General features: G+C 31.0%; 2 protein-coding genes and 1 non-coding gene across 3 annotated transcripts; 1 reads left to right on the top strand and 2 right to left on the bottom strand.

The window, feature by feature from the left end:
• Positions 1-18,612: 18,612 nt before the first annotated feature.
• Positions 18,613-18,775, bottom strand: LOC145249111 (U1 spliceosomal RNA). Its single transcript, XR_013863489.1, has one exon. It is a non-coding gene; the product is annotated as a U1 spliceosomal RNA (small nuclear RNA).
• A 4,260-nt stretch (positions 18,776-23,035) lies between these two features.
• LOC145249055 (uncharacterized) lies at positions 23,036-51,284 on the top strand. The gene is made up of 2 exons (XM_080110904.1): positions 23,036-23,286; positions 46,057-51,284. The coding sequence occupies exon 2, from the start codon at positions 46,789-46,791 to the stop codon at positions 47,785-47,787; it is 999 nt and encodes a 332-aa protein (XP_079967030.1). The 5' UTR covers positions 23,036-23,286; positions 46,057-46,788; the 3' UTR covers positions 47,788-51,284.
• Positions 25,388-28,126, bottom strand: LOC145248764 (uncharacterized). Its single transcript, XM_080110404.1, has 2 exons — positions 26,788-28,126; positions 25,388-25,569 (listed from the first exon to the last, which is right to left on the bottom strand). The coding sequence occupies exons 1-2, from the start codon at positions 28,124-28,126 to the stop codon at positions 25,388-25,390; spliced, it is 1,521 nt and encodes a 506-aa protein (XP_079966530.1).
• Positions 51,285-72,089: the final 20,805 nt, after the last annotated feature.

The following is a 72,089-nucleotide window of genomic DNA, read 5'->3' as shown; positions in this document are numbered from 1 at the left end:
AACAACAATAAAAAAAGATTTAAAAAATATAAAAGTTTATAAAAAAATTATATAGGTATTTAGCTGAGAAGACAACAACAATAAAAAAAGATTTAAAAAATATATAAAAGTTTATAAAAAATTATATAGGTATTTAGCTGAGAAGACAACAACAATAAAAAAAGATTAAAAAAATATATAAAAGTTTATAAAAAAATTATATAGGTATTTAGCTGAGAAGACAACAACAATAAAAAAAGATTAAAAAAATATAAAAGTTTATAAAAAATTATATACGTATTTAGCTGAGAAGACAACAACAATAAAAAAAGATTAAAAAAATATATAAAAGTTTATAAAAAAATTATATAGGTATTTAGCTGAGAAGACAACAACAATAAAAAAGATTTAAAAAATATATAAAAGTTTATAAAAAATTATATAGGTATTTAGCTGAGAAGACAACAACAATAAAAAAAGATTTTAAAAATATATATAAAAGTTTATAAAAAAATTATATAGGTATTTAGCTGAGAAGACAACAACAATAAAAAAAGATTTTAAAAAAATATATAAAAGTTAAAAAATAAATTATATAGGTATTTAGCTGAGAAGACAACAACAATAAGAAAAGATTTTAAAAATATATATAAAAGTTTATAAAAAAATTATATAGGTATTTAGCTGAGAAGTCAACAACAATAAAAAAGATTAAAAAAAATATAAAAGTTTATAAAAAATTATATAGGTATTTAGCTGAGAAGACAACAACAATAAAAAAGATTAAAAAAATATATAAAAGTTTATAAAAAAATTATATAGGTATTTAGCTGAGAAGACAACAACAATAAAAAAAGATTAAAAAAAATATAAAAGTTTATAAAAAATTATATAGGTATTTAGCTGAGAAGACAACAACAATAAAAAAGATTTAAAAAATATATAAAAGTTTATAAAAAATTATATAGGTATTTAGCTGAGAAGACAACAACAATAAACAATCACTGGACAAAGCGGGGGAAGGCAGAGCGGTAGCTCTAGCTCTAGATATATCTAAGGCTTTTGACAGGGTATGGCATGAGGGTCTCCTCAGTAAAATCAGATCATACGGTATCACTGGTAGAATACTTAACATAATTAAATCCTTCTTAGATAAGAGAAAAATCCAGGTAGTCCTCGACGGTCGCACATCTAAACAATATGATATAAATGCGGGAGTGCCCCAGGGTTCTATCCTTGGACCTCTATTGTTCCTGATATTCATAAATGACCTCCCCGACAACATTGCCTCTGAGATGGGTATATATGCTGATGACACTACACTCTATGGCAGACACGACAGGAAGACGAATGAACACATTTCTAAAGAAATGGCAGAAACACTAGAGGAAGACCTCCAATCTGTAGTGGAATGGGGACAAAAGTGGTTGGTCGCGTTCAATGCTGCCAAGACTAAACTAGTTTCATTCAATAATTACAAGAAACCCTCTCTACCACCAATAGCAATGGCCAACGACTCTTTATCTGAGAGTCCATCTTTCAAACTCCTTGGCCTAACGTTCACAGGAAACATGAGTTGGAACAATTACATTGAAGGCATTGCCAGGGCCGCTGCAAGAAAGGTGGGCTCTCTCTACCGTGCTAGAAAACTACTAACACCCGAAAGTATCCTGTACCTCTATAAGGCCACCATTCGCCCATGTATGGAGTATTGCTGCCACATCTGGGCTGGTGCATCTGCTACTAGTCTCTCGCTCCTTGACAAGGTTCAAAAGAGAGTCGCAAATCTGATAGGCCCTGAACTGGCATCTAAGCTTCAGCCTCTGTCCCATCGACGAAATGTTGCATCCCTCTGCCTGTTCTACAAGTATTTTAGTGGTGAATGCTCTGATGAACTGCAATCACTTGTGCCCCCACGACGCGAGCACCCTCGACAAACCCGACAGGCTACTAGATCCCACCCCCACACTGTAGAGGTCCCTAGATGTAAAAGATCTTTTTACTCCAATAGTTTCTTCCCCAGAACCGCAAGACTCTGGAATTCCATTCCAGGTCCCTGCTTCCCCAACAGTACTGACGTGCAGAAGTTCAAGTGTAACGTGAACCGACACCTTGCTGCCCAAATCCCTACATAGTACCCCAGTAGTTGTTGCCCCTGATAGTAGCCCCCTACACCAAAGTGGCAATTTGCCTTGTTTGGGGTGAAAATGTAATAAAAAAAAAAAAAAAAAAAAAAAAAAAAAAAAGATTAAAAAAATATATAAAAGTTTATAAAAAAATTATATAGGTATTTAGCTGAGAAGACAACAACAATAAAAAAAATTAAAAAAATATATAAAAGTTTATAAAAAAATTATATAGGTATTTAGCTGAGAAGACAACAACAATAAAAAAAGATTTAAAAAATATAAAAGTTTATAAAAAAAATATATAGGTATTTAGCTGAGAAGACAACAACAATAAAAAAGATTTAAGAAATATATAAAAGTTTATAAAAAAATTATATAGCTATTTAGCTGAGAAGACAACAACAATAAAAAAAGAGTAAAAAAATATATAAAAGTTTATAAAAAAATTATATAGGTATTTAGCTGAGAAGACAACAACAATAAAAAAGATTTAAAAAATATATAAAAGTTTATAAAAAATTATATAGGTATTTAGCTGAGAAGACAACAACAATAAAAAAAGATTAAAAAAATATATAAAAGTTTATAAAAAAATTATATAGGTATTTAGCTGAGAAGACAACAACAATAAAAAAAGATTTAAAAAATATAAAAGTTTATAAAAAATTATATACGTATTTAACTGAGAAGACAACAACAATAAAAAATGATTTAAAAAATATATAAAAGTTTATAAAAAAATTATATAGGTATTTAGCTGAGAAGACAACAACAATAAAAAAGAGTAAAAAAATATATAAAAGTTTATAAAAAATTATATAGGTATTTAGCTGAGAAGACAACAACAATAAAAAAAGATTTTAAACATATATATAAAAGTTTATAAAAAAATTATATAGGTATTTAGCTGAGAAGACAACAACAATAAAAAAAGATTTTAAAAAAATATATAAAAGTTTATAAAAAATTATATAGGTATTTAGCTGAGAAGACAACAACAATAAAAAAAGATTTAAAAAATATATATAAAAGTTTATAAAAAATTATATACGTATTTAGCTGAGAAGACAACAACAATAAAAAAAGATTTTTAAACAATATATAAAAGTTTATAAAAAAATTATATAGGTATTTAGCTGAGAAGACAACAACAATAAAAAAGATTTAAAATATATATATAAAAGTTTATAAAAAAATTATATAGGTATTTAGCTGAGAAGACAACAACAATAAAAAAGATTTTAAAAAATATAAAAGTTTATAAAAAATTATATAGGTATTTAGCTGAGAAGCCAACAACAATAAAAAAAGATTTAAAATATACATAAAAGTTTATAAAAAATTATATAGGTATTTAGCTGAGAAGACAACAACAATAAAAAAAGATTAAAAAAATATATAAAAGTTTATAAAAAAATTATATAGGTATTTAGCTGAGAAGACAACAACAATAAAAAAAGATTTAAAAAATATAAAAGTTTATAAAAAATTATATACGTATTTAACTGAGAAGACAACAACAATAAAAAATGATTTAAAAAATATAAAAGTTTATAAAAAATTATATAGGTATTTAGCTGAGAAGACAACAACAATAAAAAAAGATTTAAAAAATATAAAAGTTTATAAAAAATTATATACGTATTTAGCTGAGAAGACAACAACAATAAAAAAAGATTTTTAAACAATATATAAAAGTTTATAAAAAAATTATATAGGTATTTAGCTGAGAAGACAACAACAATAAAAAAGATTTAAAATATATATATAAAAGTTTATAAAAAAATTATATAGGTATTTAGCTGAGAAGACAACAACAATAAAAAAGATTTTAAAAAATATAAAAGTTTATAAAAAATTATATAGGTATTTAGCTGAGAAGCCAACAACAATAAAAAAAGATTTAAAATATACATAAAAGTTTATAAAAAATTATATAGGTATTTAGCTGAGAAGACAACAACAATAAAAAAAGATTAAAAAAATATATAAAAGTTTATAAAAAATTATATAGGTATTTAGCTGAGAAGACAACAACAATAAAAAAAAAATTCAAAAAATATATAAAAGTTTATAAAAAATTATATAGGTATTTAGCTGAGAAGACAACAACAATAAAAAAAGATTTTAAAAAAATATATAAAAGTTTATAAAAAAATTATATAGGTATTTAGCTGAGAAGACAACAACAATAAAAAAAGATTTAAAAAATATAAAAGTTTATAAAAAATTATATACGTATTTAGCTGAGAAGACAACAACAATAAAAAAAGATTTAAAAAATATATAAAAGTTTATAAAAAAATTATATAGGTATTTAGCTGAGAAGACAACAACAATAAAAAAGAGTAAAAAAATATATAAAAGTTTATAAAAAATTATATAGGTATTTAGCTGAGAAGACAACAACAATAAAAAAAGATTTTAAACATATATATAAAAGTTTATAAAAAAATTATATAGGTATTTAGCTGAGAAGACAACAACAATAAAAAAAGATTTTAAAAAAATATATAAAAGTTTATAAAAAATTATATAGGTATTTAGCTGAGAAGACAACAACAATAAAAAAAAAATTCAAAAAATATATAAAAGTTTATAAAAAATTATATAGGTATTTAGCTGAGAAGACAACAACAATAAAAAAAGATTTTAAAAAAATATATAAAAGTTTATAAAAAAATTATATAGGTATTTAGCTGAGAAGACAACAACAATAAAAAAAGATTTAAAAAATATAAAAGTTTATAAAAAATTATATACGTATTTAGCTGAGAAGACAACAACAATAAAAAAAGATTTAAAAAATATATAAAAGTTTATAAAAAAATTATATAGGTATTTAGCTGAGAAGACAACAACAATAAAAAAGAGTAAAAAAATATATAAAAGTTTATAAAAAATTATATAGGTATTTAGCTGAGAAGACAACAACAATAAAAAAAGATTTTAAACATATATATAAAAGTTTATAAAAAAATTATATAGGTATTTAGCTGAGAAGACAACAACAATAAAAAAAGATTTTAAAAAAATATATAAAAGTTTATAAAAAATTATATAGGTATTTAGCTGAGAAGACAACAACAATAAAAAAATATTTAAAAAATATATATAAAAGTTTATAAAAAATTATATACGTATTTAGCTGAGAAGACAACAACAATAAAAAAAGATTTTTAAACAATATATAAAAGTTTATAAAAAAATTATATAGGTATTTAGCTGAGAAGACAACAACAATAAAAAAGATTTAAAATATATATATAAAAGTTTATAAAAAAATTATATAGGTATTTAGCTGAGAAGACAACAACAATAAAAAAGATTTTAAAAAATATAAAAGTTTATAAAAAATTATATAGGTATTTAGCTGAGAAGCCAACAACAATAAAAAAAGATTTAAAATATACATAAAAGTTTATAAAAAATTATATAGGTATTTAGCTGAGAAGACAACAACAATAAAAAAAGATTAAAAAAATATATAAAAGTTTATAAAAAATTATATAGGTATTTAGCTGAGAAGACAACAACAATAAAAAAAAATTCAAAAAATATATAAAAGTTTATAAAAAATTATATAGGTATTTAGCTGAGAAGACAACAACAATAAAAAAAGATTTTAAAAAAATATATAAAAGTTTATAAAAAAATTATATAGGTATTTAGCTGAGAAGACAACAACAATAAAAAAAGATTTAAAAAATATAAAAGTTTATAAAAAATTATATAGGTATTTAGCTGAGAAGATAACAACAATAAAAAAAGATTTAAAAAATATATAAAAGTTTATAAAAAAATTGGGATGAAGTAAAGAATAGATACCCCGTAGCAGACGACGCCGCCTGGCGGTGCCAGGCGCACAATTCAACTAACACCGGTGATTCGACCTTGACATTGGCACAAGCACATGGCGTCGGTTGTTTTTAAACACGTCAAATAGCAAACATGCTCGAATATTCACCAGCATTTTTTTAAAAATATATTTACAAAACCTTTGAAGATTTAAAAGAAAAAGTATATATTTACAAAACATTTTAAGACAATTCAATATTTATTCTTTAAAACATTAACTTCAGCGACAATTAATATATTTTCAAAATAATATTTTTAAATATTACATTTTTACGAATATTCGCGAGCAAGATTTTTTTTTAAAATAAAAGATATTTCAATAAATGGGTGTCTTTCTGAGTGCGTGTTTAAAAAATTATAAAAAGATTTCTATCTTGTGATACTACATTTCATCTTTATAAAAATAAAAGTTATAAAAAGATATGTGAATAAGATAATATATTTTTTTATCTCGATTGTTTATACTTGTGATTTTATTATGCATAAAAAATTGCCTCGGCCTAAAAGGATTTCTCCTTCACTGATCACCGACATACATCGCACTGTAAATAAATATTGAAAACGCACAAAAAAGAAATGGCCAAAACCGTATTGAATGAACCTTTTTTTATAAGTTTATTCAAACAGTCTTTATTTGAACTTAATGGACTGTTGTTTTTATTATTATTTATTGCTTTATTCTTTTTATCAAACAAGAATAGAACTTTTATAATGAAATATATATTATGGACTGTTTTTCAAACATCGAAATTTTGAAATTAAAGTTTTATTTAAAAAAAAAAAAAAAAGACGAGGTGTTTTTTCTTTTCGAGATATTTTTTTTTCACCATTTATTACTTTGAAATTTTATTCAACAATGAAATGATAAAAAAAAAACTTTTCGTTAAATATATTTTTTTAAAATTATTATAAAATATCTTTAAAGTCTATTTTTATGTCTGTAAAAGTTTGTTGAAAGTTCAAATAAAGTTTATAATTTAATTGAAAAAAAAAAAACCACCTCGTCTTTTTTTTTTATAAAACTAACTTCAATTTAAAAATTTCGAAACAGTCCATAATATCTATGTCATTATAAAAGTTCTATTTTTGTTTAACAAAAAAGAATAAAATAGTTATTAAAAAGTTCTGTAAATATATTAAACGTTTATAAAAAAATTATATATGTATTTAGCTGAGAAGACAACAACAATAAAAAAAGATTTAAAAAATATAAAAGTTTATAAAAAAATTATATAGGTATTTAGCTGAGAAGACAACAACAATAAAAAAGATTTTAAAAAAATATATAAAAGTTTATAAAAATATTATATATGTATTTAGCTGAGAAGACAACAACAATAAAAAAAGATTTTAAAAAAATATATAAAAGTTTATAAAAATATTATATAGGTATTTAGCTGAGAAGACAACAACAATAAAAAAAGATTTTAAAAAAATATATAAAAGTTTATAAAAAAATTATATAGGTATTTAGCTGAGAAGACAACAACAATAAAAAAAAAGATTTAAAAAACAAACACATAGCAAGTAGACATATTTCAAAGTTTCATTTGTTTCGAAAATAAAATAATGTCGAATTGCAGAGTTCAAAAGAAAACATGGCCGACAAGTATACATGTCTATTTGTTTTGTTTTCATGATTTAAGCGATTATCGAGACATCCCAGTTGAATGTTTGAATGTCAGCCATGTTGTAGTTCTAACTTACCAACTCGTCATTACTTGTGCTTTGAATTAAATAGACGTTTTAAAACATGTTCAACCACACAAAAAACTTATTCAGGTGGGTAAAAAGCAGGGCCATTGTAAGAGGTGCCCTTTCAGCTGAAAATGACGCAACCTCCGAAGTCCTAGCAAGCAAGATAGTTGGCACACTTAGACTGTCGATAATGAGCAGGTATTTTTACAGATAAATTCGTACTTGTATTCAAAAGTAATTTAGGAAAACTCGACCCCGGAAAACTCGTCCCCTTTCGCTAGGTAGGAAAACTGGTCCCTTATTGAGTAAATATCGATTGAAAACACATTTTATGATCGTTCTGGAAGGAGATATTGTTTTTTAAAATAAACTATAGCCCCCCCCCATAATATTTAAAAAAATATTTTTACTTGTTTAATGTGTTTTTTTTTTGTTTTGTTTTTTTTTTAAATAAAATCGATTTTCTAAGTGTCCGTTTTCTACCTAACTGGCTAAGTTCTTAGTGGTTTCACTTATTTTAAAGCGTGTACTAAACGAGACCGCATATTTTTTTATATTAATATGAAAAGAATTTATTTATTTACTGTTGTTTATAAAAAGGTAAAATCGATTTTTCTACCTCGCCGACTATGTTGTTTGTTGTTTAATTTATTTGGAATCGTTTATTCGGTAAAGAAAAAAAAAACACAGAAAACAAACAAAAAACATATCGAGTGTTACGTGAGAACGAGAAATAATGTCCGGTATATCACATTTTAGGGGTCTTGATAATCGCTAAAACATAGAAAATTAAAGAAATTACTGAGGGAGATTTGGTTTTAAAAAGAAAATAATAAATTTTAATATTTTTTAAAATATAATTTAGAGAGAGGGGGGGGGTAAAAACTATATCTGCCTCCGAAAAACAACCAACAAAAAATGAAATTAAAAAGATTCTTGATAAACGATAGCGGAGTTTTCAAGAAAATTGATTAATAAATTTATTTAGTGATTAATTTTTCTCTTAATGATTGATTTTAGAATTTTGAAGTAAAAATTAAAAAAATTAAAAATGAGTTAACGAGAGATTGTTTGCACATGGCATCTCTCGCGCCAAAAAATATTTCGCTTTTAATTTATTAGTTAATTTTTGCAAAATTTGACAGGACGACAATAAATGTTGATAATTGATAAAATTATAATTTTAAATAACGCATGAGTGCATTTGGTATGAGAGAAAACAAAAACATTAAAAAAAAACTATCATAATTAAAAAACCAAAACAAAAAGTAACGAAGAATCGAATCGCTCCCTGTTTTTTTTACTTTTTTGTTTTGTTTTTTATTATTGTTTTTATGACTTCAAAAAACATCGTTAAAATAAGAACAAAAAAAATTGTAATTTGTATGAACATAATAAACGCTTTAAATTAAGTGACACCACTAAGAATTTAGCCAGTTATGTAGTAAAAATATTTTGTAAAAATATTATGGGTAGATATACAATATCTCCTTCAAGAACGATCATAAAATGTGTTTTCAATCGATATTTATTCAATAAGGGACCAGTTTTCCTACCTAGCGAAACGGGACGAGTTTTCCGGGGTCGAGTTTTCCGGAAACGAATTTTCCCGGGACGAGTTTTCCGGGCACCATTCAAAATAGATAAAGAACACGATGATTTATATTGAAACTCATCCAATATTAATAATAAAAACAGAATTGAAGGGGGGTGCTTGTTTAATACGTTAAAAGCAATTGGACATTTCGTTGGATTATGGATTTTAAAGATTACAATACGTTCTTTATTTACTTATAAATTACATTTGAAAAGAAGAAAAGGAAGGAACACGATTTGTAATGAAACTGAAGTTTATTCAATATAAATAAAAATTACATATGTTTGAAACAGAAAACAATAAAAAGTTGTAAAACATGAAATATGAATAAAGGCAATATACAAATATTAAAATTAAACGATTTTTTAATAAAAAAAAACGAACAAATCTTTTTTTTTATGAACAACAATATTTTTTAAAAAATTCAAGCGAACAACAATATTTTAAAAATCTGAACTGTAAAACGACCGATGAATTTGTTTAACTGAAAATCGAACAATAATTTAACAAAAATTAAATTTAAACAAATAATGTTAGTATAAACAAAGTTACTAATGCAGGAAAAGTTTAAATTTTTCTTTTTCTGATTTCTTTTTTTTTTTTTACTAATATTGTCATTCTCTTTGCGACAAAAATTGTTTATAAGGGAATTCGATGAACATATCAGCATTGTTTTCGAATTATTTAATCAAGAAATTCAAGTTTTACGATATTGCTTTTATTAAATTATGTGAAAGTACAGAATATTTACAACACACTCCCCTTTTTAAATAATAAGTTTCTTAGCAATAATTCATTATTTAAGCACATGACACAACATGCAAGATTTTATATCCATATTTTTAAATACGTTCTGAAAAAAAAATGTACTCATCAGAATAAAAAAACATTTGAAATACCACGCGTTTTCTTTTTTCTTAGCCTGAAACATATCACTCGCTTTGCTGTATGGAGATGGTGTGATTTTTTTTTTCTTTTTTATCACAATAATCCGCAATGTAATTCCTTGTCTTTCGGAAATGAAAAAAAAAAAACAGTAACTTTCGTCCCTCTTCCTAGTTTCTTGGTAATTTGGATCGTGCAGACATGTTCGTAATTTTAGAAAAGGGCGAGGTAACAACTGTTTTTTAATCCAGAACAATTATTTTAAGCATCTATATTCGACCACAGGTTAACAAGGAATTGCCGAAAGAAATTATCGTATTTTTAGCAAAATGCGCAGTTACTCTTCGATTTTTTTTTCTTTTTGTATCGATTCTTCAAAGCATTTCCTACTTAATGGTATATTAATAACATTTGGCCCACTAAAAGAAAAATAATAATTTAGTTTTCAAAGATTTAAAAGTTTTTCGTGAAATTACTGAACATATTGTCATACTAATCTGCAAGATAATAATTACTATAAACATATTTCCAACATTAAAATATATTTTCATTTTTTACATTAAAATATATTTTCATTTTTTACATTAAAATATATTTTCATTTTTTACATTAAAATATATTTTCATTTTTTACATTAAAATATATTTTCATTTTTTTACATTAAAATATATTTTCATTTTTTACATTAAAATATATTTTCATTTTTTTACATTAAAATATATTTTCATTTTTTACATTAAAATATATTTTCATTTTTTACATTAAAGGAAGAAAAAAAATTTAAAAAGAATGGATGTTTTTATATACTATTATCTAACAACAATACGGTAAAAATAGGATTTAATTAAAAATCCTCACTAAAATATAGTACATTCCGTATTCTGCATATACCGAAGAAATAATAATTTTTTTACAGAAATTAATGGCGCCGACGTATGAAAATAAACAATTCATTCATGAATATATTATATGAAATACGGCATTTCTATGAGGTGTAAAAAAAAGAAGTATATTATGAATTTTTTTAATCCTGAAAAATGCTAATTATGAAAACATTTAAAAATGATTTTACAGTTATAACGTTAAGAAAAACACTACAAAACAATTTGTTCAATTGTAATAATAACGTTATTATTTAGAATTCCAATAAGACAACGAAGGGGTTCATTTAACTAATACGAACTTAAACTAACAATAAATACTATAAATTTGATTTTAACCCGAAACTCCTAACAAAAAAAAAAAAACGCGGTTCGTAAAGTGCAATTTGAAAATCCTAACAAAAAATAGTATGGTCCGCATTCTGCATATACTGAAGAAAAAGAATTTTACAAAAATTAATGGCGACGTCGTATGAAAAAAAGATACAGGGACATATTGCATGGAATACGGCATTACTACTAGGCGTTAAAAACCATCGAATATATGTCAAGTTATGTCACGGTAACATATATTGAGCGAATTTCTAACAGTATTTTGTCTAGTTTATTATTTATTACACCTTTTTCCAAACTTACCGTGTTAAAGAGAGAATCGGCCGCCATTTTGAATTTTCCAATACATCGCTAAACACTGTATGGTTTTCGAGCTGAATAAACATGTTAAATTGAATAAAAACACGAAAATTATATCCAGTTTGGTAGAAAAGTAACTTATCTTGCCTTTGATAACATTTATTTGTTATATATTTGTTTTTTGACAACTTTTTCGAATCTATGTGTACAGTAATACAAACCCGAAAAAGGATATTGTAAAACCTGAATACAAACCCGAATTTTTAATCCGGAAAATGCTTTGAGAAAACATAGATTTAATAATAATTTTACCGTTAAAGAAAAACACTGTGAAACAATTTGTTTAAATTGGAAATTGAAATAATTTTATTAAAAATCAACCAGAAACAACACTTGTACTTTCTACTAACAATAAATACTGAAATAACCTGAAACTCCCATCTGAAAAATAACACGGTTCATAAACTGCAGAAGTTCTAACGAAATAGTTTGTGAAATTTTCTTTCTTCATCTGCAATATATGGAATTGGTTGGTACGCCTTCTGTAATTTTTTATTTTCGTCTGCTTATTTTTTTTTTCAACAGATTATTATCGAATGGTCATCAATGTACCAGATTATCCTAAATAATTTTTTAAAAATCAATAATTAACATTTAAAAGGGATGCTCCGTTTTTAATTCATTGGTCTTACAAATCGATGCCCGATTTTGGGCAGTCTTGCTCTACAGCCGGTGAAGTCGAAAGTAAGTTCGACAACTCTAGAAGTGTCATATAATTATTTTACACCGACAAATCATCATATTACGAAAAAAATATTTAAATATTTTTAAAAATATTTTATTTATTTCAAGTTTTACGCTTTCTTTTATTACGCACGGCAAAGTTTCACAGTTTTAATATTGTTAAATTATTATTTATTAAAAGTGTAGGGCACTTTGTTCAATTTTCACAGTTGTTTTATTTTCGGAAGTCTTGCAGTTAAGTCCGGCAAATTCGAAAGTAAGTTCGACAACTTTAGAAGTATCACATCTATATTTACACCGTCAAATCCGATATTATGAATTATTAAAGTTGTAAAGCATAAAATAAATATATTTGTGCTTCTACACTTTATTGCCGAAATTGGAGACGCCATTTTTTTCACGCACAAATCTAGGGGAGACATCATTATATGGCCGAATGATTGCTCCCGGAAAAAAGAAAGAATACATTTACCAAAATTAACATTTATTACTTCCGGAAACGTTAAATTAAACTAAAATTATCATTTATTACTCCCAGAAACTTGGTAAACTGATATTACTGGAGAAAATGAATATTGACAATTCAAAAAAAAAATGTTTAAAATTATTTATTTGTTCGAAAAAAAAAAACAAAAAAACAAACAAACAAAAAAACTATTTTATAAAAGTCCAATGTTGCTTTAAAAGTAATTAGAGCAAAAGAGAACATATATCCGTAATTGTTTAATTGGAAATGTTTCGATTTAATTAATAGGGGACTGAAAAGTTTTTCATGGAACATTTTTTTGTTTTTATTTAAAACGGAAAATTGAAATGACATATTCATAATAGTTTAAACTGGGCGAGCGCCATTTGAAAACCAAAATATTTATTAGTTTTTTTTTTGTTTATTTTTTCGTATGTATGTGTTTTTCCAAACAGATAAATTATTTCGGCAATAAAGTGTAGAAGCACCAAAATATTTAATTAATATCTAATAAAAAAATATTTTACAAATTATTAAATATATTTTTTTGTTATTTTCTTTGATTACGCACAGCAAAGTTTTACTTTTTTTTTAAATTAATATTTTTTTAAATTTAATTTTGAGGATAAAACTCTCAAATCAAGATATTACAAATTCTTAAAGTTTTATCACTATATTACGAATTATTAATGTTTTCAAATATTTTAAAAAATATTTCGATATTTTAAAATATTTTAAAAAAATATTTTATTTCAAGTTTTACGCTTTACATTTTTTTTTATATATTTTACTTCTGTTAAGACAATATAACATTCATAAAAAAATGTTTAATTTTTCTGTGAACTAAATAGTTATAAATATATAAAAATGCATATTTTGTTCGTTTACTTTATTTAATCAAGTGCTTACTTCCAATTTGTTCGATATAATTTTCTTAACAAAAAAGATTTGACGGTGTAAATACTGATGTCACCGTTCTAGAGTTGTCTTACTTTCTGGTATAAAAATTATCATTTATATTTCTAGTATAAAAATGTCATTTATATTTCTGGTATTATAAAAATGTATCATTTATATTTCTGGTATTATAAAAATGTATCATTTATATTTCTGGTATAATAAAAAAAAATTATCATTTATATTTCTGGTATTATAAAAAATTATCATTTATATTTCTGGTATTATAAAAAATTATCATTTATATTTCTGGTATTATAAAAATTTATCACTTATATTTCTGGTATTATAAAAATTTATCACTTATATTTCTGGTATTATAAAAGTTTATCACTTACATTTCTGTTATAAAAATATTTTTTGTTTCAGAATTTGATTACAGTAAAAAAAACTTTACTGGAATTGTCAAATTACAACATTTAACTATCTGTTTAATAGATGGGTAAAAAAAATCCCTATTTTTTAAAATATATATATTTTTGTACTTTAACCTTACAATTGAATAAAAAAAACATATCATAAAACTTTAATTGAACTTGGAAATACGATTTAAAAAATAGTGCGGACCGGTAAGTGCACTAGATCCATTTGTTTATCTTAATTTTTTTTAAGCTTTCCTGGCGAAGCCTACCTAAAATAAATTTGTTTAATTTTTAATTTCTTATGTTATTTTTATTGGAAAAAAAGAAGGTAAATATAAAGAATTACTCCACCCTCGAAAATTCCTTTAAAATTATCACTCGTATAGGTTTTTGGGGTCGCTGAAAACGAAAATAACACTGCGCCGATTCCATGTAAACTCATATCACAGTGCATGTATATCGGTTTTTTAGGGTAAAAATAGTGGAGCAGGGACGTTTAAGACACTTCACTTTTTATCTTTTTGAAAGTTTCTTGATGGTATGGTTGCACTGGAAAGCAGAGTCCTTGCGTAATAGGTCACGCAACACTGCTGTCTTGGAACTGAAGTCCTTCACAAAACGAGACAGGTATGTCATCATACCCAAGAATTGTTGTAGTTCCGTCTTGTTATGTGGTTCAGCCATTTTCTGTAGGTCACGTATCTTCGCCGGATCTGGTTTTATGAGGGGCGTGCAATAAGTAATGCCGCTGATCCACTTCCATAGCAGTAGAGTAATGAAACATGACACAGTTATTAGTCTTTCTCTACCACCACGAGTTAAGCATTTCTCTCATCGTTTGATGCAGCTCTGGAGACCGTTTTTGTAGAACACCCCAGGTTGGTCCTCCAACCACGACGTGACTTCAAAAATCAAGGTTGCATCATCTGGGGAAACGCTTTCCTTTCAAAAACAACTTAATGGCTGGGAAGAGTGAAAGTCAGAGGGTGCAAGGTCAGGAGAGTAGGGAGGATGAGGGAGGATTTCATAACCACACGCCCAGGCCTTTGATCTGGCGACATGCGAGTTGTGGACCGGGGTGTTGTCCTACAGGAGGAGGGTACCTTTGCTGATCTTGTCCCGCCTCTTGATTTTGATAGCTTGCCTTAATTTCCCCAAAAGTGAAGCATAATAGGCTCCTGTAATTGTGGTACCCTGTACCAGGAAATCTGTCATCTCTACTCCGTCCTGGTTCCTGAAGACTATGAGCATGACTTTGTCAGCGGAGGGCTGCACCCTTGCCTTCTTTGGAGGTGGTGAGTCCAAGTGCTTGCACAGCATTTACTGGGCTTTGGTCTCTGGATCATAGTGATGGACCCAGGTTTCATCCTGTGTAATCGCTCTTTTGAAAAACTTTGACTCATCTTCTTGGCACATCTCCAAATGCATCCTCGAGCACTCGAAACATTCTCGCTTCTGGAATGGTGTGAGCAACCTGGGAATCCATCTGGCAGACACCTTATGCATATGCAAATGGTCATGAATGATAGTTTCCACATACCCTAAACTAATCTTGACATCTTGGGCTATTTGGCGAATATTAATGCGCCGATATTCCAAAATGGCAGCCTCAACTTGATGGACAGATGCCTCATCAATGGCAGAAGGGGCGACCAGGTCTGGGAGCTGTTTCCACAGACTTCCGGCCATGTTTGAATTCACGGTGCCAGCGTTACCATACGTTTCTTTCATTTCATCAAAAGTCTCCTGTGATGTGCGTCCTTTCAAATACAAAAACCGGATTACTGCTCGACATTCAACAGGCTCCACTTCACACATGACTCAGTTCAAACACCTGTAAAACAGAAACCACAATTAGTTCAGAGCTGTAATTTGCCACATAACCCGTAGGGATATACATCATTGCACATGCAAATTTTACCCTAGATCCGACAAATGGAAGTGGGGCAGGGGAATTACTTATTGCACGCCCCTCATAGTCCGGTGTGTGTGTCTACAGGTTTCCAAAAAAGGATATTTCACGGCATTTGATCTTGCACTTCTCCGAGTTCAAGATAAGGCCTTCTTCAGTAGCGGCCTCCATGAAACGTCTTAGGTTTTCGTCATGTGCCTACTCTGTCGTTCGATATCTGGTGATATCGTCAGCTATACCACAAGCACTAGTGCATTTATCGAGTATTCTGTCCATCTCGAGTTGGTAGATGTCCTGACTGACACACAAACCGAATGGCAGTCGTTCAAAACAATACCTTCCAAATGGTGTTTGGAAAGTTGTTAGTGGCTGACTTTCAGGGTCGAGCTTTATAGACCAGTACCCAGACTTAGCGTCCAACTTTGAGAAGAATTTTGCTCCTGAAAATCGGTGGTTGAGCTCCTCGACAGTTGGAATTTGGTGGTATGGCCGTATGAGAGCTTTGTTTAGCGCTCGTAAGTGAGAGAGCTTACCCAGTTTTTGGATTTGTTGATGCGGCGAAAGACTCAACAAGATGGAATCGCGTCGAGTCCCGATTTGATTTTTCCACGCATGGCTATAGGTGTCCTTCTCGGTGGGTTTATGTGGCATGGTACATTAGGGTTGACAACAAGCTTGTGAGTGTTCTGAAATTCACGAATACCGTCAAATCTCTCAGGGTATAGATGCATTAGGTCAGCTACACTATTGATGGGTTGGTGCTGGGCTGAGATGGCACAGTTCATTGTCACTACCCTAAGAGCCACTGATGTTGGCATGCCCAATATGGCTGCTCCTGGTACATCAACCACATAGAATTGGGCATCCAGCCATGGGGAGTTTTTATACTTGCACCTAAAAGTTGTGGTGCCATAACAGTTTATCCTGGTGTTGTTGTAGGCTGTTAACATACATTGTGTTGAGGTGAGTGATCCGGGCATTGGGTTTCCAGTTTCATCTATACTGCTAGGGTACATGTTGTGGAATATGCGGATAGGCAATGTATTTGCTTGTGCCTCTGAATCTACTTTCAGATTGAAGGTACGAGTGCCTGGGTGGTCCCTTAGCTTGATCCTTAGATCAACAAATGCCTAATTTCGAGGATCTTTCATGTTTGTTGACTTTCCGCTGTTAGTTGTGATGGAGCTAAAGGTGAGGTTCTCTATTACCGTGCCTATATCATTCATGGCTTAGTCATCGTGTTTGGTGACACTGTTTATTTTCTTGCCAAACTCTCTTTGTTGGTTATGACTGTTATGCCAGGGCATTCCTTGTTGTCTCTCGGTGTTGTGCTTCCCTGAGAAACAAACTGTAGCCCAGTGACCTGTTTTGCCACATGTGTGGCATATATCATTTTTGGTAGGGCAGTGTTCTTTGCCAAAACGGTAACTGCGTCCACAATTTTTGCAGGTTTGTCCGCGTTTTTGGTCAATCCCTTGTCACTGGTGTATAACACGGCTTACTGCGGCTATATGTGGTGATTCCTATAACTGGTGGAGCTGGTTGACATACACTGCTGAAGCCTCGTGTGAACGGGCTAATCTAACAGGTTCCTCGATTCTGTAACCCTTCGGTGTGTTTAACAGTTCCTTTTGCAGTTCGGGTATTGGTGTGCTGGCAATTAGTAACTCGACGAGGCGTTCGTTTAATTCGTCGGCACTGAAATCACATTTCCTTGCCAATAGTCGACATCTGATGGTGAAGATGTCTGTTGTTTCATTTGGTCTCTGCTGCTGGTATGTTCCAAGTTCCAGTCTACAAACGCGGTGATTTGTTGCCGGTTCTAGCTGCTCCCAAAATGCAGCAAATATATGATTTGTGGATCCTTGCGCTCATCATCCGACATCGACCAATTATTATACCGGCGTAAACCGTCTTTGCCGGTCGCGAGAAGTATTAGGGGGGCTTTATCCTCGTGTTTCGTCGCTTTGACGGTGAAGTAAAGTTCGATTCGTTGTCAAAATAGTTGGAATGATTCGGCAAAACATGTTGAGCCCCAATCAAAACCAGGGACTTGTAATGAAAGTGTGGCCATTACGATAAGAAAGTTTGAAGAAAAAAGGAACAGACAATTTGTGTGGCGTGGGAGGTTAAAAAAATATTCATTCAGCGTGTGAGAGATTAAACAAATCGTTTTTTTTGTTTTTTTTTATTCGCTGTTTTACCTTTCTTTAAATTGTCTGTGACGTCATAAGATTGTGTGTTGTATGATAATACCGCTTTCCACCATGTCATGCTGTGTTGTGCATGGATGTGTAAGAATAAGATTGGAACACGCTTTCATCACAATTTACATGCAAATTAGATACAACCAGGACGTTAGAATTGAAGTGGATAATAAACTGGTCGAAAGAAATGGCCTGTTTTTTTGGTATTACAGAGATTAAGGGTGATTAAGCGGAGGGAGTATAGACCTACGAGTGAGAGATACTTGGAAGAAATAGGAAAGGATTTCTGATTTTGATTGTATTGTCGGGGTAAGCGCGTACACAGACCCCACACTTAGAAATAGCATGTCCGAGTCGTCCACATTGGGGATGATCGCAAAGGTCAACCCAACCGTAGTGCAATGGATGGGCCTCGCTCTGGGGGAACGACCTTAATGATCACCGTTACCCCTATGTAAGGTAAGGCTATTTATTTGCTCCCCCGCCGAGAAAATTAGGCACAAGGCAGATTTTTAATGTGAGGAGTGAAGGAGAAATGAGGACCAACTCTCCAGGGAGTAGGAGAGCTGGATAGTGACAATTGGTATGAAGGGTTGCACCTACGTTGACCAAGGTCTTTGTATTTATTTGCTTCCCCACGTAGCAAATTAGGCACAAGGCCGTTTTTTAATGTGGAAATGGAGGGAAGGGGGAGGGAAGGGGGGCACCAGCTCCCGAGAGGTGGGAAATGGGAGCTGGATTAGAAACTGTTGGTATGAAGGGTTGCCCATTCAGTGATCAAGTTTAGATATGTGGGGTTGGCCCCACATATGGTCTTTTCTGATCTTTGCTTGACATCCGCTGCCCAGGCCACAAAGGACTGGAGGCAGGTAGGTATTTATTTGCTCGCCCACCGAGCAAATTAGGGACAAGGCCGATTTTTAAAGTGAGGAGTGAAGGGAAATGAGGACCAACTCCCCGGGGAGTAGGGGAGCTGGGTAGTGACAATTGGTATGAAGGGTTGCCCCTACATTGACTAAGGTCTTGCTGGTCTTTGCTTGACACTTGTTGCCCAGGCCCCGAAGGACAGGATGCAGGTAAGTATAATTTTTTGATGTGATGCACCACTGTTTTTATATCACACTTCTATACTTACCACCACCAAACACTAATAAAAAAAACTAAAACACCTCCATATAATTCTAACAGATATCAGTATATTAAAACTTTCATTCATTAATCCATAACAAATAATTTACTATCATTAAAACATACCAACTTTTTAACAAAATACCTCAATTCTTAACGGAACTTACATTTTACTGTAATATTCAATGTCAAGGTCGTTTACATGTGAACAACATAAATTCATAATCTTTTCAATGAGAACAAATACAAACGAATGAAAACTTTTAGAATTCAAACCAAATCACTAAACCAAAAACATATTTATGTAATTAAAACAGTTTTGTATTTCATTAATTGACACTTGTACAGTTTAATCAAGACATAAAAAATTAAAATATTGAAAAAAAAAACGAGTTATATTGTACGTATCCGTTATGGAATGAAGTTCTCCGAAAAAAAGTAACTTAATTTGATCAAGTACTTTTTTTACAGAAGAAATCAAATTTTATTGTAATCGATCTATCATCGCCATTTGGCTATTTAGGGACACGAGGAGGGGTGGCTTATACAAAGGACAAAATGAAAAAAAGATTAAAAAAGGAAAAAAGAAATTCTGTAAAATAAGGGAAAAATATTTATCTAGGTATTTTTTTCTGCTCATGTTTCAAAACAAAATAATCTCGTCAAAATTTGAAAAACTTTAAACGGTGATTGGAGTTATCTTCTCCTGGCGTTCCCTTCTCCTAATCGAAAAAAAAAGATAGCCGTTACCCGATCGATCTCATTAAAATTTGATTTTCCTTGGTAAAAAAATAAAAATAAAATAAAAATAAAAAATAACTGCTGGATCAAATCAAGTGATTTCTTTTTTCATGAAAACTTTAATCCATAACGAATACATACAATATATTTTTTTCAATATTTTTATTTTTTGATTTCTTGATTAAACTGTACAAGCACCCATTAATCATATCAAAGCACGGATGAAACAAAAATAAATTAAAAATTACGATCTGAAGAGTTATTTTCCCGTATAGGAGCAGTAATTTAAAAAATGTCAACAGACACTATATATTTTTTTTCATATGTTAATCTCATGGAATAATTTGCGTCGTCGTCGTCGTCGTCGTCGTCGTCGTCGTCGTCGTCGTCGTCGTCGAGGTAATCGATAATATAGCATAGTTCCTGGCTTTACTACAACAATTATTTTAGGCAAACAACGCTGATAATTAATGTAAATGATATAAAATATACTTTTAAAAGTTATATTTCTGACAACAGAAGGAAAACAGGTTTATTTTATCAATTTTAATGTAATTGCGAAAAAAAAAACACTAATTATTTATTCTGTTAATTCGCTAGCGATCTGTCAAAAACAAATTACAAATAACCAAATTTTTATGTGTAATTATTTTATACACTAGAATCATGTATACATGTTACATAGGGTTATCATTGAGAGGCACCATTTACGTTTGGTGTATAACATAAAAGGATTCCGTGTGCGTATGATTGTCTCTAATATAAAGGGTTGTGTGTTTGATTATCATAAAGGGAATCGTGTGTGTGACATGTATTTTCAGAACCTACCTCTGCATCTTCGATGTTGGACCATCTGGAAATTTCTCATCCTGGAGGGAGACTTGATACCTGTTTTTGGATGAAGATTCAATCACTCCAAGACAAGGAATTAGTTTTATAGTTTTTTTTATTTCACTTTCCCCAGAGGTCCTGCAGAAGGTGGAAGTGAAATCGGCCTGTGTGGGTTCTTCTTCTACACACGTCAGCGTTCGTCCCCCCCCCCGTGGAGAGGAGGAGACAACGGGAAACCGTCCATTGTCTTCTGTGTCCAAATCAAATCTCACAGATCTAGCCAACCTGACCACGTCACTCATACGTAATCTGGTCAGCTGACCCTCGGTTCTGGTAAACGTGTCTACACTCCACGTTTGCTCCTCTCTCTCTCTCTCTCTCTCTCTCTCTCTCTCTCTCTCTCTCTCTCTCTCTCTCTCTCTCAATGCATTGTGTAACATACAGATTTTTGTACAAATAAATTGTATTCACTTTTATTTTTGAGAAAAATATATTTTTCTCAGTACACCACACACAGTTTTATATATATATATATATATATATATATATATATATATATATATATATATATATATATATATATATATATATTCCCCTTCCCTCCCCCACAACCTTCGCATCTGATAGTTGTTAAGTCTTTTAATATTGATTAATTTCCTTTAATTATTTTAATTACTTTAAATTTCTCCATTCACTATTATTCTCTCATAATTAAAATATTAATAAGTTAAAAAAAAATTAATAATTCTTTTAAAGTTCTTTTTTTTTATTCATTAAATTTACCTTATTTATCTTTATCCTTATTTTATTTAATTTAATTAATTTAAATAATTTTAAAAAATTTAAAATTATATTAATATATTCATGCCTTTCTCATTATTTATTACCGTTAATTGTCCTACTTTTATTTATTGATATGGTTTTAACAGGACATTTATATTTTTTAGAGAGTTTTCCATAGCACCCCCTTCCCCGCTATGCCCACACACACACACACACACACACACACACACACACACACACACACACACACACACACACACACACACTTTCTTCCTTTCTTTCTTCCATAATCATAATCTATTAGCGTCGGTTTTAAAACGATATTTTTTTAAATATGAAATTCTGAGTCTTAAACGCTCGTCCAGCGTTTTTTCTATGTTCGTTCATTTTGCATTAGTTCCAGTTTTTTCTTTGTCGCCGAAGAGATTATACCGATTTTCGACAGTATATTATTACCGTTTTCGGTGTATCGAAACCAATGGTACGACCTTGAAATATGTTTATATAGTGTCATAATAAATATTGTATCTTCAGCTATCACATCTACGATCGAGCACTTTATTGGATTTTTTCATCACCCCTGGCTGGACACAAGGGTGCATGCAAATTACAAGGCGATCTGAATGTTGTTCATCGATTTGTGTTCTGTTATATTTTTTCTCATATTGCGAGTGGCGACATTTTACAACATTGCGTTACTTCTCTATGAAAGGATACCTCTTTTACAACATTGCACGAATTCTTTATCAAAGGAGGAGGTAATACATGGGATGGCGCAAAACATGACAATGAAAGCCAGAATGGTGACAACGCGACACATTGCTGAAATGCTTGAACAAACTAGAAACAGCTACTACACTTCTATCGTTAGTTGTTGATTGCATGTAAAACATCAGGTTTAAGCCTGGAATTATAAGTTAAGGTCATCGTAAAGTTAACGGAATCAAATCTGATAAAAATAATTCGCAATTTTCATAATGTAATCATGTGATTATTGTTTTGTTTTTTATTGGTTCAAATCTATTTTTTATTTGCTTAACTTCGCTATTTGTTCAATTCCTTCATTTTTTAATTGTTTATGTGAAATATTCAGTTTTGCATTTTTTTAATATTTGGATTATTTGGATTACTGTTCTCATCTTGGATGTAAACAGTAGTTCGACTAATCCAACTAATAATGAAATGTTCAATCTTTTACACGAGGAACAAAATAATGATTACACCGTTTTACGATGAACATAAGATCTTTGTTCTGGAGCAGTTGATTTTTTTCTTCTTATAATAATTTCACGTTTAAATCGTATTTTTTGTCTTTTAATTTTGATTCTTTTATATTTGCATATATTTAATTGCTTAATGAATTGGACACACAAAACAAAATTTGTATCAATTTACTAAAGATTATATTAAGAAATCCTAACAAACAAACAAATTTTCTGCGTTGAACACAAAAGAAAAACGATTTTTATTTCGTATTAAATTCCTGGAATGGAAGGTAAGTTTATTTTTTTCACTTTGCAACAATATTATTCAACAACTTTAAAATAATCTTAAATAATCTTAAAAATAAGTTTATTTTATTGCAATCCAATAAAAATATTGGTTTCGTATATAAAATATATATGAAATGTGACCATGTGGGTTGGGTTAATCTCAAGTTTCTTTCCAACACCCCCAAAAACTTTAAAATGACGACTTTTCGATGTTTTAAATAGTGCTGAAAACGAATATCACATTTACATTTGGGGCATATAAGTAGTTTTCATGATATGAAGAAATTACTTTTTCAAAAAAGTGGGATTCACTTTCTTATACAAATTCAACGTAAAAAAAGCACGCACTTTTTGGTCATCTAGTAATAATTTCGTCATATAAAACAAATTTGAAAATGAAAACAAATGAACGAATCCCTTAGTAAAAAAAAAAACAGCGCCGATTTTTGGAGGTGCTTAAAACGAATATCACAAATAAAAATTACTTTATGATATAAAGAAATTACTTAGTGACCAGAAAGTGGGTGATCATTTTATTTTTACTTTTCTATAGGAAAGTGACGAAAATTTCTGGGGGTGTCGCCAAAACTCGTCTTTTTGGGAAATGATCGGGGTAAAAAAATGAGAAAATAATGTCATGCAACAACACAAAGAGAAATAAAAGGTAATTAATTGAGACCCTGTAAACTGTTAGAATTATAAATGTTTATTTAAAGAAAAAGGTGGCTGGTTGCTTTGAATTCCCAAAAGCTTGTAAAATAAAATTTACTAAGTAACAAATAGAAAAAAAGGGAGAAAAAATCAAAGACAAAAAGGCATTCAATATAAAAAGGAAAAAGGCAACTGGGCAAAAATTCACTTTAAAATGGTCTCTCAAAAGGGAGACTTTTCAAAATATAGAAAATGTTCTTAAAATCAAAGGCTTACTTGAAGTCTGAATGAAAAAGAGAATAAACATTTCAAAACAGGGAGTCCTTTAAGACATGGTTTTTCACAAATAAAACCAACCTTCAAAGGTTTTTTTTTAAAATGTGTCTCTCGCCCAAAATAGGGTTCCAAACAAATGGTCCACTCTCCTTTTCATGAAGGGTTGTCAGTGTCTCTCTCTCTCTCCTTATTCCTCCTTTCTTTGGAGTAAGCAGTTTTACTCAAAAATTCCGACACTGTTCTTATAGTTGGGCTCTCTACCCAACGTTTAAATAAAATGAAATTTATCGACGGCACGTCGAATGTTCTTCTTTGAAAGCGGGGTGCTTTACAAACACTTCAATACAGTTCTTATAGTTGGGCTCTCTACCCAACGTTTAAATAAGATGAAATTTATCGACGGCATGTCGAATGTTCTTCTTTGAAAGGGAGGTGCCTACAAACACTTCAATACATTCCTTTAAAAAAGCACTCCACTGTCAGAAAAGGATAAAAAATATACAAAATACATTGCCGAAAAACGGTCAGCAACGGAGTCTAAAGGATGCTTCTTCCAAGATGGCCAACCTCCAAACTTATTTTTTTAAAAGGGCACATAAAACGGGGCACTGTGGCGTTGCCAGAAGTTCCACAAGGATCGTGATTGGCCAACAGCCAAGGGCAAAAAGGAGGAAGAACAGACAGGTCGTTTCAAATTGGGAGAGAGATAGAGAAAGAGAGAGAGAGAGAGGTAAAGAGGGAGATGGGGCGAGAGAGAAGCGCACACACTCACAGGTCAGTTAAAGGCCGACTACTAGATACGTGTACCAGGCAAAAAAAGGGAAGGGAGTCACAAAGCCAGCGAGTCAGTCGCTCAAGGCAGCCCATCTCCCACCCCACTTGCACTGTGTGATGGCGACAAGAATCTTTAAAGTAAAATTTCGGAAACTCTTCTGACAAGAAAAAAAAAATTTCTTTAACAGAGGTTTGCAAAATTAATATTTTCTATGCAAATTGAGTATTATATAATAAACCCTTTTTTTTTATTATTTTAAACTACCCAGTAGTTACTATAATGTCCTTTTTTCTTTCTAACATGAATCTAAAAAAAAATATTAAAATTAGAGAAAGCGAGGTACAATTAAAACAAAATTTACTTTCCCTTTGTTCTTACAAATTTACATTGGCTTCCTCACTTCAATACCACAAATAATCCTCATTCCTTTCACTAATTCTCTTACGCGTTCTGTGGGGTCTAGAACTGGATGTCGAACCTTTCTCCTCCACAATAGCATCATCCATAATTTCCGTACGATCTCTCAAATCATAGCCTTCCTCGGGGGGTTGCGAGGTTCGATGCGAATGTGTAATAGCCAACTCTAGAGGAAAGAGGTGTTTCAAAGAATGCTCCTGAGAGGAACTATCAACCTTCCTTATAAGGGCCGATCTCACATGCGAGTCATCCCCCGGGGTAACCTGGATAACCCTGCCCAGGGACCAAAAGGGGCGCGATTTAGCTGGGTTTTTGATAAGGACAACATCATCAACCGCCAGCACATCATCAAAATCGGTTTGATACAAATCGCGAGTCAGTTCTCTCAAGCCGAGGAGATATTCCTCATGCCACAAACTCTTAAATTTCTTTAAAAGCGTATCTCTGTGGGCCAAATTCTCCAGAAGGTCATCCCTAGAAGGGAAAGGACCTTCAAATGGGGACTCGCTAGGCTCTAAAAAAATGGAACTGTTATAATGTTGGCGAATAAACGCGTTAGGGGATATAATCTCCAAACTTGCATCCCCAGAGCACCTGTAAGTGAGGGGACGTGAGTTAACTGCATTCTATATATCAGACAGAACTGAGAGAAGTTCGAAATAACTCAATCTCTGTCGCCCCACTAGTTTGAAAAGACAACACTTCACGGTCTTTATGAGGCATTCCCAAACGCTTCCAAACCAAGCCGAATACAAGGGGATAGTGAAGTGCTTGATGTTAAAAGTACTGAATCTCTCCTCGAATTCATCTGCTACAAACACCTGCTTGATTAGGTTGCACCCGCTGACAAATGACCTAGCATTATCTGAATATATATGGGAAGGTACCCCATAGATATTAAAAAATCTAATCAATGCAAGCACCACGGAATGGGTGGACATATCATTAACCAGTTCCAAATGGAGAGCCCTTACATTAAAACATGTAAAGAGCAATATATACATTTTCTTTGCCTCCCTACCTTCTCCGACCCACAGATGTCAAGTGAAATCTATCCCCGTGTGGAGGAAAGGCCTCACGAAATTAACCCTGTGTTTAGGCAGATTCGTAACCTTGGGGTATTTGAATGATATCGCATTGTATTTCTTGCACAGAGTACATGAAAAGATAACAGTCTTTACTGCCTGCCTCGACCGGTGTATCCAGAAGCCAGATACGCGGAGCTTGCTGAGGGTAGCTGCGATGCCCAAATGTTTGCACTTTACGTGGCAATCCAATATAATCAAATTAGTGACATGACTATATCGTGGTAACAAAATAGGGTGTAAAATCTCTGGAGGGTTGTAACTGGACTTGCCGACCCTTCCCCTAGACCTGATCAAACCTCTGTCATCCAGGTACAGGTCCAACCTAGCAACCAGATTAGGAATCCCATGGCTGGAAGGATTCAACAGAAAGGATTTCTCCTGAGAGAGACATGCGGACTGAATTAACCTAAGCAAGTAAATTCTGGCCTCTAGCTCAGGTTCAGCTACGGACTTGCGCAGTTTTAGCACAAACCTAACTACATAAGACAAAACTCGCAAGAGTCTAGCCAGGGATGAAAATCTCTCAAAATTCATTACAGGGATAACATCCTGTATCACTGGCGAGTTAGTGGTGGTGGTGGTCAGTACCATCATCTGATTATCAGAACTCAGACAGTTCAAAGCATTCGCAGGCCAAGAAATGCTTTCACCAGCCAACCAGCTGGGCCCTGTCAACCAAAATCGCATCTGCGACTTAAACTTATCCAGCGTGATTCCTCGTGTGATCAGATCAGCTGGATTATCGAGGGTATTCACATATTTGAACACCAGACTGAATCCCTGCTCGGTCAGCCTTCCTATCCCCTCTCGAACATCCCTCAAACGATTCCGAGTGAATATGGATTTTGTCTTAACATTTTCTGACAGAATCCAGGAGAACACCACCTGAGCATCCACAGCCACGACTATCTCCTTCACCACTTTTCGTGGGAAGACCTTCAAAATGTTCGGAATGCACTTCATTGCCAGAAAGACCGACAACAATTCCAGAGAAGGCAAAGTTCTCTTTACTAAGGGGGCAACTTTAGCCTTAGAAAATATTAGTTTGGCTGAACCATACTGAAAAACGTAGGCTGCAAATCCAAAGGCCTGTTGTGACGCATCGCAAAATATCAACAGCGAGGCAGGTGCAGAGGAGTAAACAACACATCTTGCAAACCTCAAACTGTGAAGAAGTGTTAGATCCCGATACAATCGGTTCCAGGTATTCTGCAAATCTAAAGGGACCTTTTGGTCCCAAGTTAATTGGGTTCTCCAAATTTCACTGAGAAGTATTCTCCCCTTGATGGTTAAGGGTAAACAAAGCCCCAACGGGTCAAAAATGGAAGAATTCTGAGACAGTATACCCCTTTTCGTATCAGCGGCCGGCTCGTCGGAATTAATTGCAACACGCAAATCATCCTGTCCTGGGTCATATAAATATCCCAGCACCTTTTCTACAGGTGAACCATGCGAGACAAAACTGCCATCCGCTTTCATACATGCTGTCAAGTCCTCACTATTCGAGTTACAGGACCTCAGAGAAAAATTACCCTCCTGCATAATTCTCCTTGCATCCTGGTATAAGTCTAGCAAAACATTTGGAGAGGCATGTGTCTTTACGAGGTTGTCCACATAGAAATTGCTCAACAGCATCTCCCTACACAAACTGGGGGGATATTTCTCAACATGATGCTTAATGACAAAGTTGAGAATAAAAGGGCTAGCTATAAACCCGAAGATTAGAGTCTTATAACGATAACACACAAGTTCATTGTTAAATCTCACAAAAAAATAAAAACGATTCCTGTCCCTCTCAGTTTCCAACCGAATCATCAGGAAGGCCTTACGTACGTCCGCCAAAAGGACATATCGATCCATCCTGAATTTCAATAATAAATCCAACATATTCGTAAAAAGATTAATTCCTGGGTACACACAGTCATACAAAGAAGGCCGTCCTCCCGTTCGCAATGAACAGTTAAATACAGGCCTGATCTTAGTGGTGCTGAGACCATCTGCCTTCACAACAGGTCTGTGAGGAATCCAAGTGTAATGGCTGAAATCCTCGCACTCTTTCGATTATATCCTCCTTTTCTTGCTCCAAAAAAAACTGACAATAATCTTTATACAAATCTTGTTTGGTCAAACGGGTGACAACCCGATCAAGTACCTTTAACGCTACCTGATGATTGGATGGAACTAAAGGTAATTTGTTCTCATCCCAGGGTAAATTAACATAGTAACAATTGTTACGATATGAGATTGAATCACGAAACAATGCTATTTTATCTCGATCATAATCGCTAACCGAATCCTCCACAACACCTAATGTCTCTAAACTAAATAGTTTATCTATTGATCTTTCTACAGAGGATTCAGAAAAGCTGTCCAAGGGATCGAAATACTTCGACTTTAGATCAAGGACGAAATAAACATGTGTCACAGGACATTGGGCATATTCCGAGATAACCTGGCTGTAATTGAGGCCACTAACAGTTGCACCTTCCTCAACAGACGTCATAAAATCTGCAACATCACCAAAGAGGACTAGGCCTTGAGGAAACTCGAAGGCGGAACCATTCATACAGGGAGTCAGCTGCATAGGTCCCATGTACTTTAACAAGTCTACGCCTATTAACCCATGCACTGCAATGCTATCATCTCGAACACATGACAGATCAGCAGCCAGCTTGAGGCCACAGGCCCGCATATTTTCGACCGCGGCATTAAGACCGCTAATATGGAACTGCAGATCCAATCCCTTATCCACAAGGAAAGCGACAGAACATTCAGAGCTCGGTAACTTTACGCACAAATCAAGCTCATGCAAACTCCTTTGTGCAGAACCAAGGAAGGTTTTGATAGTAAAATTCCTCCTCTTCATGGTCACCGAGCGACAATTCAAAATATCCAATACTCCATCAGATAAATAGGAGCGCTGGCTGCCTGAATCCACTAAACAATTAAGTCTTTTCTACATCACCGCAAACTAACTTAATCTCTATTATAGGCAGAAGAAGATTTGCATCCCCCATCTGCAGGCAAGGATTAGCCGTCAACTGAGCCTTCCCCATGTCAGGGCACAAAGCACCTGCATGTTCACAGCTCTGGCACTTCCAGCATGGCCGGAGGCGACCTCTATTAACCGGACAACTCTCGGAGGTATGAGCAGGGCTAGTGCAGCGGACGCACAACTTAACAGCCTTGCAATGTTGTAGACGGTCTTTAAGCAATGCATACTTAGTACAATAATAAGCAGCATGAGTGTTGCACCGGCAAAAATTGCACTTATATTGCACCGGCTCGGGCTTCACAAAGAAATTCTCCAACGTGGCGGGCTTCTTGCTGATACTACTAGGTTTGAACTTAGTACTGAAGGGTCTCTGTTTGACAACCGGCCTTACAGGAAAGCTCGGCCCAGTTCTAGTGATTTCCAACGTACGAATCACATCTGAATAGTTGTCCAGAATGTCACCCACCAAACGAATAATCTCCCGTCTAAACAACGCAGGGAGTTTTTCGAAGATAATACAACTCAAAAGTTGATTACCTGGAGTACCCTCCTCCAAGAAATCCAATTCAAAGGAATTTCTAAGCTCATATATCTGAGCCTTAATCCTGGTCAAGAATATCTTGACGCTGTCACCACCGGAATCCTTAAGAGGTTTAGAGTCACTAAGGGACTTAAAAATATAATTTATCATATACTTCTTATCTAGGAACTCCCGTTCCAAAATTTCGACAGCTGTATCGAAATTAGCATCCGAAATAGAGAGGTGGCTTACTATTTGGTGAGCGTAACCCTTGAGGTGATTCTTTAAAATCACCAACATGAGCGACTTGCTTCCCACACTCAGCACACTATTCTCAAACTCTCGGTAGAAATTTAGGTAAGCCAGCTTGTCGTTATCCAAACTTGCTGGGTCAAAAAATGGGCATTTCAGCTTGGGGGTTACATTATAGTGGGATTCAAGAAAGCTTGTTTTAGCTGAGGTTGAGGGAGGGGTGTTCTCCAAAAATTTTTCAACAGTGTTACCTAAAAAGGCAGTTATTTTTGCCTGAAAAAGGGTCTCAGTTTTATGGTGTCTATCAACATCTTTCATGTCCGACTCGATATAACCATTTACTATTTGTTCATTTAGCCTGTCTATTAACTCTAACTTTTCCAGAATTTTTTCATGTTGTGAAGAAAACCCTGTTTTCGTAAGATTAGTGGAAGATTCAATGAATTCGACTATTGTCTCTACATCGCCCTTATAAATCCCGTCTTCTGACTTGTAAGTCAAAAGTGGGGGAATCCATTTTGTATATAATTAATAAGACAGCTTAAAACTCCAATAATCTGTTATAAAATTTCTTTTAGGAACAAAGGAAGCTCAGTTCTAGAGAAGGAGGGAACATATATGTCAAAACTACAAAGGAATTCGTCTTTCTCAGACTGAGGACAAACTAAAGCTGAAGAAACTCAAACTTTAATCTAAATATTCACGGGAGTGCCAAAATGTACCACGTGGCAGGCATTACAATATTTAGATATACAAAATGAATAAGAACCATCAAATTAACTAATGAGAAATAAATCTCTTGTTAATATTAAAATATAAAATTAAGGTGGACGAATATCACAAAATAATTTTTTTTAAATATATGGGTAGCAACTTCTACCAAAAAATGCAAAAACAAAGGGTTAGAATTTGCGTTCTAAGAATTTGTGTTCTAAGAATTTTCAATTTTCAATTTTCCAACGGACAAAATGTTCAAAAAGAGGCGGGAAACTATGGCATGGGAAACGTCACACAGTGCAAGTTGAAAATGAGAGATGTCAACTTACAAAAATGCCCAATAAAACATTCAATAGAACATAAAATTATTGGGAATAAAACAACCTGCCACTTTGGAACAAAAGGGTCTGTTAAAAATTTTAATTTTAATAAAGAAATTCTAAGTATAGAGAAGAGAAAGAAAAATAGGATATGTTAAGAGGACTAATGGAATAAATTTACCAACATGTTCAGCGTCCTGACCACGTGGTTTAGTAATTAGCAAAAATGCTTAGAATTTTAAAGAAATATTTTATACAGTTAGTAAATGCATAAGATATGGAAATACAAAGACTAAGTGTTGTGCGTTAAAGAAAAAGTTCTTATGTCGTTTGTAAACGAATAAGACATGAGAACATTCAAAGCAAAGTGACGAAAATTTCTGGGGGTGTCGCCAAAACTCGTCTTTTTGGGAAACGATTGGGGTAAAAAAATGAGAAAATAATGTCATGCAACAACACAAAGAGAAATAAAAGGTAATTAATTGAGACCCTGTAAACTGTTAGAATTATAAATGTTTATTTAAAGAAAAAGGTGGCTGGTTGCTTTGAATTCCCAAAAGCTTGTAAAATAAAATTTACTAAGTAACAAATAGAGAGAAAAAAAAGGGAGAAAAAATCAAAGACAAAAAGGCATTCAATATAAAAAGGAAAAAGGCAACTGGGCAAAAATTCACTTTAAAATGGTCTCTCAAAAGGGAGACTTTTCAAAATATAGAAAATGTTCTTAATATCAAATGCTTACTTGAAGTCTGAATGAAAAAGAGAATAAACATTTCAAAACAGGGAGTCCTTTAAGACTTGTTTTTCACAAATAAAACCAACCTTCAAAGGTTTTTTTTTAAAATGTGTCTCTCGCCCGAAATAGGGTTCCAAACAAATGGTCCACTCTCCTTTTCATGAAGGGTTGTCAGTGTCTCTCTCTCTCTCCTTATTCCTCCTTTCTTTGGAGTAAGCAGTTTTACTCAAAAATTCCGACACTGTTCTTATAGTTGGGCTCTCTACCCAACGTTTAAATAAAATGAAATTTATCGACGGCACGTCGAATGTTCTTCTTTGAAAGGGAGGTGCTTTACAAACACTTCAATACAGTTCTTATAGTTGGGCTCTCTACCCAACGTTTAAATAAGATGAAATTTATTGACGGCACGTCGAATGTTCTTCTTTGAAAGGGAGGTGCCTACAAACACTTCAATACATTCCTTTAAAAAAGCACTCCACTGTCAGAAAAGGATAAAAAATATACAAAATACATTGCCGAAAAACGGTCAGCAACGGAGTCTAAAGGATGCTTCTTCCAAGATGGCCAACCTCCAAACTTATTTTTTTTAAAAGGGCACATAAAACGGGGCACTGTGGCGTTGCCAGAAGTTCCACAAGGATCGTGATTGGCCAATAGCCAAGGGCAAAAAAGAGGAAGAACAGACAGGTCGTTTCAAATTGGGAAAGAGATAGAGAAAGAGAGAGAGAGAGAGGTAAAGAGGGAGATGGGGCGAGAGAGAAGCGCGCACACTCACAGGTCAGTTAAAGGCCGACTACTAGATACATGTACCAGGCAAAAAAAGGGAAGGGAGTCACAAAGCCAGCGAGTCAGTCGCTCAAGGCAGCCCATCTCCCACCCCACTTGCACTGTGTGATGGCGATAAGAATCTTTAAAGTAAAATTTCGGAAAAAAGTGATCCCCCTCTTATTGAAAAAGTAATTTCTTCATATGAAAACTACTTATCTGCCCCAAATTAAAATGTCATATTCGTTTGCAGTATCACCGAAGACCTATTCAAGTCGTCATTTTAAAGTTTTTTGAGAGGTTGGAAAGAAACTTGTCGGATTACTGAAATGTATTTATTTAAATATTAAAATAAGTTTACAATATGAAAGGTAAGTTATTTTTTTACGCTTTCAAAAAAAAAATCCAATTCAATACCTTTTAAAATAATCTGGAACATTTTTATTTTTGCAATCTCCCTCAAAAATATTGATTCTTAAAATTATATTAAACATGAAAAAGGTTTAATTTTATTGCAATCCACTAAAAATATTGAATTCCTGAATAAAAATGTATTTATTTAAGTAAAATTTACGTGATTTCTGCGAATATCTTAATGATTACCATAAACACAATAAATTGATTCGAACTTGGTTGGATTGTTAAACAACTGAACGCAAAACTGTTTTTTTGGTATTTAATATATATATATATATATATATATATATATATATATATATATATATATATATATATATATACATTTGGGGCATATAAGTAGTTTTCATGATATTAAAAAAAATTACTTTTTCAAAAAAGTGGGGGATCACTTTTTTATACACAGCGTAAAAAAAGTATGCACTATTATTTTTTTTTACACGGTGGTCACCACTTATCAAGGCCCAGAAGCCACTCAGGGATAAGGGTTATTGCAAGTACAGTACGTTAGTGTGGAGATTTGATGAAGTGTTTACTTAAGGGGGCCGTTCATTTGGAATTTGTTAACGTTATACTTGAAGACATCCAAGTTGTAGTCAGGTGGGAAGCAGGCAGATGGAAGAGAGTTCCACAGGCGTGCAGTTCTAAGAAAGAAGCTTTGTTCATGGAATCCACGTTTTGATTTAGGCACAGATAAAGAGTGGGGGAAATTTTTAACAGTGGATTCAGCTAGACGGGTGTTTTTCGTGAAAGATTGGCGAGGGGGGACCAGAGATTCGAGTTCAGACGAGCACCTGCCATGGAAATAATGATAAAACAAGGATAGGCTCGCAACGTCTCTTCTGTGGGAGAGAGGTTGCAGGGTAGAGAAAAGGGCATCCCCACTAAGCCATGAAGTCTATTTTGTACACTGTCAAGGCATGAGAGGCTGTTTTTAGCAGCTCCTGCCCAGATATGGCAGCAGTATTCCATCCTTGGATGTACTTGGCTTTTATATAGATAGAGAATTGCATCAATAGTAAGATATCTTCTGGAGCGGTAGAAGGATCCCACCATCTTTCCAGCGACCTTGGCAACAGACTTGATGTATGTGTTCCATTTCAGATCAGGAGTAAAGGTCAAACCCAGAAGCTTGTCAATACATGGGACCTCTCCCAGACGAGAGCTATCCATTTCAATTGATGCAAGATGGGGATTAAAGCGTTGATGATGTAAGGATTGGAGTTTGGTTTTAGATGCATTAAAGGTAACCAGCCAGGTCTTCCACCACTGAACCACACGCTCGAGATTGGTATAGATCAGGAAGAGAGTTGGGCCCAGGATTAATCCCTGAGGGACTCCAGCATTAATACTGCAGTCCTCTGATTTTTGTCCATCGATCAATACTCTTATGAGCCTATTTTATATATTATATATATATATATATATATATTTTATATATTGTATATATATTATATATATATTGTATATATTATATTATATATTTTATATATATTATATAGATATATTATATATTTTATATATATATTATATAAATTATATGTATTATATATATTATATATATATTATATATATGCATTATATATACTGGTGCTACCAGATCAGGCTGTCTATTGGCTTCCTGAGACGAAATGCACCTACATCGATTTTCCGTTTTTGTTTCCTATTCTCTTTTGTAAAACTTAATTATGTTCTGCAAAAACAAAAACAACAGCCCCCTTCCCTTTTTTTTTCCTACTTCCCAACCCCGTCAGTGGGGCATTAGAATACACTGACTGCCCCCTTGCAGAGAGTAAAAGTCCCTCAATGGGGCCACCTGTTGGCCGTAGGTGGCATCCCGTAATGTCTACGAAAAGGATCCTGGTGGCTGAGCAACTGATACCTAGGGAAATAAAGGTATCAGTTGTAACACTCCACTTTGGCCTCGTACTGGGCCAGACGGGCGATCGGAGAGGCCCGATCCGATCAATCGGCTGGTCACGTCTAGCTCACCACTTATACGCATACAATCTACACCAAATCTAAGTAATACACAACACTTCCCCATCAATACTGATCCCCAAACAAGTGGTGAAAGCGGTGGCTGAGGGTCAATTGTATATAGTGAACAAGGACTAGACATGGATGTTTTTCTCCGATCTTTCCCATATTTTACTTGGATGGGAGAAATTAAGATACACGAGTGCTCGAAGCCTACATTATGTACAAGTATATCATACCTGTAACCCTGTTGTAGCCAGGGTGAATGGGCTTCCCCCCTGTGCGCATCCCAAGTAGGGCTCCAAGGTGGGTGGGGAGCAGGGATGATGAATTGAAAAAAACGAACCCAATATGAGTTATAAAAATCCAAGTAAAAAAAGATTTTTAGACAGTTCGGACAGTGACACGAATGAGGAATCGGATAACTATCCAAACTTCATAGTAATGGAGTCAATTGGATAAGTGCTTTTAACCAAACTCTCCCCCTTCAAGATAGAAAAAATACTATCAGAAAGGGTCAAACCTAAACTAGTGAAAAAATTAAGAAATGGTAATCTTTTGATAGAAATTTTTACCAAAACACAGGCAGATGAATTTTTAAATGGAAACATTTTGACAATATAAAAATAAAAACGTACCCTTACAAAACACTAAACATATGCAAAGGAGTTGTGAAAAGCCCTGAACTTTCACTTTTCTCCATCGACGAAATCCGTTCAAATCTAAAAGAACAAAATGTAACGGATGTCAGAAGAATTCAAATTAAAAAAAATGGAGAAATGATAAACACACACTCATATATATTAACCTTTTACCAACAAAAAATTCCACAAGAAATAAAAATAGCCTATGAGAAACTAAGAGTCGAACCATACACCCCCAACCCACTGCGTTGCTTTAAATGTCAAAAGTTTGGTCATCATCAGGACCGATGTACACGCCAGCCAGTTTGTGGAAGGTGTGTAGAAAACGACAATCATATCAACTGTCAAAAAACTTATAAATGTGCCAATTGTACAGAAAATCACAGTGCCTACTCCAAAGACTGTGAAATCTGGAAAAAAGAAAAAGAAATTGTTAAAATTAAACACTCATTAAACATCACCTACCCAGAAGCAAGGAAAAAGGCAGTAACAGCTAAATATTCCGAAATAACCAAAAAGAATATTCCCAACACAAATAAACACAATGACAATTATTGCACAACAAACCTCGATATTAAAATCCAAGGCCTCACCAACCAAATCAAAATATTGATAAATACGATTGAAGAAATGAAAAAAAAAACTCACTGGAACCAAAAATCCAAACACCACACCCAGTAGACCAGAAACAAATCCAAAAAAACAAACCAGAACCAAACTTAACTAAACAAAAACTACAAATAAACCCACAAATTCCCCTCTCCAATAGCTTTAAGATATTGGAGATCGAGAACTCTGAAGAGCAGAATACCAACAATAAGGAGAGTCCCTTAATCCCCCACAAGAGTTCTAATATAAAAACAGATAACAACAAGCAAAAAAATATTCTCCAAAAACATCCGAACAGACAAGAACAATAAATGGGAAAAATTCCTCAAAGAAAACCAGCCCCACAAAAACCAAACCACGATCTCGCTCAACATCTAAAAGCAGAGATAAATCAAGCATAAAAGCTAACAAACCAATTGAATACAAAGAACCAGAAGCCATGGAAACAGAAACCGAATCTACCAATGATAAAAAGCTCACAAGTGCTCAAACGCACATGAAACAGTCCAATGATTCAAATACAAGAACTACAGACCAAAATAAATTTAAAACCTCCTTGGAAACAATGGAAATAGAAGACAAAACTTCTAAACCCCCATAAAAAAGAAAACACCCCTATTCCCAAGACAAAAGGGAAATCAAATACATAAAATCTAAACTATGGCCAACAAAATAATCCAATGGAATTGCAGAGGTATAAAAGCAAACCGGAATGAATTACTTCTACTGATATCCGATCTATGTCCCACAATAATATGCCTACAAGAAACCTTTTTAAAACCATCTGAAAATATCAATCTTCAAAGTTTTACTGAATACAACTATACAACAAATAACCCAAATAGAGCTTCAGGAGGAACATCCATTCTCATTAACAAAAACACGGCACAAAGCCAAATAAATCTACAAACTAACTTACAGGCAATTGCTGTCACACCCACCCTACATAGAACGGTCACAATTTGCTCCATTTATCTGCCTCCAAACGACCCCATAGATGAAACCGAAATAGAAAAACTCATCAACCAACTCCCTCGCCCCTTCTAATTATTAGGCGATTTTAATAGTCATAATGTTAGTTGGTGAGGCTCAAACACAGATAGAAAAGGAATCACTATAGAAAATATTATCAACAACAACAATCTATGCATATATAACAACAAAAAACCAACGTTTATTCACTCCGCTACAAACTCGTCCTCAGCAATTGACCTCTCTATAAGTGATCCTAGTATTTTTATAGATTACAATTGGACAGTTCATATAGATACCTGTGGAAGTGACCACTTCCCAATAACTTTAGAACATTTTGGTCCTGAAATAATCTCAAAAATTCCTCGTTGGAACTTTAAAAAAGCTAACTGGAATGAATTCAAATTACTATGCAAACACAAACTCCTACCTGAAAAATGTGAGAAAGACCCAATCACTCACTTTACAGATACCATTATCTCAATAGCAGAAGAATGTATTCCTAAAACAAAATCATCAACCAAGTATAATCGTCCCTGGTTTAATAATGACTGTAAAAAGGCTATCAGGCTACGATGTGCTGCATTAAGAAAATTCAACAATCAACCAACTACTCAGAATTTAAACAACTTTAAAATATGCAGGGCTAAAGCACGCCGAACAATAAACGAAGCCAAAAGGGAATCATGGAAGAATTTTGTGTCTAAAATCAATAACACCACCAAAGACAAAACTGTATTGAATATGATTAAGAAAATATCAGGAAAAAACACCAGTTCCCCTCTCAACCACCTCTGTGTAAACAATAGTAAAATAACTAAAAAAGAGGACATGGCAAACCTGCTTGCAGATAATATTGCAAATAATTCATCTTCTAAAAATTACGATAAAAAATTCCAGATCTTTAAACAGGAATCAGAAAAAAACAAACTGAACTTTAAAAGTAATAATGAGGAAGAATACAACAAACTTTTTACCATCCATGAACTAAAGGATTCATTAAAAAAAGCCAACAAAACGGCTGAGGGACCTGATAAAATAACGTATGAATTTCTAAAACAACTACCAGATGAACCATTAAAGTATTTACTTTCTATTTATAATGACATCTGGCTCAATGGCAATCTTCCAGCCATATGGAAACAAGCCACAGTTATTCCTATACCAAAACCAGGAAAGGATGCATCTGACCCCTCCAATTATCGCCCCATAGCTCTAACAAGCTGTGTGTGTAAGATCATGGAGAGAATGGTCAACACCAGGTTAATTTGGTTTCTGGAAACAAATAAAATAATAACTAATTTTCAGTGTGGCTTCCGAAAACATCGTAGCACAACAGACCATTTAATTCGTTTAGAAACTTTCATCAGAAATTCATTTATACAAAAAAAGCATATGACTGCTATTTTCTTTGATCTTGAAAAGGCGTACGATACCACATGGAGGTATGGCATCATGAAAGATCTCAAAGAAGCTGGAGTGAAAGGAAGACTACCCATCTTCATCAACAACTTCATAAATAATAGACTATTCAATGTCCGTGTAGGAACATGCCTATCAGACATCAAAGAACAGGAAACGGGAGTTCCACAGGGAAGTATTTTGTCGGTAACATTATTCAGCCTAAAAATTAACAGTATTGTTGGATGCATAAACCAAGGCGTGGATTGCTCTCTATATGTTGATGATTTTTTAATTGCATATAGCTCAAGACATATCCATATAATTGAGCGTCAACTTCAACAATGCATTGACAAAATAAAAAAATGGACAACTAAGAATGGCTTCAAATTTTCCATTAACAAAACAAAATGTATGCACTTTTGTCAACTAAGAAAACTGCACCCAGATCCTCTTTTAAAACTAAATGATATTCCGATTCCTGCTGTAAATGAACATAAATTCTTAGGGTTAATACTAGACAAAAAACTTACATTCATCCCTCATATAAAACATCTTAAAAATAAATGTAATAAAACCCTACAGCTAATGCGGGTCATTGCCCACACAGATTGGGGAGCGGACAGACAAACCCTATTAAAGTTATATAGGTCACTAGTGCGATCGAAACTAGACTATGGTAGCTTCATTTACGGTGCCACCAGAAAGTCGTATATAAAGATATTGGACACCATTCAACATCAGGGTCTCAGACTTGCGCTGGGAGCCTTCCGAACTTCCCCCATCGATAGTCTCTATGCAGAAGCCAATGAACCCTCATTATCAATTCGACGCGACAAACTAGCCTTGCAATACCTGACCAAAATTCTCACTTGCCCAGAAAATCCTGCTTACAACTGCATTGCAAACTCACTAGATTACTCGCTCTATGATAGAGAAAAATCACAGCCAACAAATCCAACCTCTAACTGTACCTTCAATCCAAATTACCAAAATCTATATTACCAAAAAGTAAAAGCTATAAAACCTTTTGGGCTCCGTACAAAACCACTAGTAGAAGATGCAGGTATCACAATCACCAATATCCATAATGTCAACCAACTAAGCCTTCCACCCTGGCTACTAAAATACCCTGAAGTCATCCTTGAATTAAATAACCTCCCAAAAAATCAAACCCCTCCACTAACCTATCAAGAAAAACTCCTTATCATTCAGGAAAAATACCCAAACCATCAGCACATATACACAGATGGGTCCAAAGACAGCAACATAACCAGATGCGGAGTCGTATCCACTAACATTACCTTACAGAAGCGACTACCAGACCATGCCTCAATTTTTAGTGCCGAAGCCACAGCCTTAGATATGGCATTAGATCTCATCACTGACCTTACCCACAACAAATTTATATTTTTTTCAGACTCCCTATCGGTACTCGAATCCTTAAAGAATAAAAATTTAAATAACACACTACTCATCAAACTGCTACAAAAAATACACACTCTCTCACAAAACAAAAGTATCAAATTCTGCTGGATCCCCAGTCATTCTGGAATTCAGGCCAATGAAAAAGCTGACATAGCTGCCAAAAATGCTTTAAAACTCCTTAAAAGCAATATAAAAATTCCACATTCTGACTACAAACAACAAATAAATAATCTGATTATGAAGAAATAAACTCCAACAAAATAACATTTCTGAAAAAAGTAAATCTATATAAAAGAATATAACTTTAATTCAATCCAACTTTACACCCCACCCCCAAAAAAGGAAGGAAGCACATCACCTAATGATACAAAAAGTCTGATTTGACTCACTGATTAAATTAAAATATCTATTCCAAAAAAAAACTGAATTCGGCATTAAATAACCAAAAAAAAAAAAGGTTGATATGCCGTAAAACCAAACCAAACCAAACCATTATATATATTATATATTATATATATGTATTATATATATATTTTATATATATATATATATCTTATATATATATTTTATATATATATCTTATATATATATATCTCTTATAAATATTTTATATATATATATATCTTATATATATATATTTATATATATATATCTTATATATATCTTATATATATATATTTATATATATATATCTTATATATATATTATATATATATATTTTTATATAAATATTTTTTATAAATATATATATTTTTTTATATAAATATTTTTTATAAATATATATATTTTTTTATATAAATATTTTTTATAAATATATATATATTTTATATATATTTTATATATATTTTTTATGTATATATATTTTATATATCTATTTTATATATATATATTTTATATATATATTTTATATATATATATTTTATATATATATATATTTTATATATATATATATATATATATATATTTTATATATATATATATATATATTTTATATATATATATATATATTTTATATATATATATATATATATATTTTATATATATATATATTATATATATATATTTTATATATATATTTATATATATATATATATTTTATATATATATTTTATATTTATATATATATATCTATTTTTTATATATATATTATTATATATATACCATGTCCTCACTACCGCTGAGTGACCTCGTGGACAGAGCCAGGACAATAATGAAGGATGACTCGACGGTGCAGGAACCGGTAGTCGCCGTCGCACAGGCCCCACCAAGTGGCAAAGGACCGTCTCAGGGACCCAGCCCGCAAGGTGATGTCATCTGCTACAGATGCAACGGGCGGGGCCACATGGCAAGAAATTGTAGAAGGCGGTCGACGGCTGTTCGCTGCTACCGCTGTAACAAGACTGGGCACATGGCCCGAGACTGTGCGGGAAACGCGGACGGGGACAAGGTGCCAGTGCCGACCTCTTCCCCGAACAGAAAATAAACAAGGCGCTCCCTGTCATTCAGGTCCGAGTTAATGACACGTTATGTTCAACCCTCCTTGATTCCGGTTGCTCCTGCACCATAGTGTGTGCGGACTTCTGTCGGGCGTGGAAAAAGAAGAACGTCAGGATAACTACCATTACTGGAAAAATACGAATGTGTTGCGGCGTGGGTGTGGTACACATTCGCACAAGAACTGGGAACTCGGCCAACGTCGAAGCGCTGGTGATAGCGAAAAGCTGCTGAGTTTCTACCTGTTGCTAGGCTACGATGCCATCAAAGCCCTGGGCGGCGTGCGCATAACGCACGCTGGCGTTGTAGAGTTTCAGGATAGGCCCCCCAGTGTGCGCAGCACTAAGAATCTACCAGCCGGACTTCAGTGCAGAGTTCGACGACCAACAGAAGGCGTGGACCGCCACTTGGAGGTGGTCAGAAGACAAGGAACCGGCCAAACTACAAAACAAAGTGGTAGAGTACCGTATGCCCGACCAGATAAGGCCTGCATACGAAAGCGAGCTCCGTGAATGGATTAAGAACGGTTGGCTGATTCCATACCCCTATGACAAACTTGGACCCCCCAAGAGCCTGATACCGCTGATGGCAGTTGCCCAACCTAACAAGTCAAAGGTGAGGCCGGTAATGGACTACCGCGAGTTGAATGCGCACATTGATGCGTTCACAGCGGACGCCGACGTCTGTGCCAGCAAGCTGCGAGAGTGGCGCCGGCAGGGGTCAAATGTGTCCCTACTGGACTTGAGAAAAGCTTACTTGCAGGTCCGGATCGGCGAGGCGATGTGGCCTTTCCAGACAGTGATGTTTTCCGGGAAGAGATACTGTCTTACGCGACTCGGATTTGGGCTAAACGTAGCACCCCAGATAATGAAGGCTATCGTCAATGCCGTGTTGTCACAAGAAGAATGGATCAGAAAGGGAACATCGGCGTACATTGACGATATATACGTGAATGAAGATATTGTGTCATCTTCACGCATAAGATCCAAACTTGCCGAGTTTGGTCTAAACTGCAAGGACTCTGAGCGGCTTGAGGATGGCGCCCGCGTATTGGGCTTGAGCGTTCAAGAGGAGCGAGGGATCCTGAAGTGGAGGCGTGGAACCGCAGTTCCCGACGTACCCGACGTTTACACAAGACGTGCCGTGTTCTCCCTGTGCGGGAAACTTGTGGGGCACCTTCCAGTATGCGGATGGGTTCATGCAGCAACAGGCGTCATAAAAAGGAGGGCAAATGTGGTCACCAATGGCTGGGACGATGAGATAACCGACGAACTACTGGTTCGAATGTTAAAGGAGACCGTCGCTAGTGTGAAAAAGAATGACCCCGCCACAGGGGACTGGTGCGTGCAGGGAGACAAACTGAGCGTGTGGTTGGACGCAAGTTCTCTAGCGATCGGTGTAGTTTTGGAGAAAGATGGGGCCGTAGTTGAGGATGCCTGCTGGCTGCGACCGGCAAATGATGCTGCCCATATCAACCTGGCAAAACTCGACGCTGTAATAAAGGGCATTAACCTGGCAGTTCAATGGGAAGTGAAGAAACTGCGTGTGCACACTGACTCACTTTGCGTGCACCACTGGGTGTCGGACACACTCACGAGCAAGGCCAGGGCACGCACTAAGGCAGCCAGCGAAATGCTGATAAGACAGAGGCTGGAGACTGTGAAAAAACTGGTGACTGAGTACAACCTGTCCGTAGACGTAGTGCTCGTCACCTCGGACTACAACCTCGCCGACAAGCTCACTCGGGTACCACAGAGATGGTATGAGGCTATGAAGAATGAAGCTAAGCCATTGCCTCTGTGTGCTGCCTCCGTCGAGGAGGACGAAATCAGGAAGATACATCACGACAGTGGGCACCCCGGAGTACAACAGACCTACTACTTTGTGAAGTTGGCTAGACCATCAATACCAAAAAGCGCAGTAAGAGCAGTGGTCAGGGAGTGCCAAACGTGCCAGTCCATCGACCCCGCCCCAGCCAGATGGCGGAAAGGACAGCTGGGAGTGGACGCGACCTGGAGTCGGTTGGGTATGGATATAACCCACTACGGCAGCCAACACTTCCTCACGCTGATAGACTGCGGGCCAACGAGGTTCGCGATTTGGCGCCAATTAGCAAGGCAGGATTCCACCAGTGTCATCCACGAATTGGAATCCATATTCTACGAAAGGGGGCCGCCTGAGGAGATCCTCACGGATAACGACACAGAGTTCTGCAGCAGGGAATTCAGGCATTTTATGGACAACTGGAGGATCCGCCTTCGACACCGATGCGTGTATGTGCCGAGCGGCAACAGCATAGCGGAGCGGTGCCACCGAACCGTGAAAAGGATCGCGGCCAGGAAGAAGTGTACGCTTGCAGAGGCGGTTTACAGATACAACACAACGCCTAAGGACGCCGTGACTGGCGGCAGTGCACCCGCTGATGCGATTCATCACTACCACGTGCGCGTCAAGGACGTTGAAGTGTATCTACCCGACCAACAAGAACCCCAGGGGACGTACCAAGTGGGAGACACCATCTGGTTGAAGCCACCCGGCGGCCGGTGCACCAGCAGCTTTTGGAGGGGGCGGGTCACCGGCGTCATCAGTGAACAGGCCATACTAGTCGATGATACTCTGTGCCACGTAAGGGATGTCCGACCCGCTCTAAGCGCTGACCAACCGGCGAGCAGTGGAAATAGCGAGTCATCCGACGATGAGCGATGGATCCAACCCGTGCCCCACAAACCTGGTGACTCAACTGCGAGCAGTGGAAGAAGCGAGTCATCCAGCGATGAGCGATGGATCCAACCTGTGCCCCACGAACCTGATGACTCAACTGCGAGTTCTAATGCTGATGCTGATGCTTCCGATGCCACTTCTGAGAGCTCCGTCCGCCGTGTCACGTATGTGATCTGGAGACCAGGGGGGAGTGTGAGACTAACCGTAGCCCTCGGCGCAAGAGGGTCCGTGTGTGCCTGGCGTGCGGGGTGGTGGCTGATCCTGTGGTCGGGGCAGCGGAAGAAAGAGTTCCAAGATGGCGCCTGCCTGCTTTTATTAGAGACGGAATCTTGCAGGATCACGCGAGATCTCGCGGGGATGCAAATTAGCTAGGCCATCTTGAGGAATAAAAATCGGTCCATTGGAGGTGCGAGACAGTCTACGTTCGTGGCGATCAGTACAGTGACCATTGGGTTCCATTAGTGACCGTTGGGTTCCGTTTCTATTCGTGCAGTCAGCTGAGCTTTGTTAATTACCTTCACGCTGTGGCTGTCATTATTTGTTGGTTCGCTGTGTGTTGCCATGGTTCTTCAGTGAAACACTTCGTCGCCCACGACGAGACTCCCCGTCTCCTACACGTCGGAAACTACACAAGATACTCTTTCAAAATCACATTACTAAATATTAAATTAGCTCTAGGATATTTACCTATCGAGTTTATTATATATCTAAATTACAACAAGCACTTTTTATTTCCCTGTATTTCATTTAAACTAGTAATTTTACTATTACATTAAAATACACTCTGCTCTTTAGACTATTGTTCTAATCTCCTTTAAATATATATAACAAATTCACTGCTGTTGAGAGCTTTTTTGGTATACAAATATTTATTATCAGGCGTTAATTTTAAAAATAAAATCGTGCTAATCGATTATTAAAACTGTTTATATCATTTGTATAATAAAATATAGAAATGATAATAATGCATTCAAAAGCGTTGGATATAATTTGTTGAATGAAAAACTGTTGATTTCGAAAAATAAAAGTAAAAAATCAGAAACTAATTCTGTTGCATCAAATTCGCTATTTTGAGTATTAAAAAATATGTAATGTTATGAAAATATTCAGTTTAATATCAAACACATTATAAATAAGTGGCTATCTTTCCACATATATGACTTCAAACGAAAGCTCTTTTAAAAGACCATGTTATTATCCATTGCTAAGTAACTAGATTATATATTCATTTGTATTATTAACTTGAATTTACTAAGTATTTAAATTCATTTTTATTGTATTATAAACTTATATTTCTATCGTTAGCAATATATTTTTATTATCATCAGTAGCAAATATGGTAGTTGTATGTTTATTGTTCCTAAAATTCTTACTATATTATCGTTTATTTTATTTTATTAATTACATAATTCGTTTATCTATTATAAAATACCACAAATAATATTAAACATTTAAACAATGTGAATGTGGATTAAGTGTTTATTTCTGTGATTTTAAATGTTTTATAAAGTTATGTTTCTTGTTTTGTCGGCACGATTAAAATAAACAATGATATAAAAAAATAAATATATATTTTATTTTTTATTTTCAGATGTTCCTGCTGAAATGTTTTTAATGAATATTAAGGGACCATACTTCTCCTTAAACAGTATGCTATACACAAAAATTTCCTTATGTGGCAGACAACAAAAACGGCTGCACACAACTTTATTAGACATACATGTGTGAAGATTTATTTAATCTGGATTGTTTAGCAAATAGTGATAAGAACATCATATTTGAATTTGTGAAATTTTTGTTTAATGTTTTTATATATCATAAGATATCGAATTTTACATTTCATAAAATTCTGCTAATTTATAAAAGAGAATATTTGAACTTTTACACTACAAAATATCTTTTATAAAATAATATAAAATAAATGAAATGTGATACACAATTGAAATTGCTTTACAATAAAATCTAACTTGCATGAAGAACTCCAGATTAAAACGGAAACGTTAGGTCAAAATGCTATATTGTTTATAACTTGGCGGTAATAATTTTGCGTGAAGAGCAATTTAATTTAAATATATGAATATACACATGGGGGAACAAGCTGCATTATTGTGAAGTGTGTCGATATTCTTGTTTAAAAAAAATCAAAATTAATGATACATATGAGTACTCACACTGTGGAAAGCCACATTCTTATGAAGTGTGTGGATATTTCCTTCTGAAAAATCAAAGTTAGTGATACATATGAGAAATCACACTGAAAAAAAGCCACATTCTTATGAAGTATGTGAACATTCTTTTACTGCAAAATCAACATTAGTGACAAATGAGATCCCACACTGGGAAAAAGACACATTTTTGTGAAGTGTGTGGATATTCCTGTGCTCAAAAAACACATTTAGTAGCACATATGAGAACTCACACTGGGGAAAAGCCATATTCTTGTGAAGTGTGTGGATATTCTTGTTCTCAAAAATCAGCATTAAGCACGCATATGAGAGCTCACACTGGGGAAAAGCCACATTCTTGTGAAGTGTGCGGACATTCTTTTTCTGAAAAATCACAGTTAATGGGGCATATGAGAACTCACACTGGGGAAAAGCCATATTCCTGTGAAGTATGTGGGCATTCTTTTACTCTAAAATCAACATTAGTTACACATATGAGAACTCACACTGGGGAAAAGCCATATTCTTGTGAAGTGTGCGGATATTCTTGTTCTCACAAATCCAGATTAGTGATACATATGAAAACTCACACTGGTGAAAAGCCGCATTCTTGTGAAGTGTGTGGATATTCTTGTTTAAAAAAATCAAAATTAGTGATACATATGAGAACTCACACTGGCGAAAAGCCACATTCTTGTGAAATGTGTGGATATTCATTTTCTGTAAAATCACATTTAGTATCACATATGAGAACTCACACTGGAGAAAAGCCACATTCTTGTGTAGTGTGTGGATATACTTGTTCTCACAAATCATCATTAGTGAGACATATGAGAACTCACACTGGAGAAAAGCCACATTCTTGTGAAGTGTGTGGATATACTTTTTCTCACAAATCATCATTAGTGACACATATGAGAACTCACACTGGGGAAAAGCCACATTTTTGTGTAGTGTGTGGATATTCTTGTTCTCGAAAATCACATTTAGTATCACATATGAGAACTCACACTGGGGAGAAGCCATATTCTTGTGAAGTGTGTGGATATTCTTGTTCTCAAAAATCAGCATTAGTGACACATATGAGATCTCACACTGGGGAAAAGCCACATTTTTGTGCAGTGGGTGGATATTCTTGTTCTAAAAATCCACATTAGTTACACATATCAGAACTTACACGGGGGAGAATTGAATGCCTACTAGACACTAATCTTGGGTGTCTTTGGTCTCTCTGTACAGGGGTTTAGTAGGAACTCTGGTATGAGGATACTTTCAATTTTCTATTTAAAGTAAACCCTTATCAAATAATCGAATTTAAATGAAAATGAAAAATAAATCCACAAACTAGCAGGGTGTCGCCCAGTATGAAAAGATCCCCCAGAATTGCTAGGCGTTGTGTCCTAGGAAAATAACGATGGACCTTCTCGTAGGTATGTTGCCACAAGTAACAACACTAAGCTGGACACTCTACCAGACCAGTCAAATTCTAGTCCTGGAATTCGGCTAGACCAAACAGAGACTACGAGGAAAAGACAATATAAGTAAGGGTCTAATGGGGGGAATTAATCTTTTGTATACTCAAGGTATAAAAATAGGGGAGGAAAAAGCAACATTATCTGAGGCTGAAGTTAAATCTTCAACCTTACCAAAAGAGAAAACATCACTAACTACAACCAAGAACTTACTTTCAATTGTATCCCAAGTACATAAATATCTCACAAAAGATGTTAGAGAGTCAGTCAAGATGAAAGCTTTTGGTGAAGCAGTGATTGATTTCACCAAATCTAACACTGCTGAATTTGCCCAAACCCAGTAGAGAGGAAAAATGGACATTGATTTGGTTAATGTAATATGCCAAAATAAAATATAAAAAACAGAAAGTTTAAGCAATGGCAAAAGATCTTTAAGCACTACTGCACAACAAGGAGATTGAGAAGAAAAAGTAAACATGTCAAAAATCTAATTTTCTGAGAAACGTCTTTTCTGTGGAGCTAATAGCCCAGCTAAAAAAAAAGATGTCCATGAAATAGCTAAAAACAACATTTGCCCAATCAGCAATCCCCTCCCTATACCCAAGATCTGGTAAAGCCAGCAGGAAGATACTACAATACATTCTCACCTGCCACAGTCCCCTGAGACAATATCAACGAGTCCAAGTCTTTTTTTATTGCATTTTCACCCAAAACAAGGCACATTGCCAGTTTTCTGCAAGGGGCTTCTATCATGGACATAAACTACTATGTGGGGAGTATGACAGCAAGATGTCGGTTCACGTTACACTTGAACTTCTGCATGTCAGTACAGTTGGAGAAGCAGGAACTAGGAAGGGAATTCCAAAGTCCATCGGTTCTGGGGAAGAAAGTACTGGAGTAGAAATCTCTCTTACATCTAGGGTTCTCAACTGTGAAGGGATGGGATTTTGCTGTTTGTCAGAGGTACTTACGTCGAGGGGGCACAAGTGCTTGCAGTTCGTTAGAGCATTCACCATTGAAATACTTGTAAAACAGGCAGAGGAATGCTACATTACGTCGATGGGACAGAGGCTGAAGCTTAGATGACAGTTTAGGACCTATCAGATTTGCGACTCTCTTTTGAACCCAAGCTAGAAGTGAGAGACTAGTAGCAGATGCACCAGCCCAAATATGACAACAATACTATATACATGGGCAAATAGTGGCCTTATAGAGGTACAGGATACTTTCGAGCATTAGTAGCTTTCTAGCACGGTAGAGAGAGCCTCCCTTTTTTGAAACGTTTCTGGCAATGCTCTCAATGTAATTTTTCAAACTCATTCTCCTGTGAACGTTAGGATGAGGAGTTTAAAAGATGTACTTTCAGATAAAGTCTTTGCCCATTGCTATTTGGTGCTAGAGAAGTTTTCTTGTAGTTATTGAAGGAAACAAGTTTAGTCTTAGCAGCATTGAATGTTACCATCCATTTTTGTCCCTATTCCACTACAGATCGGAGGTCATGCTCTAGTGTGTTTGCCATTTCTCTAGATATGTGTTCATTTGTTTTTCCTATCGTGTCGGTTATAGAGAATGGTTTCATCAGCATATATACCAATCTCATAGACAATTTTGTCAGGGAGGTAATTTATGACTATTAGGATTAATAGAGATCCAAGCATAGACCCCTGAGGCACTCCCGCATTTATATCATATTGTTTAGATGTACAACCACCGATGATAACCAGGATTTTTCTCTTATCTAAGCAGGATTTAATTATGTTAAAGGTTCTTCCAGTGATACCGTATGATTTGATTTTTCTGAGAAAACCTTCATGCCATACGCTGTCAAAAGCGTTAGATATATCAAGAGCTACCGCTCTACCCTTCCCTGCTTTGTCAAGTGAATAGTATATATGTTCAGAGATTACAACAGTTTTTTAATAGGACAGCCGGAATGAGATCAGGTCCACATGCTTTTGAAGTGTCGAGATTTGTTATGATGACATGCACCTGAGATGGGATGATTTCCAGATGGTCTAGTGTGACGCCTGTCCGCAAAGGAAAGGGAGGGGTGGTTTGCAGGGTCCAGTGTGGAGTTGGAGGAAAACCGACTGGCAAGTATGGTAGCCTTTTCAGTTGCAGAGCAAACAACCTCACGTTTGTTTGATAGTGGGGGAATTGTTGATTGCCCATTATTTACTCCACTGTTTTTGGTTTTCCAGAAGTCACGGGTTCCTAATTTCTTAGATGCCTACCAAAAGCAAACCAGAAATATAGCGACGTTTCACTCCATTAAATAATATAACATCTCCCCAGGGATCACTCGCAATAGACCCAACACATGCCAACAGACAGGCCAACAGTATGTCCCACTTGAACATGACACTGGATTCATTGAATCTGCTATTCAAAAATATTGAATAAATGCTCCAGTGCTTAAAACTTATCGCTATAGGAACACGCCCTTTCAAATCTAACAGGCATTTATCAAACTGCATACACATCTATACATGCACCCTCAATATGCACTGGTTACCACCCTTGCGGTAATCTTAGCCTTGCCAACAGGTGGCATTCTATGTTACCTCTTCCATTTTTTCTCTCTCTTCTTCATCTTTCCATTCGAGACGTTGAGATGACAACATACCTCATTTTTCCCCTCGCTTTCCTACGCCTTGCATTACAGCATGTTTCTTATTGTTCAGGTAAGGGACACACACCCTTAAACACGCCTCGACAGAATTGTTTCCCTTCCACAAGGTAGTATTAAACATTTGTGTATAATTAACACTCTTACACACACAATGGACTTCCAACATATACTACAAACTCTTGCATAAATTCACGCACACAATCATGCAACGAATATTTTATCTACGTTCATGTTAGTTCACATGCATACAAACACTCTGTAACGTTCGTAATATTCTGTGTAAATATATATTCTTTGTATATATGTAATGTTTGTAATATTGTGTAAATAAATATTCCTTGTATATATGTAACATTTGTAATCTGTGTAAATAAATATTATTTGTATATATTTAATGTTCGTAATTTTCTGTGTCAATAAATATTCATTGTATATATTTAATGTTCGTAACCTTCTGTGTAAATAAATATTCATTGTATATATTTAATGTTCGTAATATTCTGTGTAAATAAATATTCATTGTATATATTTAATGTTCGTAACCTTCTGTGTAAATAAATATTCTTTGTATATATTTAATGTTCGTAATATTCTGTGTAAATAAATATCCATTGTATATATTTAATGTTCGTAACCTTCTGTGTAAATAAATATTCTTTGTATATATTTAATGTTCGTAATATTCTGTGTAAATAAATATTCATTGTATATATTTAATGTTCCTAACCTTCTGTGTAAATAAATATTCATTGTATATATTTAATGTTCCTAACCTTCTGTGTAAATAAATATTCATTGTATATATTTTATGTTCCTAACCTTCTGTGTAAATAAATATTCTTTGTATATATTTAATGTTCGTAATATTCTGTCTAAATAAATATTCATTGTATATATTTAATGTTCCTAACCTTCTGTGTAAATAAATATTCTTTGTATATATTTAATGTTCGTAATCTTTTGTGTAAATAAATATTCATTGTGTATATTTAATATTTGTAATCTGTGTAAATAAATATCCCTTATATATATTTAATGTTCGTAACCTTCTGTGTAAATAAATATTCTTTATATATATATATATATGTAATGTTCGTAACCTTCCGTGTGAATAATTATTCATTGTGTATATTTAATATTCATAATTTTCTGTGTAAATAAATATTCCTTGTATATATGTACTTTTCGTAATATTCTGTGTAAATAAATATTCTTTGTATATATATTTAATGTTCGTAACCTGCTTTTTGGCGTGCTTCATTTTAATGTCTTAAATGTGCTCATAAAGCATGCTCTGATGATTGATCGTTTTCATTAAGCTGTCCGATCTGCAGATGACGCCCGTCTAGACGCTACCTACTACAATAATCAGTTAGACAATCAACAGCCTTCTGATAAAGTGAATCCATCTAGAATCAGGGACCCCCCACACCAACAACAGAACCAAAAACAAAAGAGTTGGATACCTGCTCTCACATCTTATTATTTACAGTTTTTGCCTTAATAAGAAAACAGGAAGATAACCTATTCTTTTGCTATGGCAAATGATACATAGCCATAAAAACTTCCTCTGTCTTAAGAATAACAAGTAGGTTCAAAATTTTTCTCATTGTCTTATACGATCCCAATCTACTCCGGGTGTCCTTGCTAGTATTGAATAGGTGACGAGCATGCACAAAAGCGCACAAAAAGTATGAGTTTTGGCCCGAAAGCCATAATAGCCGAGATTGCTTTCTCCTCCCTCGTGATGCGACAAGCTAAGTAATTTGTGTTAAGTGATATAAACGCCAGAAATTCTTTTCAAAGTTGAACGAATCAGTTCTTCTCGCAAACGTCGCACTCTTCACAAGCAAGTTCTTTTCAACCGTCGTATTTAGTAAAATAGAGTTACTTCCCTTAGAGGAATTGCTTCTTCTTTTAAAACTCATCCGCATTCTCTTTTTAAAATTTTCTTTTGATATCACTTTGAGACTGATCACGTTCAAACCTTAGAGACATTTCCTCTGCTTGCAGAGAGAAGGCTTCTTCAAACGAACGTCTCCAAGATCTTCAGATGATAGGTCGAATGAGCATGACATAGAATTATAAATAAGTCAGTGTTAAAATTCGTGGCATATGCCGACTTTTTAAGCAAATGTTCAGCTATAGAAGAACCGGAACCGGTTGTGTTTATAAAAACTATGTAGATAAGTTCTGTTTCTGATTTTGCTAGGTACGTGCAATTGAACTCTACTATAAAGTTATAACGACATCCTACCCACGTAGTCCACACTGCAACTAGATTTAAATTTACAAATTACATTATTATTATGTGGTGGGGAAAGATTATGATCAATAATAGAACAAAGTTATACTGTGATAAATAACTTTATTTTCAGAATATCGAGGTTATTCAGCCAAGAAATACTTATACAAATCTATTTGAAAATATAGAATTTAAAAAAAATACCAAACCATTGAAGGATGACAATGAAATTAGAAAACATGAACATATTACAATAATTGTAAAAAAATATTGCAAGAATATTAATGGTATCCAACAGACAATTCACTAAATGTGTAGTATTTGTAAAAATAAAACCCAAATCAAATAGCATTAAATAATTAAATAAATATTTTATCAAAATATTGATGATATTAATAAGAAAATTCAATATGTGTTTGTAAAAATAAAATCCAAATCAAATAGAATTAAATAATTGAATAAAAATTTTATCAAAATATTGATGATATTAATAAGAAAATTCAATATGTGTTTACTGAAATAACATTCAAATTACAATGCTTTAAATGGTGATAAAATATTTACTTTCTAAATATGTATTAAATTATTGAAGAAAATATAAAATACTTAATTTTGATAAGCTTTAAAATATATCAAATTGTCAGGTTGAAAACATACTGTCATAACTAAGGTAAATGTTAAGTTAATAATGCCAATATTAAATGAGGTTAATTCATTTTTTATCAGTTGATCTAGAGTTTAGAATAAATTTTTTTTTTTTTGGTGTGTTATAATAAATGATTCTTGAAGGGGGAATGTGTTATTCATTGAAGCGTTAGTGAGGATATCCTAAATAAATTGCAATGCTAAATTCAATGTTGAGGGAGTTGCGTTATATAAGTATTCCTTCGAAAATACTTTTAGAGTATGAATCCCATGATTGGCTTCAATGGTATCGTGCAATTTCGATGTAAAAATCTCATCTTTAAGAAAGGCATTTCAGAAAATTTAACTTTTGACATTAAATTCTATGTTGATAAGTAATTTCTGATAAAAATCCTTGTTTGAGAATTTGGCTGCATTTTTTTTTAGTTTCTGTTTTATTTTTATAGATCTCTAAAATAATTGATTTTTATAGATCTCTAAAAATATTTATTTTTATATATCTCTAAAAATATTTATTTTTATATATCTCTAAAAATATTTATTTTTATATATCTCTAAAAATATTTATTTTTATATATCTCTAAAAATATTTATTTTTATATATCTGTAAAAATAATTTATTTTTATATATCTCTTAAATATTTATTTTTATGTATCTCTAAAAATATTTATTTTTATATATCTCTAAAAATATTTATTTTTATATATCTGTAAAAATAATTTATTTTTATATATCTCTAAAAATATTTATTTTTATATATCTCTAAAAATATTTATTTTTATATATCTCTAAAAATAATTGGTTATTTTATATCTCTAAAAATATTTATTTTTATATATCTCTAAAAATATTTATTTTTATATATCTCTAAAAATATTTATTTTTATATATCTCTAAAAATAATTGATTTTTATGTATCTCTAAAAATATTTATTTTTATATATCTCTAAAAATATTTATTTTTATATATCTCTAAAAATATTTATTTTTATATATCTCTAAAAATATTTATTTTTATATATCTCTAAAAATATTTATTTTTTATATATCTCTAAAAATATTTATTTTATATATCTCTAAAAATATTTATTTTTATATATCTCTAAAAATAATTTATTTTATATATCTCTAAAAATAATTTATTTTTATATATCTCTAAAAATATTTTTTTTTATATATCTCTAAAAATAATTATTTTATATATCTCTAAAAATATTTATTTTTATATATCTCTAAAAATAATTGATTTTTATATATCTCTAAAAATAATTGATTTTTATATATCTCTAAAAATATTTATTTTTATATATCTCTAAAAATAATTGGTTATTTTATATCTCTAAAAATATTTATTTTTATATATCTCTAAAAATATTTTTTTTTATATATCTCTAAAAATATTTTATTTTTATATATCTCTAAAAATATTTATTTTTATATATCTTTAAAAATATTTATTTTTATATATCTCTAAAAATATTTATTTTTATATATCTCTAAAAATAATTTATTTTTATATATCTCTAAAAATAATTTATTTTTATATATCTCTAAAAATAATTTATTTTTATATATCTCTAAAAATAATTTATTTTTATATATCTCTAAAAATATTTATTTTTATATATCTCTAAAAATATTTATTTTTACATATCTCTAAAAATGATTTATTTTATATATCTCTAAAAATATTTTTTTTATATATCTCTAAAAATAATTTATTTTTATATATCTCTTAAAATATTTATTTTTATATATCTCTAAAAATAATTTATTTTTATATATCTCTAAAAATAATTTATTTTTATATATCTCTAAAAATATTTTTTTTATATATCTCTAAAAATATTTATTTTTATATATCTCTAAAAATAATTTATTTTTATATATCTCTAAAAATATTTTATTTTTATATATCTCTAAAAATATTTATTTTTATATATCTTTAAAAATATTTATTTTTATATATCTCTAAAAATATTTATTTTTATATATCTCTAAAAATAATTTATTTTTATATATCTCTAAAAATAATTTATTTTTATATATCTCTAAAAATAATTTATTTTTATATATCTCTAAAAATATTTTCTTTTTATATATCCCTAAAAATAATTGATTTTTATATATCTCTAAAAATATTTATTTTTATATATCTCTAAAAATAATTTATTTTTATATATCTCTAAAAATAATTGATTTTATGTATCTCTAAAAATATTTATTTTATATATCTCTAAAAATATTTTTTTTATATATCTCTAAAAATATTTATTTTTATATATCCTTTAAAATATTTATTTTTATATATCTCTAAAAATAATTTATTTTTATATATCTCTAAAAATAATTGATTTTTATGTATCTCTAAAAATATTTATTTTTATATATCTCTAAAATATTCATTTTTATATATCTCTAAAATATTTATTTTTATATATCTCTAAAAATATTTATTTTATATATCTCTAAAAATATTTATTTTTATATATCTCTTAAAATATTTATTTTTATATATCTCTTAAAATATTTATTTTTATATATCTCTAAAAATATTTATTTTTATATATCTGTAAAAATAATTTATTTTTATATATCTCTAAAAATAATTGATTTTTATATATCTCTTAAAATATTTATTTTTATATATCTGTAAAAATAATTTATTTTTATGTATCTCTAAAAATAATTGATTTTTATATATCTCTTAAAATATTTATTTTTATATATCTGTAAATATATTTATTTTTATATATCTCTAAAAATATTTATTTTTATATATCTCTAAAAATATTTATTTTTATATATCTGTAAATATATTTATTTTTATATATCTCTAAAATATTTATTTTTATATATCTCTAAAAATATTTATTTTTATATATCTCTAAAAATATTTATTTTTATATATCTCTAAAAATATTTATTTTTATATATCTCTAAAAATATTTATTTTTATATATCTGTAAAAATATTTATTTTTATATATCTGGAAAAATAATTTATTTTTATATATCTCTAAAAATAATTGATTTTTATATATCTCTTAAAATATTTATTTTTATATATCTCTTAAATATTTATTTTTATATATCTCTTAAATATTTATTTTTATATATCTTTAAATATATTTATTTTTATATATCTCTAAAAATATTTATTTTTATATATCTCTAAAAATATTTATTTTTATATATCTCTAAAAATATTTATTTTTATATATCTCTAAAAATATTTATTTTTATATATCTCTAAAAATATTTATTTTTATATATCTGTAAAAATATTTATTTTTATATATCTGGAAAAATAATTTATTTTTATATATCTGTAAAAATAATTTATTTTTATATTCTCTAAAAATAATTTATTTTATATATCTCTAAAAATATTTATTTTAATATATCTCTAAAAATATTTATTTTTATATATTTCTAAAATATTTATTTTTATGTATCTCTAAAATAATTGATTTTTATATATCTCTAAAAATATTTATTTTTATATATCTCTAAAAATATTTATTTTTATATATCTCTAAAAATAAGTTATTTTTATATATCTCTAAAAATGATTGATTTTTATGTATCTCTAAAAATATTTATTTTTATGTATCTCTAAAAATATTTATTTTTATATATCCTTTAAAATATTTATTTTTATATATCTCTAAAATATTTATTTTTATATATCTCTAAAAATATTTAGTGAAACATGAAAACTCACATTGGGGAAATGCGCTAAGTGCACCATAAAGGAAGAAAGACAGCATCAGAACATCTTATTGAAGACATTGAAGAAGATGCTGTCTATAAATACCTGGAAGTAGAGGAGAATGAGTCACTTGAACATGGAAAGATGAGAGAAAAAGTGCAAGGAGAATACTTCAAGCGACTTTAAAAATTCGACAAATGTGCTAAGTGCACCATAAAGAAAGGAAGAAAGACAGCATCAGAACATATTAATCTTGACAATGGCTCTGTTGAAGACCTTGAAGAGGATGTTGTCTATTTATCTCTAAAAATATTTTTTTTTATATATCTCTAAAAATATTTTATTTTTATATATCTCTAAAAATATTTATTTTTATATATCTTTAAAAATATTTATTTTTATATATCTCTAAAAATATTTATTTTTATATATCTCTAAAAATAATTTATTTTTATATATCTCTAAAAATAATTTATTTTTATATATCTCTAAAAATAATTTATTTTTATATATCTCTAAAAATAATTTATTTTTATATATCTCTAAAAATATTTATTTTTATATATCTCTAAAAATATTTATTTTTATATATCTCTAAAAATGATTTATTTTATATATCTCTAAAAATATTTTTTTTATATATCTCTAAAAATAATTTATTTTTATATATCTCTTAAAATATTTATTTTTATATATCTCTAAAAATAATTTATTTTTATATATCTCTAAAAATAATTTATTTTTATATATCTCTAAAAATATTTTTTTTTATATATCTCTAAAAATATTTATTTTTATATATCTCTAAAAATATTTATTTTTATATATCTCTAAAAATAATTTATTTTTATATATCTCTAAAAATATTTTATTTTTATATATCTCTAAAAATATTTATTTTTATATATCTTTAAAAATATTTATTTTTATATATCTCTAAAAATATTTATTTTTATATATCTCTAAAAATAATTTATTTTTATATATCTCTAAAAATAATTTATTTTTATATATCTCTAAAAATAATTTATTTTTATATATCTCTAAAAATATTTTCTTTTTATATATCCCTAAAAATAATTGATTTTTATATATCTCTAAAAATATTTATTTTTATATATCTCTAAAAATAATTTATTTTTATATATCTCTAAAAATAATTGATTTTATGTATCTCTAAAAATATTTATTTTATATATCTCTAAAAATATTTTTTTTTATATATCTCTAAAAATATTTATTTTTATATATCCTTTAAAATATTTATTTTTATATATCTCTAAAAATAATTTATTTTTATATATCTCTAAAAATAATTGATTTTTATGTATCTCTAAAAATATTTATTTTTATATATCTCTAAAATATTCATTTTTATATATCTCTAAAAATATTTATTTTTATATATCTCTAAAAATATTTATTTTATATATCTCTAAAAATATTTATTTTTATATATCTCTAAAAATAATTTATTTTATATATCTCTAAAAATAATTTTTTTTATATATCTCTAAAAATATTTATTTTTATATATCTCTAAAAATATTTATTTTTATATATCTCTAAAAATAATTTATTTTTATATATCTCTAAAAATAATTTATTTTTATATATCTCTAAAATGGAAAAAATCTCATTTTCACTTCAACGTAAATTTTTATTACCTATTAAATAGGTTTTGTACAAATTTAATTGTAAAGTAATCATTTGTTTTTGTGTTTTGAAAATGGCAGCTTTTATTTGAGTTCTAACCCATCTTTTGAGATATGTAAATTTTTGGTGATAAACTAAATTTTATTAGTTATTTGCTGGTCGTAGTAATAGCTTCCATTTCTACCGGAGCAGAATTGTATTTGAGTCTCGAATATAGAATTTCTCGTTCCTCCACATCTGGAAAAGCGAAGCCATGTAAAACAATTGTCTTTTGTTGCATGGACATTACATTGCTTATGTAATTCTTTCTATAAATGTTCTGAGTTTTATACAGATATTAAACTGTCGATATCAGCATCAACTAATTGTTCAATTCAATTAGATTTCTGCAAATGAAGTTAGGTTTGTTCATATAAACTGATTGTTTATTTTATTTTATCTACTATATCTTTTTAAAAGATATTTACATTTTTGTGAGAAAACCAGGTGTGATCTGTTGGTTCTAGTGGGAGGGAAATGGTTGCATTTGATCTCTGAATATTTTATATTTCATTCTTTCCATCTTCTAATACTTCATGTAAGAGAATTGGTAGTAACTGATTCGTTTCGTCAATAAACTATTAAACGAGATTATGTCCTTTTTTGTGGACTTTTTAGTTTTGGCAGATTCCAGGACAATATTTCGTTTGGTCTAATGGGGTCTGCGGCTTGGTAATTGTGTAAACCTTACTAATAGTCGCTGCACAGTAATTAGCTCATATGATCTTGTAGCTAGCCATGCTGAAGAGATATTTTAATTTTGGTCAACACCTTGCCAGATTATAGATTTGAGATTTGTTTCGTAGTAATTTGACTATTTTGTATTTCAGGTGGCATAAAGCTTGAACTAATAATAAAAGAAAAAAGATTTTTACTTGGAAGATTTCTTTTAATTTGTTCACATCCGGGATTGTTTATCGTTTCTTAATGAAATATCGTGTTATTGTTTTTTTTTCATCTTAATAAAAAAGCAATGTTTTCTCGATTACCAACTGGATCTTTTTTTACAAGGCAGTAATCACTTATCAAGGCCCGGAAGCAACTCGGGGATGAGGGTTATTGCATGTACAGTAATCAATGGGATAGTACCGTAGTATAGTACCGTAGTAATCGTTGGTATTGGAGATTTGATAAAGTGTCTTAAAGGGGGCGGTTCATCAGGATTTTGTTTATGTTGGACTTGAAGACATCCAGGTTGTAGTCAGGTGGGAAACAGGCAAACGGAACAGAGTTCCACAGGTGTGCAGTTTTAAGAAAGAAGCTTTGTTCATGGATTCTACGTGTTGGTTTTACACAGATAAAGAGTGGGGAAATTTTTGACAGTGGTTTCAGCTAGACGGGTGTTTATCGTGAAAGATTGGCAAGAGGGGACCAGAGATTGGAGCTCAGTCGAGCACTTGCCAATGAAGTAACGATAAAACGAAGAAAGGCTCGCAACATTTCTCCAGAGCGTTGATGATGTAAAGATAAGAGCTTTGTTTTAGATGCATTAAAAGTAACCAGCCTAACCCTAACCTTTCCCCCACTGTACCACGCGCTCAAGATCAGAGGAGAGAGAATCAGAGAGATCTTTTTTATTTATGGTTTAATAAAAATCAAAGCAGGATTGTTATCTTTTCTTAGTGAAATATCGTGTTATAAAATTTTCTGCATTTTAATATAAAAAGCAATGTTTTCTCGGTTACCATATGGATCTAATGACAATCGAACAATTGTAGTAAACGCCAGTGTTGCATACTATTTGATACGTTTTGGTAATCAAAGCAACGTTAAGTTTTTATTCTACAACAATCAGTGATCATCTTGTTAACCAAAATAAATTGATGACAAAAATAATTTTACCACAAATTTAGTAGTTTGTCTATGCAGAGATTTCTCCATGTTCTGGCATTTTAGCCGTGTTTTACTTACATTACTCTTTTTTTGTTTAAAATTGTCCAATCATTTTGTTCTAGGTGAGGATGGTGCATGCTACTGGATGATTGAAATTCAACCGCTTTCTCATACATTCCAACTAATCATTGCTTTGAGTGCAATGTTTCGAATATCTCTTTACATTCACCATTTTTTAAAAAATTATTTACATTTCAATTTGTTTGCATTTTCCTCAGTGGAAATTCTGAACTTTATAACAAGACTATACACATGATTTGCAAAAAAAAATTGTCAATTTTTGTATATTTTTAACAACAACAATTTATACCTGCTGTTTTGCATAACAGTTTCGTGCTTCTCCTGATGTACTATAGTCTCTTCTTCTGCTTAGAACGATCAATTGACATGGTTTGAATGAAAATGTTTTATTAATAGAGTATATTTCTAATATATATCACTAAAATGAAGTGTTAGAATAAGAATAATCACATATTGTACAGTGATTTCTCGTGGGTTTGACTAAAATTGATGTATACTGATTTTATACTAAAATTGATTTATAACAAGATTTTTTTATTTTATGGCTGCTATGTGTTTTCTTACAGCTTGGTTTTCATTTTTTAGGTCCTGATAGTTTGTTATGTTTTCCCGTTCTGCTCTATTAAGACCAAAGTCGTTTGGAACTGTGACGTCGAGAATGAGTGCAGTCCTTTCGGGCTTGTTACATATTACTATATCTGGCTTTTATGTATCTGCCCGCCTGTGTGTCTTTGTCGTAGAACACTGTCACTTTTCCATTTGCTGTTATTGGTGGTGGTTCATGTTCCCAGATGTTCGACGACCTATCTAGTTGCATCTCTCCAAAGTTCTTCCAATAAGTATCTTCATACTTTGCTGTGGCGGGCAATGTAATAACTATCGGCTAGAAGGATCTCGCATTCAGACATTAGTTGGCTTAGGCTTTCAACAGCCGAGTGACAGAATCTGCATGGGTCGGTTTTTTGTAGACCAGCCATTTTCTTAAATCCATTTGTGAACAAGCCTTCGTCTCGTGCAGCTATAATTAATCGTTCTTCATCAAATGGAAATTTGTCACTTTAAATCCATTGTAGTGAGGCCTCCTTATCAATGTAACTCTGGTTCAGTTCTTCCATGAACCTGTCTGCTCTTTTATCTTGTTGCCATTCTTCTAGTCTTGTTTTCAGTTCCCTTTTCTTGTGCTCCTCTCTCTTCTTTCGGGCGATTAGGGTTGCTGTGTTGTCAAATTCTTCTATTGTGTTGTGCAGTGTGGTACTACTGAATTTTTCACTAAGCTTTGTAGTTGACGTCTGCTAAGGTAGACATTTGGTGTGATGTCCATTCACCATTTTTATTTTGGGGTTAGAACATTTTGATATATTGGCCTATGCTTACACTTGAATCTCGGTATGCATGGTTAATTTCAGTGAGGTTTAAACCACCTTCTCTCCATGCATTGATGTTCGTAAATGACTTTATGAAGGGCCAGCATTTTCCGAGTTTTTACGTCAAGGTTATTGATGCAGTTTTGTGGTCAATTGATTATGTCAAATCCATAAGAGACAACGGGCATTTCCAATTGATTAATGTCAGTAATTTTTTTTTTCGGTGATAATTTTGATGAGAGAATTTTTTAAAGTTGCTTGAAGTATTCTCCCTGAAATTTTGCACTCAACTTTCCATGTTCAAGTGTCTCATTCTCCTCTACTCCCAGATATTTATAGACAACATCCTCTTCAAGGTCTTCAATAGAGCCATTGTCAAGATTAAGATGTTCTGATGCTGTCTTTCTTCCTTTCTTTATGGTGCACTTAGCGCATTTGTCGAATTTTTAAAGTCGCTTGAAGTATTCTCCCTGCACTTTTTCTCTCATCTTTCCATGTTCAAGTGACTCATTCTCCTCTACTTCCAGGTATTTATAGACAGCATCTTCTTCAATGTCTCCAATAAGATGTTCTGATGCTGTCTTTCTTCCTTTATGGTGCACTTAGCGCATTTCCCCAATGTGAGTTTTCATGTTTCACTAAATTTGATTTGTGAGAAAAAGAACATCCACACACTTCACAAGTATGTGGCGTTTCCCTAGTGTGAGTTCTCATATGCCTCACTAATGTTGATTTTTCAGCACACGAATATCCACACACTTCACAAGAATGTGGCTTTTCCCCAGTGTGAGTTCTTACATGTATTACTAACTTGGATTTGTCAGAACACGAATATCCACACACTTCACAAGAATGTGGCTTTTCCCCAGTGTGAGTTCTTACATGTCTAACTAAATTTTTTCTTTCATAACAAGAATACCCACACATTTCACAAGAATATGGTTTTTCCCCGGTGTGAGTTCTCATATGTTTTACTAAATTTGATTTCAGAGAACAAGAATATCCACAAAATTCACAGGAATGTGGCTTTTCCCCAGTGTGAGTTCTCATGTGTCTCACTAGCTTTGATTTTCCGGTACAAGAATATCCGCACACTTCACAAGAATGTGGCTTTTCCTTACTATAGACTTGCATGTTTCACTAAAACTGATCCTGGAACAAGATTATCAGCAACGTTCTGAATAATACGATATTTTGTCCTCAGATTTTTATCAAAGCAAATTTGAGAACAGACATGGAATTTCAAAAAAATTAGAATTTACTTTATGTTTCCTCTGTATGATATATTTCTTAGTACTATGGTTTTTCATACTTTATAGAATATAGTTTTTTAAGACATATTTTCTGCAGTATGTGATTCAATCAAGACGTTAAAGCAGGAACATCTGTAAATAAAAAAATACATGAAATTCAATATTTTTCGTATCATCATTCACATACTAATATTCTATCACTGGCATGCAAGTTTACAATATGAAAAAAATCCATCGTTCATTTTCCTACTGCCATGTAAAGTATGTACAAAATAGCACTGAGTGAACAAACAAAAAACTCTTCCAATCAAAGATATACAAGCTTTTTATATTCTCAATGTTGACATATGCAAATACAGACGCTGTCAAACCCAAACATATGCCGAACACACCACCCTTGGCCGTCTGCCTGTGTAACTGCCGTCACATAGTAACAAATATTCAAATGAAACCTTCGAAGACCAAAGTGGAAAAAGGTGCCAGGGCAATAGCAGATGGTTGCCATGGAAGTCGGAATCTGCTAAGAAGTATGTAACAACTCACCTGCTGAATCGATGGGCCACAAAAATGGATGGCGCTGAAGCAACGGACTGATGCCAGACAGTAGCGGCAACGAGTGATGAACTTTTGCAGCAAAATGATGTTGCGAAACGTCAGAGTGTGCCACAGAAAATACAGAAGCCCAGGACATGAACTTGAATGGAGCTGACTGCAGGTGCAGATCTCAATGATAGTAGCAAATATTCAAACGAGACATTTGAAAATTGAAGTGGAGAAGGGTTTCTTGCCAATAGCAGTCAAGCATGGGTCAGTTGGTCTTAAGACACAGTCCAACCTGAGCATATGTCGTGTTTTTTGTGTCCTATTGGATGGGGTTCGAGTTCTGAGCGTAGCACATATCACTCTAGGCCGCCTGCCTCCATGACGGTTGTCACAGATTGAACTCATAAGAAACGAATTGGTTTTATTTATATTTTGTTTTTAGTTTATTAATAACACTTCTAATATTTCGAGTTCACTGTTCTTGGAAATTTGCTCCAGTATAGATGTGTTGTCTACTAATTTTTACAATATAAGAGTCAGGTTTTTTTAATACATTTTCACCCCAAATAAGGCAAAGTTCCACTTTAATGTAGGAGGCTACTATCAAGGTCCTAGGTTGCAGGGATACAATGTTGGGAGTTGATCAGTAAGATGTCTGTTCAAATTACATTTGAACTTCTGCATGTCAATACAGTTGGGGAAGCACAAACTCCAAAGGGAATTCCAAAGTATTGCAGTTTTCGGAAATAAATTATTAGAATAGAAGCCTTTCTTACATCTAGGGATTTCTACTGTGTAAGAGTGGGAATTAGTTGCTTGTCAAGTTTGTTGGGAGTATTTACATCAAGAGGGTACAAAGGCTTGTAGTTTTTTGAGCATCCGCCATTAAAATACTTGTAAAACACCATTAAAATACTTGTAAAGCAGGCAGAGGGATGCAACATGTCGTCAATGGGACAGAAGTTGAAGCTTAAAGGAAAGCTCAGGACGTATAAGGTTGGCGACTCTCTTTCGAATCATGTCCAGGAGTGAAATGCACCAAATGTGACAAATTGCTGCTTTCATGCTAGAACTTGAATGTAGAATTTTATATGTAATGTGAACAGAGCAATAAACATTTTAAGTGATCACATTTTTTTTTAACTTTTAAGTTGTAATTTATCCTTTGTTCCGGTATTTAGTTTTTTGAATTAAAACTCTCCTTTCATATTTATTTATTTGTAGACTTTGCCACGGACCCCAAAGGGGGATCAAGGTTTTGTTAGATGAGTAATTTGAATATTTCTTTATATTCAGACTGTTATCCTCACTTTTTTATTGTTATTGCTTCACTTTTTATAGTTATTGTTTCAGTTTTTATAGTTATTATTTAACTTTTTATAGTAACTGTTTCACTTTTTTATAGTTATTGTTTCCTTTTTTTAGTTATTGTTTCACTTTTTTTTAGTTATTGTTTCACTTTTTTATAGTTATTGTGTCACTTTTTTATAGTTATTGTTTCACTTTTTTAGTTATTGTTTCACTTTTTTATAGTTATTGTTTCACTTTTTTATAATTGTTTCACTTTTTATAGTTATTATTTCAGTTTTTATAGTTATTGTTTCACTTTTTTATAATTATTGTTTAATTTTTTTATAATTATTGTTTCAGTTTTTATAGTTATTGTTTCACTTGTTACAGTTATTGTTTCACTTTTTATAGTTATAGTTTCACTTGTTATAGTTATTGTTTAACTTTTTATAGTTATTGTTTCACTTTTTATAGTTACTGTTTCACTTATTTATAGTTATTGTTTCACTTTTTATAGTTAATGTTTAACTTTTTTATAGTTATTGTTTCACTTTTTATAGTTAATGTTTCACTTGTTTATATTTATTGTTTTACTTTTTATATATACTGTTTCACTTTTTTATAGTTATTGTTTCACTTTTTTATAGTTATTGTTTCACTTTTTATAGTTATTGTTTCACTTTTTTATAGTTATTGTTTCACTTTTTATAGTTATTGTTTCACTTTTTATAGTTATTGTTTCATTTTTTTATAATTATTGTTTACTTTTTTCATAGTTTTTGTTTCACTTTTTATAGTTATTGTTTCACTTTTTATAGTTATTGTTTCACTTTTTTATAGTTATTGTTTCACTTTTTTATAGTTATTGTTTCACTTTTTATAGTTATTTTTTCAGTTTTTTATAGTTATTGTTTCACTTTTTTATAGTTATTGTTTCACTTTTTTATAGCCATTGTTTCACTTTTTTATAGTTGTTGTTTCATTTTTTTATAGTTATTGTTTCACTTTTTTTAGTTATTGTTTCACTTTTTATAGTTATTGTTTCACTTTTTTATAGTTATTGTGTCACTTTTTTAGTTATTGTTTCACTTTTTTATAGTTATTGTTTCACTTTTTTATAGTTATTGTTTCACTTTTTTATAGTTATTGTTTCAGTTTTTTTAGTTATTGTTTCACTTTTTTATAATTATTGTTTCACTTTTTTATAATTATTGTTTCACTTTTTATAATTATTGTTTCAGTTTTTATGGTTATTGTTTCACTTGTTATTGTTTCAGTTTTTATGGTTATTGTTTCAGTTTTTATAGTTATTGTTTCACTTTTTTATAGTTATTGTTTCACTTTTTTATAGTTATTGTTTCACTTTTTATAGTTATTGTTTCACTTTTTTATAGTTATTGTGACACCTTTTTTAGTTATTGTTTCACTTTTTATAGTTATTGTTTCCCTTTTAAGTTATTGTTTCACTTTTTATAGTTATTGTTTCACTTGTTTATATTTATTGTTTCACTTTTTATAGTTATTGTTTCACTTTTTTATAGTTATTGTTTCACTTTTTTTAGTTATTGTTTCACTTTTTATAGTTATTGTTTCACTTTTTTATAGTTATTGTGTCACTTTTTTAGTTATTGTTTCACTTTTTTATAGTTATTGTTTCACTTTTTTATAGTTATTGTTTCACTTTTTTATAGTTATTGTTTCAGTTTTTTTAGTTATTGTTTCACTTTTTTATAATTATTGTTTCACTTTTTTATAATTATTGTTTCACTTTTTATAATTATTGTTTCAGTTTTTATGGTTATTGTTTCACTTGTTATTGTTTCAGTTTTTATGGTTATTGTTTCAGTTTTTATAGTTATTGTTTCACTTTTTTATAGTTATTGTTTCACTTTTTTATAGTTATTGTTTCACTTTTTATAGTTATTGTTTCACTTTTTTATAGTTATTGTGACACCTTTTTTAGTTATTGTTTCACTTTTTATAGTTATTGTTTCCCTTTTAAGTTATTGTTTCACTTTTTATAGTTATTGTTTCACTTGTTTATATTTATTGTTTCACTTTTTATAGTTATTGTTTCACTTTTTTATAGTTATTGTTTCATTTTTTATAGTTATTGTTTCACTTTTTATAGTTATTGTTTCACTTTTTATAGTTATTGTTTCACGATTTTATAGTTATTGTTTCACTTTTTATAGTTATTGTTTCACTTTTTATAGTTATTGTTTCAGTTTTTTATAGTTATTGTTTCACTTTTTTAGTTATTGTTTCACTTTTTTATAATTATTGTTTAACTTTTTTACAGTTATTGTTTCACTTTTTTTGTTAATTTTTCACTTTTTCATAGTTATTTTTTCACTTTTTTATCGTTATTGTTTCACTTTTTATAGTTATTGTTTCACTTTTTTATAGTTATTGTTTCAGTTTTTTATAGTTTTTGTTTCACTTTTTTTGTTATTGTTTCACTTTTTTGTAGTTATTGTTTCACTTTTTTGTAGTTATTGTTTCACTTTTTTATAGTTATTGTTTCACTTTTTTATAGTAATTGTTTCACTTTTTTAGTTATTGTTTCAGTTTTTTAGAGTCATTGTTTCATTTTTTTATAGTTATTGTTTTATTTTTTATAGTTATTGTTTTATTTTTTATAGTTATTGTTTCACTTTTTTATAATTATTGTTTATCTTTTTATAGTTATTGTTTCACTTTTTTATAGTTATTGTTTTACTTTTTTATAGTTATTGTTTCACTTTTTATAGTTATTGTTTCACTTTTTTATAGTTATTGTTTCACTTTTTTATAGTTATTGTTTCACTGTTTATAGTTATTGTTTCACTTTTTTATAATTGTTTCACTTTTTATAGTTATTATTTCAGTTTTTATAGTTATTGTTTCACTTTTTTATAATTATTGGTCCACTTTTTATAATTATTGTTTCAGTTTTCATAGTTATTGTTTCACTTGTTATAGTTATTGTTTCACTTTTGTATAGTTATTGTTTCACTTTTTATAGTTATTGTTTCACTTTTTGTAGTTATTGTTTCATTTTTTTATAATTATTGTTTCATTTTTTCATAGTTTTTGTTTCACTTTTTATAGTTGTTGTTTCACTTTTTTAGTTACTTTTTCACTTTTTTATAGTTATTGTTTCACTTTTTTATAGTTATTGTTTCACTTTTTAGTTAGTGTTTAACTTTTTTATAGTTATTTTTTCACTTTTTTATAATTATTGTTTCACTTTTTTTAGTTATTGTTTCACTTTTTTATAGTTTTTGTTTCACTTTTTTATAGTTATTGTTTCACTTTTTATAGTTATTGTTTCACTTGTTTATAGCTATTGTTTCACTTTTTTATAGTTATTGTTTCATTTTTCTATAGTTATTGTTTCACTTTTTTTAGTTATTGTTTCACTTTTATAGTTATTGTTTCACTTTTTTTAGTTATTGTTTCACTTTTTTTAGTTATTGTTTCAGTTTTTTATAGTTATTGTTTCACTGTTTTATAATTATTGTTTCACTTTTTATAATTATTGTTTCAGTTTTTATGGTTATTGTTTCACTTGTTATAGTTATTGTTTCAGTTTTTATAGTTATTGTTTCACTTTTTATAGTTACTGTATCACTTTTTTATAGTTATTGTTCCACTTTTTTATTGTAATTGTTTCACTTTTTATATTTATTGTTTCACTTTTTTATATTTATTTTTTTACTTTTTATAGTTATTGTTTCACTTTTTTATAGTTATTGTTTCACTTTTCTATAGTTATTGTTTCAGTTTTTTATAGTTATTGTTTCACTTTTGTAGTTATTGTTTCACTTTTTATAGTTATTGTTTCATTTTTGTATAATTATTGTTTCATTTTTTTATAGTTATTGTTTCACTTTTTATAGTTATTGTTTCACTTTTTATAGTTATTGTTTCACTTTTTATAGTTATTGTTTCACTTTTCATAGTTATTGTTTCACTTTTTTATAGTTATTGTTTCACTTTTTTATAGTTATTGTTTCATTTTTTATAGTTATTGTTTCACTTTTTATAGTTATTGTTTCACTTTTTTATAGTTATTGTTTCACTTTTTATAGTTATTGTTTCACTTTTTATAGTTATTGTTTCATTTTTTTATAATTATTGTTTCACTTTTTTATAGTTATTGTTTCACTTTTTATAGTTATTGTTTCACTTTTTTATAGTTATTGTTTCACTTTTTATAGTTATTGTTTTACTTTTTTATAGTTATTGTTTCACTTTTTATAATTATTGTTTCACTTTTTTATAGTTATTGTTTCACTTTTTATAGTTATTGTTTCACTTTTTTATAGTTATTGTTTCACTTTTTATAGTTATTGTTTTACTTTTTTATAGTTATTGTTTCACTTTTTTATAGTTATTGTATCACTTTTTTATAGTTATTGTTTCACTTTTTTATAGTTATTGTTTCACTTTTTTTGTTAATTATTCACTTTTTTATAGTTATTGTTTCACTTTTTTATAGTTATTGTTTCACTTTTTTATAGTTATTGTATCACATTTTTATAGTTATTGTTTCACTTTTTTATAGTTATTGTTTCACTTTTTTATAGTTATTGTTTCACTTTTTTATAGTTATTGTTTCACTTTTTTATAGTTATTGTTTCACTTTTTTATAGTTATTGTATCACTTTTTTATAGTTATTGTTTCACTTTTTTATAGTTATTGTTTCACTTTTTTTGTTAATTATTCACTTTTTTATAGTTATTGTTTCACTTTTTTATAGTTATTGTTTCACTTTTTTATAGTTATTGTTTCACTTTTTTATAGTTATTGTTTCACTTTTTTATAGTTATTGTTTCACTTTTTTATAGTTATTGTATCACTTTTTTATAGTTATTGTTTCACTTTTTTATAGTTATTGTTTCACTTTTTATAGTTATTGTTTTACTTTTTTTGTTAATTATTCACTTTTTTATAGTTATTGTTTCACTTTTTTTGTTAATTATTCACTTTTTTATAGTTATTGTTTCACTTTTTTATAGTTATTGTTTCACTTTTTTATAGTTATTGTATCACTTTTTTATAGTTATTGTTTCACTTTTTTATAGTTATTGTTTTACTTTTTTTGTTAATTATTCAATTTTTATAGTTATTGTTTCACTTTTTTTGTTAATTATTCACTTTTTTATAGTTATTGTTTCACTTTTTTTGTTAATTATTCACTTTTTTATAGTTATTGTTTCAGTTTTTTTGTTAATTATTCACTTTTTTATAGTTATTGTTTCACTTTTTTATCGTTATTGTTTCACGTTTTATAGTTATTGTTTCACTTTTTTATAGTTATTGTTTTACTTTTTTATAGTTATTGTTTCACTTTTTTATAGTTATTGTTTCACTTTTTTATAGTTATTGTATCACTTTTTTATAGTTATTGTTTCACTTTTTTATAGTTATTGTTTCACTTTTTTATAGTTATTGTATCACTTTTTTATAGTTATTGTTTCACTTTTTTATAGTTATTGTTTTACTTTTTTTGTTAATTATTCACTTTTTTATAGTTATTGTTTCACTTTTTTTGTTAATTATTCACTTTTTTATAGTTATTGTTTCACTTTTTTATAGTTATTGTTTTACTTTTTTATAGTTATTGTTTCACTTTTTTATAGTTATTGTTTTACTTTTTTATAGTTATTGTTTCACTTTTTTATAGTTTTTCTTTCACTTTTTTATAGTTATTGTTTCACTTTTTTATAGTTATTGTTTCACTTTTTTATAGTTATTGTTTCACTTTGTTATAGTTATTGTTTAACTTTTTATAGTTATTGTTTCACTTTTTTATAGTTATTGTTTCACTTTTTTATAGTTATTGTTTCACTTTTTTATAGTTATTGTATCACTTTTTTATCGTTATTGTTTCACTTTTTTATAGTTATTGTTTCACTTTTTTTGTTAATTATTCACTTTTTTATAGTTATTGTTTCACTTTTTTATAGTTATTGTTTCACTTTTTTATAGTTATTGTATCACTTTTTTATAGTTATTGTTTCACTTTTTTATAGTTATTGTTTCACTTTTTTATAGTTATTGTTTCACTTTTTTATAGTTATTGTTTCACTTTTTTATAGTTATTGTTTCACTTTTTTATAGTTATTGTTTCACTTTTTTATAGTTATTGTTTCACTTTTTTATAGTTATTGTATCACTTTTTTATAGTTATTGTTTCACTTTTTTATAGTTATTGTTTCACTTTTTTTGTTAATTATTCACTTTTTTATAGTTATTGTTTCACTTTTTTATAGTTATTGTTTCACTTTTTTATAGTTATTGTATCACTTTTTTATAGTTATTGTTTCACTTTTTTATAGTTATTGTTTTACTTTTTTTGTTAATTATTCACTTTTTTATAGTTATTGTTTCACTTTTTTTGTTAATTATTCACTTTTTTATAGTTATTGTTTCACTTTTTTTGTTAATTATTCACTTTTTTATAGTTATTGTTTCACTTTTTATAGTTATTGTTTCACTTTTTTATAGTTATTGTTTCACTTTTTATAGTTATTGTTTCACTTTTTTATAGTTATTGTTTCACTTTTTTTGTTAATTATTCACTTTTTTATAGTTATTGTTTCACTTTTTTTGTTAATTATTCACTTTTTTATAGTTATTGTTTCACTTTTTTTGTTAATTATTCACTTTTTTATAGTTATTGTTTCACTTTTTATAGTT

The sequence above is a fragment of the Euprymna scolopes genome, chromosome 27 (genome assembly GCF_053919585.1).
Source record: "Euprymna scolopes isolate OS-2025 chromosome 27, ASM5391958v1, whole genome shotgun sequence".
Taxonomy (NCBI): domain Eukaryota; kingdom Metazoa; phylum Mollusca; class Cephalopoda; order Sepiida; family Sepiolidae; genus Euprymna; species Euprymna scolopes.
This window is presented reverse-complemented; position numbering and strand designations above follow the sequence as displayed.

Excerpts from the sequence above, each read along its gene's own strand:
- LOC145248764 (XM_080110404.1), bottom strand. The coding sequence starts at position 28,126 with ATGCTGTTGAGCAATTTCTATGTGGACAACCTCGTAAAGACACATGCC. Across the intron at positions 25,570-26,787 it reads CCTGTACCTGGATGACAGAG|AGTTGGCTATTACACATTCG; the intron begins GTTTGATCAGGT and ends TCTTTCCTCTAG.
- LOC145249055 (XM_080110904.1), top strand. The coding sequence starts at position 46,789 with ATGAGATCCCACACTGGGAAAAAGACACATTTTTGTGAAGTGTGTGGA.